At 39.5% G+C, this 72089-nt stretch overlaps 2 protein-coding genes and 1 pseudogene across 3 annotated transcripts; 2 read left to right on the top strand and 1 right to left on the bottom strand.

The window, feature by feature from the left end:
* Positions 1–23618: 23618 nt before the first annotated feature.
* Positions 23619–26283, bottom strand: LOC122034848 (annotated as a pseudogene).
* An 18296-nt stretch (positions 26284–44579) lies between these two features.
* Positions 44580–46797, top strand: LOC122034691 (protein NONRESPONDING TO OXYLIPINS 2, mitochondrial-like). 2 transcript variants are annotated; one of them, XM_042594024.1, is made up of 3 exons: positions 44580–44846; positions 44955–45076; positions 46481–46797. In XM_042594024.1, exons 1-3 carry the CDS (start codon positions 44680–44682, stop codon positions 46498–46500), a joined length of 309 nt encoding a protein of 102 aa, XP_042449958.1. In that variant the 5' UTR covers positions 44580–44679; the 3' UTR covers positions 46501–46797. The 2 variants fall into 2 exon arrangements, with proteins under 2 accessions (XP_042449958.1, XP_042449957.1); XM_042594023.1 differs by lacking the exon at positions 46481–46797 and having other exon boundaries at positions 44955–45249.
* Positions 46798–47615: 818 nt separating this feature from the next.
* On the top strand, positions 47616–49148 carry LOC122034690 (zinc finger protein ZAT1-like). Its single transcript, XM_042594022.1, has 2 exons — positions 47616–47893; positions 47987–49148. The coding sequence occupies exon 2, from the start codon at positions 48059–48061 to the stop codon at positions 48980–48982; it is 924 nt and encodes a 307-aa protein (XP_042449956.1). The 5' UTR covers positions 47616–47893; positions 47987–48058; the 3' UTR covers positions 48983–49148.
* Positions 49149–72089: the final 22941 nt, after the last annotated feature.

Raw genomic sequence — 72089 nt, 5'->3', positions numbered from 1 at the left:
AGGTCGCGTATCAAGTATACAGCACACACAACACAAATGACGGCGCGCAGGTCGTAATATGAATTACAACATAATTTTTTTAAAATCCAATTTGGGTCTTTTGAGCCATGACTATCACAAAATAATACATAATTCTAAATTATGTATTTTCTATAATTTTCTGTAATTTTTACTATAATTTTTATGAGTAAAATTCCCGGCGGTTCCGTTTAGCGGGTTTTCGGGCGCAATCGCGGAACGAAGCCCCTTGCGGGGTAAGGGGCAGCGCCCCTACCCGCGATATAACCATCGTGAGTGTTCCTTAGCGATCCTACAGCGCCTTAGCCCACTGTCCCAAAAATATTTGGGGCGAAACCTTGCCGTTTCGGAAAAATCTTCTCGGTAGCCGAAGCCTACAAGTGTCTAAACACTTGTGCTTCTCTTCTACGAGAAAAATACCCATAAAAACTATAAAAATAGGAAATTCATAGAATATTACAGAACTGATATTTTTCATAAAAATACAAATTAAACTCCTACAAGACTTCTCACATGGCTCTGATACCACTGTTGGGAATTTCGGGCCGCAAAAATCGCTTTTTCGCGTTGCGGAAACCCTGATTCCCATGCCACCGGATCCGTGCGAAGTAAAATAATTTTGTAAAATTTTGAGTACAAGTTTCTAACCCCTAGATCTACACTAGATTTACATGTTAAGAGATTTACCCTTGATGTGATGCCCTTCGCAATCCCGCTCGTCCAAAGGTTCGCCGGATCTCGAGATCGTCAAGTGTACGATCCTCTATGTGTATCCACACGAACAAACTAGGTGGAGAAGACCAAATAAAGGTGTGCTAGAACCTTAGGTTGTTCGGCCAAGGAGGAGGAGAGGGAGAGGAGAATGAGAGCAAGGAAGAAGATGAGAGTTACTTTGCTTGAATGAAAATTAATCCATCCATTCAATCATAAGTGGTCAGCCACTATTGGAGTTGTAACCTCCATTCTCATTTAATGTGGCCATTAAAGAGGATATTTGTAACCTCCATGAGGTGGTACACACATGTGCTAAACATGATGATGTGTAACACCATTATTGGCCACTTAATGTCAACTCACAAATGAGGTGGCAAATGGTCAAGTCAAACTTGACATTTCATCTTCCTTCTCAAGTCAAGTCAAACTTGACCAAATCTCTCTCATAGTTGATCTAATCTAACCATTTGATTCAAACCAACTTAATATAATGAATCTAATTCATTTAATTAAATTGATTCAATGAGTCATAATATAAATTAGACTCATTGAACACATGAATCAACTTGAGTCCAACTCAATTAGTTCAATTAGGATTACTCTTAATCCAATTTGATTCATCACATGAATCTAATCCTCTTGGTTCATCATATAAACCTAATCTCCATCTAATTGTCCTTTGTATGTGACCCTATAGGTTCTTGTGACGTTGGCAATGCTCCTAAACTCATTTAGAAGCATAAGTAATGAGCGGTATCTAGCAATACATCATTACTACCCAAGTTACAAGAATGTTGAGATCCAACATCACCTTGTGACTATTAATTGTGACTCTTCACAATATATGACATTGTCCTTCTATCCTAGACATCTAGATTGATCAATGTGAGGCATAGACCGTGTCATCCTCTAATCAATCTAAATCTTGAATCCTAAGTAGACTCACTCGATCAAATGAGCTCAATATCTCATATTGACTCATTTGGGCATGGTCATGCATTTAGTGGTCTCACTCTATTAAGAATATCAATGTCACTCCCGTCATATAGGAGGAATAGATCTCATCTACATCACTCACATCCCTCTACATAATTTGTTACATACCCAGTAATCGCCTTTATAGTCCACCCAGTTACGGGTGACGTTTGACGAAGCCAAAGTACATAACTCCTTATGTAGGGATCCATGTTGATTTCAAGTCCAAGGACTAATAGTCATACTAATAGCCACATGAGAAATTATATGACACTCATATAACAATCCATGATACTTTCTCATGGCGGGTCATTCAGTATACATTCTCCAATGCATACCCATGTGTCAACTTGATATCTCTATATCCATGACTTGTGAGATCAAGTCATCGAGTTGACCTACATGCTAGTCTTATTACATTAACATTGTCCCTAAATGTTAATACTCGACTAGGAATGATTAAGAGTAGTGTTCCCTATATCATCTCACTATCGATTCAACCAATCGATTGATATAGGTAAGAACTTTCTACTCAAGGACGCTATTATTCTTTGTTTATTTGGCACCAATACAAGTAAGCATAATAACCAAAAAACCAAATGCCTTTATATATAAGAATATGATACAATGAGTCCATACAACAATCATCAAATGATTGGCTCTAGGGCTCTAACTAACAGATGTGTCATGTCTCATGCTCGCAACCATGAACTCTGAGCTTCAGATGCAACACGAGTTGATAAGTGCTTATGATATGGTTGAACATCTTCGTCAACTATATCAAGGACAAGCAAGGCATGAGAGATTCGAGATCTCTAATGCACTATTTCAGTGCAAGATGCAAGACGGGACTTCCATAGGCCCATATGTACTCAAGATGATTGGGTACATAGAGAACTTACAAAGGTTGGGATTCCCACTTGGCTAAGAGCTGGCCATTGACTTGATCTTGCAATCCTTGCCAGAAAGCTACAGTCAATTTGTGATGAATTACAACATGAACAAAATTGACAAGCCACTGCCTGAGCTTCCGAGTATGTTGAGAACTGCTGAGCTCAACCTTAAGAAGGTTAAGCCCAACTCCATTTTGATGGTGCAAAGGCACAAAGGCAAGGGCAAGCCTAAAGGTAAGGGAAAGTCTCAAGCCAAGGGCAAAGGCAAGGCACTGAAACCCAAAGGAGGGGTTGCCAAGGATGCTACCTGCTTCCACTGCGGTCAGACCGGGCACTGGAAGAGGAACTGCAAAGTTTACCTGAAAGATCTTAAGAAGAAGAGAAGTGAGACTTCTACTTCAGATATATATGTTATCAAAGTCAATCTATCTATTTCTTCATCATGAGTATTAGATACCGGATGTGTTTCTCACATTTGTACTAATGTGCAGGCATTGAGAAATAGCAGGGCATTGACGAAGGGCGAGGTGGACCTACGAGTAGGCAATGGAGCACGAGTTGCTGTTGTTGCTGTAGGGACTTACTATCTATCTCTATCCTCTGGGCTTGTACTAGAATTAGATGAATGTTGTTATGTGCCTGCTCTTACTAAGAACATAATTTCAGTTTCTTGTTTGGACAAGAAAGGTTTTTCGTTTATAATAAAGAACAAATATTGTTCAGTTTATTTAAATGATATGTTCTATTATAGTGCACCTCTGATGAACGGACTTTATATTCTAGACTTAGAGAACCCCATCTATAACATAAATACCAAAAGATTCAAATCAAATGAAATGAACCAAACCTATCTCTGACATTGTCGCTTAGGTCATAATGACAAATGCTTATCCCAGCTCTATAAAGATGATTTGCTGGACTCATTTGATTTCGAATCATATGAGACATGCGAGTCATGCCTACTGGGTAAGATGACCAAGACTCCCTTTAGTGGACATAGCGAAAGAGCGACTGACTTGTTAGAACTTATACATAGTGATGTTTGTGGCCCTTTCAATGTCGCTGCCAGAGGTGGTTATAGGTACTTCATTACATTTACTGATGACTTCAGTAGATATGGTTATGTGTATCTGATGACATATAAGTCAGAATCCTTTGAAAAGTTCAAAGAATTCAAGAATGAAGTGCAAAACTAGCTTAGCAAGAGTATTAAAATACGTCGATCAGATCGAGGTGGTGAATACCTTAGCCATGAGTTTCGTGACTATCTAGCTGGGTGTGGGATTCTATTCCAACTCACTCCTCCTAGAACACCACAGTGGAATGGTGTATTCGAAAGGAGGAATCGTACCCTATTAGATATGGTACGGTCTATGATGAGTCACACAGATCTTCCTATATCTCTTTGGGGCTATTCTCTGGACACAGCAGCCTTCATACTCAACCGTGTTCCATCCAAGGCTGTGATAAAAATACCATATAGGATATGGACTGGGAGAGATGTCCAGGTGTCTTTTATGAGGATTTGGGGTTGTGAGGCTTACGTTCGACGTCAAGTCTCGGACAAACTGGGACCCAAATCCGATAAGTGCTATTTTATAGGATATCCCATGGAAAAGAAGGGATATTACTTCTACATTCCTAGTCAACACAAAGTAGTTGTGGCTAAGACTAGGGTTTTTCTAGAAAGAGATTTTTTTTCTAGAAAAACTAGTGGGAGTACGTTCAATCTTGAAGAAGTTCAGGATATGGACCATAGCACTGAAGCCTTGATGGAAGTTGAACTGGAACCACAAAGTCTTATGGATGATGAGATTGTTCCACAGGAGTTGAGGAACAACAACCAGTTCAAGTAGACATACCTCTTCGCAGGTCTGATAGGGTACGTCGTCAACTTGAGAGATACTCATTTCTCTTGTCTGACCATGATGATGTTATGCTCGTTGAGAATGAGCTTACCTTCTATCAGGAAGCTGTGATGAGATCCGATTCTGAGAAATGGCTAGTGGCCATGAGATCCGAGATGGAATCCATGTACACCAACCAAGTATGGACTTTGGTTGATCCACCTGAAGGGGTCAAACCCATTGGGTATAAGTGGGTCTTTAAAAGAAAGACTGACATGGATGGACTTATATATAAGGGTCCTCTGGTAGCTAAAGGTTTCAAGAAAATTCATGGTATTGACTATGATGAAACTTTTTCTTCAGTAGCGATGTTTAAGTCCATTCGGATCATGCTTGCTATTGCAGCATACCGCGATTATGAGATATGGCAGATGGATGTCAAAACCGTGTTTCTGAATGGAAACTTGCTCGAGGATGTGTACATGACATAACCTGAGGGTTTTGTAGATCCACAACATACTGGCAGAGTATGCAAGCTGCATAAGTCCATTTTGGGCTAAAGCAAGCTTCTCGGAGCTGGAATCTTCGATTCGATGATGCAATCAAATAGTTTGATTTCATCAAGAATGAAGATGAACCCTGTGTCTACAAGAAGGTTGTAGGGAGCACAGTTGTCTTCCTTGTATTGTATGTGGATGACATACTACTCATTGGGAATGACATCCCTTTGCTGCAGTCTGTAAAGACTTGGCTGGGGAATTGTTTCTCAATGAAGAACTTAGGTGAAGCAGCCCGTATTTTAGGCATAAAGATCTATAGAGATAGATCTAAGAGATTGCTTGGGCTAAGTCAGAGTACATATATTGACAAGGTATTACTACGGTTTGCCATGCAGAATTCCAAGAAAGGATTTTTGCCAATGTCACATGGTATGAGTCTTTCGAAGACTCAAAGTCCCTCTTCTAGAGAGGAGAGAGACCGCATGTAACACCCATAAAGTCTCTAGTGATTTTATATAGTTTTTGCATGATTAAAATGAGTTTTATGTGGGTTCCTTCTACAAAAAAAAAAAAAAAGAATAGAACCAAAAAGAGACATGGTCAAGGTTTGAACCTTGAACCTCTTAACAAATGATAAGCTTTAAGTGGTATGGAATAACCAATAGCTCAAGAGGAAGTATTGGTAGGAAGGAAAGGGAAATTGTAGTTAAGAGTAGGGATGGTGAAGGGACACCTTTCTCCCTTCACTTAGAAGAAAAGTTTATCTTTCCTTTCTCCCCTTCACTTAGCATGAAGAGTTTATTTTCCCTTCTCCCTTCATTTAGAATAAATAAAGGGAAGAATGAAAAGGTGTTTTCCCTTCTCCCTTTCATTTGGAATAAATAGAAGTAAGGGAAAGAAAAGCTATTCTTTTCCTTCTTCTTCCTTCCTCTTCCTTCACCGAAACTCCAAGCTTCCCCTCTCCCATTTTCGAATTCAAGATAAAGGTTTTCTTCCTAGGAAAACTTCACAAAGGGAAGTTCTTAAAACCTACTTCCCCTTACAAGCAAGATAAGCAAAAGGGAGTTCTAGAAGAAAAAGCTTTCTTCTTCTTCTTCACCAAGGGTATTTCCTTAATAAACCAAGCAAGAGGATGTAAGTATCTCCCTCACCTGCAGTACAAGTGGTTTTCGAGTGTTTTTCCATGTTTTTATGTTGCTTAAAACCTAGGGTTAGGTTTTGTAGGTTCGGCCAAGACATGAATCAAGGGTTGAGGAGAGTTAAAAAAAAATGTTAACCATGCTTGTTATGTTTCCTCATGATGTGTAAATTATTATGTGATAAAACTTCATGCTTAAAACCTAGGATTTGGTTTTGTTAGGTTTCGGCCAAGAAGAAACAAAAGGGTTAGAGAAAGTTTAAAACCTAAACTATGCTTTCTTATGATTCCTCATGGTGTGTAATCCATTATATGATGTTAGTTAAAGTTTTCATGCTTTATGTTGCTTAAAAGACTTAGAACCATGCTTTAGAAGTTTCGGCCATGACTTGAAGTTAGGGTAAGAAACTCATCTATGTTTGCTAAAAGTCTTAATTGCTATGCCATGAATTCTATGATATTGGTTTAGAGCTTCATGCTTAAAGATTGTTTAAATGAAACCTAGAACCATGCTTTAGGGTTTCGGCCAAGAAGAAATAAAAGGGTTAGAGAAAGTTTAAAACCTAAACTATGCTTGCTTATGATTCCTCATGGTGTGTAATACATCATATGATGTTAGTTAAAGTTTTCATGCTTTATGTTGCTTAAAAGACTTAGAACCATGCTTTAGAAGTTTCGGCCATGACTTGAAGCAAGGGTTAGAAACTCATCTATGTTTGCTAAAAGTATTAATTTCTATGCCATGAATTATATGATATTGGTTTAGAGCTTCATGCTTAAAGATTGTTTAAATGAAACCTAGAACCATGCTTTAGGGTTTTGGCCAAGAAGAAATAAAAGGGTTAGAGAAAGTTTAAAACCTAAACTATGCTTGCTTATGATTCCTCATGGTGTGTAATCCATCATATGATGTTAGTTAAAGTTTTCATGCTTTATGTTGCTTAAAAGACTTAGAACCATGCTTTAGAAGTTTCGGCCATGACTTGAAGTTAGGGTTGGAAACTCATCTATGTTTGCTAAAGGTCTTAATTGTTATGCCATGAATTCTATGATATTAGTTTAGAGCTTCATGCTTAAAGATTGTTTAAATGAAACCTAGAATCATGCTTTAGGGTTTCGGCCAAGAAGAAATAAAAGGGTTAGAGAAAGTTTAAAACCTAAACTATGCTTGCTTATGATTCCTCATGGTGTGTAATCCATTATATGATGTTAGTTTAAGGTTTCCATGCTTTATGTTGCTTAAAACCTAGGACTATACCTTTTGTAAGTTTCGGCCAAGAAGGAAATAGAATGGATTAGGGAAGTTTAGCTCCAACTAGAATTGCTTATGTTTTTTTTCCCATGATATACTATGTATTATGTGATGCTAGTAGGATGCTTTCGTTGTTCAAAGTTGCTTAAGATTTAAGATCATGTCCCATGCAAGTTTCGGCCAAGATATGAATTGTAGGACCGTTAGATTCGATAGAGGGGGGGTGAATATCGATTCGAAAATATCGAGTAAAAATGCGCAGCGGAAAAGTAAATGAACACAGTTGTTTTTTACTTCGTTCGGAGCCTGTGACGACTCCTACTCGAAGGCCCGTGGTCCTTGACCACTTTCGTTGGGCAATCACTAGCAATTCGAATATAGTTACAAGATGAATACAGGAAATGCTAATGAAACAAAGTAATACCGACAAAGAAATAAACCAAAAACCGAAGGAGCAATTTGTCAGAGCTTTGTCGGCGTCGCAGGAATGTAGAGCAGCAAGACCAGCAGTAGAAGAGTTCTCAGATTGATGATTGATTCTGAAGCTCCTGCTGTAACGACCCAATTTTCTCTATTTCAAGTTCTAAAAGTCCATAAAAATATTTGGAAATACCTTTAAAATATTCTAGAGATTTTTAGAAATTTTTAGAGTATTTTTGCGTAATTTTTAGAGGTTGTTTAGTATTTTTACAAAACCAAAGAAGTTTAAAAAAAAAAAAACGTTGGAGGAGAGGTTCAAACCCGCGACCTCGGGTCGGACTGAACCAAGCCAAACCGGCTTGACCAGCTGGGATAAGAGATTTATGTTAATCTCATATAGAGTTAAATAAGGTTATAGTATAGTTGGGTTATATCCGAATACTTATAAAAGGAAATAAGTTTTGGGATTTTAAGAAAACCGAACTTTTTCTCCCGAAAACCTAATCTCCTTCGCTCTTCTCCCTCGCGACGGCGCAAAGCTGCGGCGGAAACCTAGAGCGAGCTAGGGTTGGAGATTCCGGCGCCGGCGAGACTTGATTCCAGTCGTCCCTCATCCACGGTGGCTGTTCCCGACGGAGAGAAGCCCGAGAGCTCCGAGAACACGCCGGAAAAGCTGCTACCCGAGCCCTAGAAGCCCTCCTTCCCTTCTTCTCGGTTGTAAGTGCAAGGACAAGCAAAAGTGAGTTGCTTCTCACCTGCAGTAGGAGTAGTTCCCTTCGATTGTTTTCGATTGGTTTGGTTTCTTGCCACAATGGTGGATTTTCCGTGTAGCCTTGCCATGTTGTTCCCTTTTTGGTTAGGGTTCTGTTTTGTTGAAGTTTTAGAAGCATGCGTTTTTGTTTTCCTTGCTTTTAAATTTTGTAGTAGCAAGAATTAGTATCCTGTTGCCAGATATGAGATTTGATTTTATTCTGTGATGTTCTTGAAGTAACTCAAGGTTTCTGTGCTTGATTCGGTTGAGATCTTAGAGTAGATTTTGTTAAGTGTATAATGCAGATTTAGTTAAGTGTATAATGCAGATTTGACTAAGATCACAAGTGCATATTTTATAAGTTTAATATGCTGATTTTTTTGTCAAGTCTAGTATAGTGCAGATTTTTGATATTAGATGAGTGGGGAAACTGAGATAATTGAAATCAATTTGGAAGTTTAGATCTCCTCATAGTGCAGTTTTAAAAGATTATAGTGAAGTTTGATTAAGTCTTTAGAGTATACGGATTTGAGGTTCTTTAATCTGAACATGAGGTTTAGATAATTTTCTTATGTTAAATCTGAGCATGAGGTTTAGATAATTTGCTTACATTAAATCTGAGCATGAGGTTTAGATAAATTGCTTATGTTGAATCTGAGCTTGAGGTTTAGTTATGCTACTTCCATTCAAGTATATGGACAACATCTGTGCTTGGCTGATTCTGGAATTTTAAATGGAATACGAGTTATAATATCTTTATTGAGTGAATTCCAGATAAGCTGTGTATTAGTCATATTATGTTAGAAAGTTTGAAGTAGCATTCTGTTGCCTATTTTATAGCACGTTAAAGAAGTTTGAAGTTGTATTCTTTTGCTTTATTTATAGCATGTTTAGGAAGTTTAAAATAGCATTCAGTTGTTTATCTTACAGCATGTTTAGTAAGTCTAAGTTAGCTTTCTTTTGCTCTATTTTACAGCATGTACAGAAAGCTCAAAGTTGCATTCTTTTGCCTATTTTACAGTATGTTAGAAAGTCCAAATAAGCTCTCTTTTGCTCTATTTTATAGCATGATTAGTAAGTTCAAAGTTGCTTTCTTTTGCTCTATTTTATAGCATGATTAGTAAGCTCAAAGTTGTTTTCATTTGCTATTTTAATATGCATGAACAGCCATGTATTCTAGTGGAAAAATGAGAATCCTATTAAATACTTTTAGAAGTATTAACAAGTAAAAGAAAGAAAAAGAAAAGAAAGAGAAAGGTCAAGGCCTTAAGTAAATCCCAAAGTCAAGATTTTAGGGATTTTTGGCACACAAGGTGTCTATTAAAATGCCAAGGCATTTAAAGAATAAGTAATTAAGATAAAAAAAAGTATTTTACTTTTAAAGGGCATGTACCGGACACAAGGTCCAAGGGATGGGCTCCAAGTTGCCCCTAGGCACAAGGCCTAGAAGTATCTTAGTAGTTTCGGGATTAGCTACCTCGATTCTTATTAAGAATGCGCGCAAAGTGGTACAATGCCGGGCCCAAAAGAAGTTTATTATTATTTTGAAGTATTAAAGTATAAGTTTTGAAACAAATGAAACGAGCTTCAAATCTATCTAGAATTAGAAAGTTAGTTTTCTTGTTATTTGAAGCAAGCAGTAGTAGTTTCAATTGTTTCCTTGCTACTAGATTATTCAGCATGTTTAGCTTTACATGTTTAGTAGTTTTACATGTTTAGTAGTTTTACATGTTTAGTAGCTTTACATGTTTAGTAGTTTTACATGTTTAGTATCTTTACATGTTTAGTAGTTTTACATGTTTAGTGTGCTTCTTTTATTAGTTTATGAGCATGATAAACTACACATGTTTAGTATTTCAGTTAGCATGATTCCTTTGCTATATATGAGCATGAGTAGTTTTATATGTTAGCATTCAATTTTAGCATGTTTTTATTTATATACATGCATATCGAGTTTTTGTGAGTAGATAGCGCTCACTAAGCTTTATGCTTATAGACTGCACTTCCTCCTACTGCAGATAAAGGAAAGGAAAAGATTTGGCAAGGAAGGCGACAAGGTGGTGGTGATGAAGGTGTGTGATGACTGGACTATGGAGAGATCCAGAATGAGCTGGCAAATTGCCAAGACTTTTCTGTTTAGTTATTTTACTTCTCTTTTAATGCTATGATGAAGTTGAGATTGTAATTGAGTTTATTCCGCACTTGTAGCTTGTTATGTCTTATCGTTGGAGTTCTATCTGTTTACTATTGCTAGAATAGTTTCCTTTCAGTTATTGTGACATTATTACTGCGTGGTTGTGAACTATATATACCAGCCGCATGTGGCTGATGGTTTATTATTTGTTTGTATTGTTGATTTGGTCACCGGTACAAGGGAGTTTCTGCCGAAATTTTTCGGTAGGGATTTCTCATAGTTAAGTAGTGTACTGGTTAAGTAGAGTTAGTAGTTAAGTAACGGTCACTCTTAGAGAGTAGTAGTAGTAGTAAGAAGGGTGGTCGTTACACCTGCCTAGGGCTTCTTTTATATGTTGCTCCGGGCGCCTGGATCCCTTCCGTGCGCCTAGAATGCGACGTAGCTGCACAAACCGTGATGCTCCACGTGGCGATGACTCGGCTGGATATAATTTGCCTTCCGGGCGCCCGGATCCCTTCCGGGCGCCCGGACCACCTTGTTCCAGAAAACTCCCTTTTCCTGCAAAACAAAGTTAGTTCGAGGCAATATATAACCTGCAACATAGATTATTAGCACATTTTATAATAGCATGAATTAGCACAAGTTAGTATGACTTAGATTCCGTCTTTCCAAGACCGGAATCTAGTCACGATCTCGACTTAGATATCCGAAATGGATCTAAGCCGGATCGACGCCTAATGTTCCCTTCCCGGGAACGCGTCCTCGCAGTCACTCCCCTCTAGTGACTTACCTCACTTACCTGCCAGACGTCCGGTCAGCCCGTCTGGACTTCTCGCCAAGCGTCCGGTCAGCCAGTCGACCCGCTTGGACTTCTCGCCAGCTATCCGGTCAGCCCGTCGACCTAGCTGGACTTCGTGTCAGACATCCGGTCAGCCCGTCGACCTGTCTGGACTTCTTCTGCACACTCGATCAGAGTGTTAGACAACAACAGACTAACTTAACCTGATTTGTCATTCATTAAAACCTGGGTTAAATCGTTAGTACTAACCGCACCAACAATCTCCCCCTTTTTGATGGAATGACAACCTGGTTAAGTTAGTGAAAACATATGCAAGAAAAAAACAAGCATTTAAAGGGTTTTTAAGTTAGTTTGTATTTTCAATTCTGGTTTAGCTAACTTAACCACCTAACCCTCCCCCTTTGGCATTCATCAAAAATAAGCATGGATTAAGTAGGCATAGACTTCAGACAAAGAAAAAATGTCAAGATAATCTGGGGGAGTTTAAACTTTTTGAAAACTTGTTTGAAGCATTAGCTTTTAGCTTTTAGAAAAATAACTTTCAAACATAAGTGTATAAGTTCTAAATTTCAAGATCAAGTTTTAAATTTCAAGACACGTTTCAACTTTGAAACGCTTTTCAAACATAAGTTTTCAAAATCAAAATTCCAAAACTAAGTTTGAAAAATCCAGTTTTCAAAACTGATTGAAATTAATTTTTCAACACTAAGTTTGTAAAAGATTCAATTTTCAAAATTAAGGAAAATGATTTTGAACTTTACTTTTAGTTTTCAAAAATAATTTTGTAGAATTCTTTTTCCAAAATCAAATTTTCAAAGTTCAAAAGTACTAGTTTCAAAACCATGGTTTAAAATACTAGAAAAGTTCAGTTTTCAAGGACTAAGTAAAAAGGATAAAAAGTTTGTGATTTAAAACAAACAATTGTGAGTTGATTTAAGAAATTTTTCACAATTTTAAACAGGTTGATTTTGAAAATTAATTTTTAAACTTTGATTTTCAAAATTAAGTTTAAAATTCGATTTGAAAAACTGAATTAGTTTTATTTCTCCCCCTGAACCTGACATAAAATTTTGAAAATATTTGCTAAATATATTCAAAGTAGAAAAAAAATTGAGGTAGAATTTTCTAGAGAGATTTTAAAGAGAAGATTAAAAAATAACACTTAAGGAGATAATTAAAAACCTCCCCCTGAATTTGATACTCCTTTAATTTATTAATCCTCCTTATTTATTACTCCCCCTTAATATAAAATTTTACAACCGTAACATATTTTCGTACCTAAGTGTTTTAGGCGATTGTATAATTATCTTTATAAAATTGTTCATTTAAATTTAACTAAATGTAATTAACGTTAGATTCAGTTGAACTGAGTTAACCTTTAGTGTAATGTTAAGTAAGATAAGTTGTTATTAATTCAATAATTAATCAATATTAATAACTTATTGATTAAATTTTTCTTGATTCAATCATTTAATATAATCTAAATTTTGTATTAAATTGATTAAATTTTGCTTGATTCAATAATTTAATATAATCTAAATTTTGTATTAATTGATGAAGGTGTTAGTTATAATTTAACTTTTCATTTACTTCCTTTTAAGTTGGAATAACTTAGTTTAAAGTTGGTAGTAATTTGAAGTTAAACTCGTTATTAAACAAGATTAAGTAAGGTTCAATTTAAGTCAAACTTTAATTATGTTTTTAAAAAATAATTAATATTTTAAAGGTTGAAAAAAATGACTTAGAGTAATTTTAATATTTTTACTAAGGTTAAACCTAGGTTCTAATCAAATCAAGCTTAGTTCTCAAATAAAGTTAAACTTAAATAGTTAAGTTCTACTTATTAATTACATAATTAAGTTTAAAGTTAAAGTTAATGGAATTTAAGTTTTTAAGTTAGGTGTCTAAGTTTTAAATGAATTTAAAAGAATTATAATTATTATTATTATTAAGGGATTTCTAACAGGATTTTAAATGATTTTGATAATTATTTAATGACAATTAATATACGTTCAATTCAGTTTTGATTTTAGATTAAAATTAATATCAGTGATTAATTTAGGTTTAAGTTTTAAGTTTAAGTTAAATTTTTAAGCTTTAATTTAAGTTTTAATTTTCAGTTAGGTTAAATTAAGTTGAAAAGTAATGTTTAAATTAAGTTTTAATGAGTTTTACTTTAACATCTAATTTTCAGTTAAGTTAAATTTAAAAAATAGTTTTAAGGTTAAAATGATGTTTAAGATTAAAAATGAGTTTAAAGTCAAAATAATAATTTTTAAAGTGAAAATAGTCTATAGAAATAATTTATTATTATTACTATTTTTTTAAGTTAAAAGAATTTTATTATAGTGAAAAAAAAAGAAGAATTTTTCAAAATGATACATAATTTTTAAAATAGTTTTTAAATGATTATTAAAATAGTTTTTAAAATAATTTTTAAAATGTTTTAAAATAATTTTTAAAAGAATTTTTTAAAGTTTTTAAAATGATTTTTAAAAGAGTTTTTAAAATAATTTTTAAAAGAAATTTTTAAAGTTTTTAAAATGATTTTTAAAAGAGTTTTTAAAATAATTTTTAAAATGTTTTAAAAGAATTTTTAAAAGAATTTTTTTTTAAGTTTTTAAAATGATTTTTAAAAGAGTTTTTAAAATAATTTTCAAAAGAAATTTTTAAAGTTTTTAAAATGATTTTTAAAAGTGTTTTTAAAATAATTTTTAAAATGTTTTAAAAGAATTTTTAAAAGAATTTTTTTTTTAAAGTTTTTAAAATGATTTTTAAAAGAGTTTTAAAATAATTTTTAAAAGAAATTTTTAAAGTTTTTAAAATGATTTTTAAAAGAGTTTTTAAAATAATTTTTAAAAGAATTTTTTAAAGTTTTTAAAATGATTTTTAAAAGAGTTTTTAAAATAATTTTTAAAAGAATTTTTTAAAGTTTTTAAAATGATTTTTAAAAGAATTTTTAAAAGAAATTTTTAAAGTTTTTAAAATGATTTTTAAAAGAGTTTTTAAAATAATTTTTTAAAAAATTTGAAAATAATTTAAAAATAATTTTTAAGTTTAGAATAAAATTTTTAAGTTAAATATAAAATTTTTAAAGTTAAATTTAAAAATATTTGTTAAAGTTAATTTTTGTTTTAAAATAATTTTTTTAAGTTAATTTAATTTTTAAAATAATTTTTAAAGTTAATTTAATATTAATTTTTTTTTGAAAATTAATTTAGTTTTAATTCAAAATTTAATTTTAATTTGAAATTCAAAATTTAATTTTAATTAATTTTAATTTAATTTGAAATTCGAAATTTAATTTTAATTTGAAATTTGAAATTTAATTTTAATTTGAAATTCAATTTAAAATTTGAAATTTAATTTTAATTTAATTTGAAAATTAATTTGATCCTTATTCATCTCACCCGATCTAGATTATCAATCAGGGAATCCTATAATTTTGTGAGATGAATTAGATTTAATTACAGAGTTTGGTTTAACTTGTGTTAGATTCAGGTTTAGCTTTGGTCTCAACAAATAGGCATTTTTCGGATAAACTTCTAAGCTTGGTGAGTCACATGGACGTCATTAGAAGTAACCAACCTTTTGAGATTTTTCGAATAGTCCTATCCACGGAGCTTAGTACTAAACCTTGGTCTAACTAGTTAGGATCCATTTAAAGGTAGCTTCGGTCGGTTCCACTTGGCCAAATGCATCAGATTGAAGCCATATCTTTCTAGACATGCGATGCCCAAGCTTCCCCAACGTACTATCATCAAAAAACTTCACCAGTACCATGATTCAAGTTAAACTTGAACCCTCTTTAACTAGTCCTAATTACCCTGTCGGGTAGGTTAGTTGGGGTTACCTTTTCGGGTAGGTTGGTTAGGGTTACCCTGTCGGGTAGGTTAGTTTTGGAGGTGCCAGCTATTCTGGAACCTCCCCCTAAATTATTGGCCATTAATTTAGTTTTTAGTTCTGGGTTTATTATAGTTAAGTTTTGGTTAAAATTTAATGTTTAATTTGTAATTTAGATTCAAGTTTTTAATTTTTAATTAATTAAATTAGTCAAATTATCTTTCTTTAAGAGAATGTATTTAATATTTAAATTTTCTTTCAATTTCACTTTTATTAGGTTAATTGAATTATCTTTCTTTAATAGCTTATTTTTAAAGTTTAAGTTTTTATTCATTTTTAACTTTGAATTAATTAAATTATGTTTCCTTAAAGGTTTATCTTTTAACCTTTTATTAATTGTTAATTTTGAATTTTTTGGATTATCTTTATTTAATATGTTATTTTTAACATTTAATTTTAATTTAGTTTTGATTTTATCTAAGTGTTTGATTTTATTCTTATATTTTCTTTATTTTTTAAGTTGATATAATTAGTGGAATTTATTAGATTATTCTTATTGTTAAAATTTAATTTTTTATTAATTAAATTATCTTGGGTTTGGATAGGATTTTCTAGATTAATATTGTCTAGATTAATATTGACCTTGTCATCTCTATCATTTGAGTTTTCAGATTTGTTTAGGTTTAAGTTTGAATTTTTTAAATTAATTGGATTTGTTTTATCAGATAATATCCTAGGGGTATTTTTGTAATTATTGTCAACTACATTATTTTCACATATATTTTCAGAAATAACCAGATCAATGCTCATATTTTTTAAACTACTATTAGCAGGGGTATTTTGGTAAATATCACTAACCTTGAGCGCAACCCCTAATTCAGTAGGCTTTTCGATTGGATCTAACCCGAGTTCGGATTCAATTTTTACTTGATCCTCGAGCTCCATCGGCTCCTCGTGAAGTTTGATCAATTGGGTCCAAAGCTCATGTGCATCTTTGTACTTTTCTAGTCTGCATAAAACATTGTTAGGTAAAACATTACAAATGATTTTACTTACATTTGTGTTTAGTTCTGAGTTCTGAGAAGGTTTTCTCAATATCAGCCAATAATCAAAGTTTACGCTTCCTAAGAAGCATTCCATTAATCGATTCCAATAGTTGAAATCTTGATCGTATGGTGGTGGTTCGTGGGGGTTCCGTCCTTCTTGAAGAGTCATTATTCTTGCACACAGAGAAACAGAAAAAAAATCCCAAGACTTGGTCTTGGATTAGCAGTGCTGGAAAAAATAATATTTCACTATTTTCGAAAAAAATAATAAAATATTAATAAAATATTTGAAAAAAATATTATTTCAAAATTTTGAAAATGTAATATTTTTTAAATACTAAACAATGGTGACAAGATGGCGATGTATTTTTCAAAAACCGTTTTGGAGGGAAAAAACGAAAGGCGTAGTTTTATTTTAAAGACAAACGATATCTAATTTTTCTTTAAAAAAGTCCCTCCTTTGCCTGATTGGTGGTTGCACCAAATCAGAGCGGTACCCGCTCTGATACCACTTGTAGGACCGTTAGATTCGATAGAGGGGGGTGAATATCGATTCGAAAATATCGAGTAAAAATGCGCAGCGGAAAAGTAAATGAACACAGTTGTTTTTTACTTCGTTCGGAGCCTGTGACGACTCCTACTCGAAGGCCCGTGGTCCTTGACTACTTTCGTTGGGCAATCACTAGCAATTTGAATATAGTTACAAGATGAATACAGGAAATGCTAATGAAACAAAGTAATACCGACAAAGAAATAAACCAAAAACCGAAGGAGCACTTTGTCGGAGCTTTGTCGGCGTCGCAGGAATGTAGAGCAGCAAGACCAGCAGTAGAAGAGTTCTCAGATTGATGATTGATTCTGAAGCTCCTGCCTGGGGCTTCTTTTATATGTTGCTCCGGGCGCCTGGATCCCTTCCGGGCGCCTAGAATGCGACGTAGCTGCACAAACCGTGATGCTCCACGTGGCGACGACTCGGCTGGATATAATTTGCCTTCCGAGCGCCCGGACCACCTTGTTCCAGAAAACTCCCTTTTCCTGCAAAACAAAGTTAGTCCGAAGCAATATATAACCTGCAACATAGATTATTAGCACATTTTATAATAGTATGAATTAGCACAAGGTAGTATGACTTAGATTCCGTCTTTCCAAGACCGGAATCTAGTCACGATCTCGACTTAGATATCCGAAATGGATCTAAGCCGGATCGACGCCTAATGTTCCCTTCCCGGGAACGCGTCCTCGCAGTCACTCCCCTCTAGTGACTTACCTCACTTACCTGCCAGGCGTCCGGTCAGCCCGTCGACCCGTCTGGACTTCTCGCCAAGCGTCCGGTCAACCAATCGACCCGCTTGGACTTCTCGCCAGCTATCCGGTCAGCCCGTCGACCTAGCTGGACTTCGTGTCAGACATCCGGTCAGCCCGTCGACCTGTCTGGACTTCTTCTGCACACTCGATCAGAGTGTTAGACAACAACAAACTAACTTAACCTGATTTGTCATTCATCAAAACCTGGGTTAAATCGTTAGTACTAACCGCACCAACATGAATTAGGATTTGTAGAAAGATCAAAACCCCAACTATGCATGACAATAACTCTTCATGATATGCTATGTGTTATGTGAACTTTATGTTACCATGTTATGCTTATGCAAGGCTTATGTATGATGAAATGCCTAAGAGATGCTTCCCTATAAGTTGGGACTAAGAGCACTCTTCATGATATGGCAAGACATATGATATGTTATTTTACTTTTGTATGGCTTGTATCGGACCCTAAGAATGGTCCATGGGATGGGCTCCTAAGTTGCCCCTAGGTCGAAGCACGGGCCTAGTTCCCTAGTAGGTTCGGGATTAGCTACCTCGGATTTATTCAGGGATGCGCGCAATTCATGTATGTGGTACAATATCGGGCCCTCATGTTGAGATTTATGTTTAAGTACCTATATGATATATGTTTTCAAAAGAACATCTTGCATATACTTATTTCATGCTATATGATTATTATACTTTAGGAAGATGCTCTCTTGAGATATGTCTATGATACCTAGATGAATATGCTACTACCTTATGTTTATGCTCTCATATGCTATGCTTATGATTTTGCCCAAATGAGTATGACACTACTTTATGCTATCATGAAATGTTAAATCTATGTGTTGGTTAGATGAACATGTCATTACTCTATATCAATTTCATGATGTATGTTTTTGTGAGTAGGAAAGGATCTTACTAAGCCTATGTGCTTATAGTTTTACTTTTCCTTGTACTGCAGAAAAGGGTAAAGAATGGTTAAACTAAAGGGAGCAGCAGGGGGGCAAAAGATGTGTGTGGCAGTGGCATGGTGGAAGAGATCTGTGTTTTGTGCTTCAAGCCATATATGTGTTTTAAGCTTTTGCTTGTGAACTATTTCTTTTCTTGCTACTTTTGATGATATTAACTTGAACTGGTTTGGATGGTTTATACTTAAGGTGAACTTATATTTTCCCTTGTTTCCATGAAACCTTAAAATGTTAAGTACTTGTTAGTTATCATGAACGCTAGAGAACAATATACATGTTTAGTTTCCTTCTTATTTAGTACGCTCTATGCTCTAGTTAAACAAGCATGTATCATGTTTCAAGTAATAGATAGTAAATAAATTTTATATGCATGAATGCTGGCATGTTCACCTAGTTGTTTATATGATTAAGTTTTTTAAAAAGAATTCTTCCGCTGCAATGATTGCATATGCATGTATGTATGTTCACGTAGCGCCGTCCTTGCTATCAGTAGGGGAAGGGCGGGCGTTACAGTTTGGTATCAGAGCAGGTCTGCCCTTCCACTACACACACATCAAGCCTCCATCCTGCCGCTCCAAGTAAGAACTTCTATGTCTACTTTATTTCTTTTATGTATGATAAGGAATGTTTTTAGTCTAAGTATGCATGAATGTAAGTAGGAATGATAATAATCTTATGCTAGCCTTGTTAGGAATGATGATAACTTAAGCTAGCTTTGTTGTCATATATGAAGATAAGCATGGCTAGGAGACGTAATAACAGAGTCGATGAGACAGTACCCCCACCTGATCTGATGCATGTAGTTACTGAACTCCAGCGTCAAGTTACAGAACAGCAGCAAGTGATTAATGCTCTGATGAATCAGCAAGGGAACCCTACCACCCCACCAGTGAACCAGAATCAAATGTCAGTCATACCTACAGCTGCACCAGTACCACCGATAGGCCCAGCCCCAGTGGTTCGACAAGAGGCGTATCTAATTCAGTGGCAGAGGCTGAAGCCGGAAAATTTCTCTAGCACTTGTGAACCATGGGACGCTTAAGCCTGGTTCAAGACTGTAGAAAGTATAGTAGAGCTACTGGACTGGCCTGAGCATGAAAAGGTCAAGTGTGCATCATTCTGTCTTTCTGGAGATGCCAGAATGTGGTGGGACAGGATTAAAGCAAAGAGGCAACTGAACCAAATGAGATAGACGAATTTTGAAGCTGAATTTTTCGAAGAATTCTTCCATATGCGGGTGACAAACAAGCACAACGACGAGTTCACCGAGTTCCGACAAGGTGACCTATCAGTTAATGAAGATGTGAAAAGATTCAACCGACTAGCATGCCTATGCCCAGTGTTGGTCAGTACAGAAAGAGTCAGACTCATGCTGAAGATGCTCAGACCCGAGATAGCTCTGAATGTGGTCGGCGGAGTTAATAGACTGCAGACCGCCAAAGAGCTGATCAGCAGTGCCCTGATCACAGAACACTACCTGAAGGCGCTGAACGAGAGCAAGAGTCAAGCCCAGTCGGGAGGACAGAAACCTCAAAGTACCAAAACTAGCTAGAAAGAAAACCACAATGGTAAGAGAAAGCAATGGAACAACTCTAAGGGTGGTCCAGCGAACAAAAAACCCACGTACCCTCAGTGTACTACATGTGGAAAGAAGCATCCCGGGGTGTGCCACAAGGGCACCAATAGGTGCTTCAATTGTGGACTGGAAGGACATAGAGCTAGGGACTGCCCTACCCAGGTTCAGGCACCTCCTCAGTAGTATATTCAGAACCGGAGTGCTCCCTCACAGCTACACCAGATGCAAGCTGTGATAGAAGGTACTCCGATAAGCCAAGGGAGATTGGAAGCCCCACCAATTACGACAAATGCCAGGATTTACTCTCTCACCAAGGAAGACGTGGTGAATGTTTCTACGGTTGTCACAGGTCAGATATTTATTTTCAGTTAGCATGCTACTGTATTATTTGATACTGGGGCAACACACTCGTTCGTCTCCACGCCTTTCACAAAGGAAATAGACGTGCCACCGCAAGCTTTAGATTGCAAGTTCTTAACGACCCTACCTTCGGGAGAAGTGATGTCATCTACCCATATGCTGCGAGCCGCTCTTATCAGAATCACAGACAGAGAACTCTATTGTGATCTAATAGTGCTCGACATGCAGGATTATGACATTATATTGGGCATGGATTTCCTGAGCAAGTACGGTGCTTCGATCGAGTGTCGTAAAAGAAGGGTGATCTTCCGGCCTGAAGCAGAACCGATGTTTGAATTTATTGGAAAGCAAAGGGAAATTATGGGTTACGCGGTCGAAAGCATGCCCGGACAACTCTCAAGAACAATATATATTTTTTCGAAAAAGAAATGAAATGTTCTTATGTTTCTTTCACTAATTTAGAGTGACCTTACTCTGATACTCTGGCCCTTTGGACCTTTCCAATGGGAAATTCACTAAATTCGAATATCGAATACAAAATACGAGGATAAGAGTAACATCCTACACTTTCCTATACAAATATAATAATAAGCATGCACAATAATAGATTTGTTACTAACATAAAGATGTCGAAATGGATGTGTTTGTGTGTTGGTGTCAGTCTACTGACAGTATTGGATGTTGTCATCTAGCAGTGAGGCAGTAGACAATGTAGCAGTATGAAGTTGAAGCAGCAAGAAGATCGAGGAATTGTGTAGTAAATTTGTAGTTAAGCCTATGCTCGAAACCCTCTTTTAAATAGTGTTGGAGGCGCCTCCAAGGGTCCAGGGCACCTCCAATAGCGCTTATCTGATTTGCAACCTCATGTCTTTATCTACGTGAGGGCGCCTCTATCAGCTCCGAGGCTCCTCCAATGCACTCCAAGGTACCTCCCCTTAGTGAAACTCTATCCTCAAACTTTATCTGTGCGAGGGCACTTCCACCCTATCCAAGGAACCTCCATTCAACTCCAAGGCACCTCCCCATAACTCCGAGACACCTCGAGCATTGTTCATTCGAGACTAACTTTTACATTTTAACTCCTACAAAATATGTTAGTCCAGATAACAAAGATATCCTATAAAACAGAGTGAGCACATGAATAAAATAAATAAATTTATGACTTAGATTTTGTCTTACCATGATCAAAATCTAGTAATGGTCTCAACTTAGACTTTTAAAATAAATTTAAGTTGAGCCAACGCCTATAGATCACTCTTGTCCAGTACTTACCTCACTTATCATTTGTTGACTTACTCAATATTTGACCCACTAGGACTTCATACCATATGCCTTATCTGAAATTCAACCAGTTATCAGGTTTCGCAAACCCAACTGGGCAGATATTAGGTCCTCCATACCTAACTGGATTTCAGCTTAGTGTTAGGTCCTTTAGTCCTGCACACTTAGTAAATAGGTTAGAAAATAAATCTAACTTTAACTTTTGTCAGACATCAAAATCTGAGTTTGATCAATACAAACATCATATTATAACAGTTATGAATCATAGCTGCTACAACATAGATAGATTATTTCTTATCAATACAATATTATGTTATAACAGCTACGAGCTATAGGATCATAGTAGCCATGAGATAATCCTCTCGGATGGGTCTAGTGGCTAGCGCATGAGGTGTTGCCATCATGAGGTCTAGGATTCAAATCTCGGCAAAGCCGAGGTAAATACCTCCCTTATGTGCTAGTTAGTATTCCAAAGGTTAGTAGTCGCCCGTGATTTACCTTCTCCGTGTTAGCCCTGGGACGGGTTGGCGGAGGCGCTGGGGGCGAACGTATTCACCTTTTTTTTTTTACCATCATAGTAGCCATGAGATAAGTCTGGGGTTCGAACCTCAGTAAAGCCGAGGTAAATGTCTCCCTTATGTGCTAGTCATTATTCCAAAGGCTAGTAGTCGTCCGTGATTTACCTCCTCTGTGTTGGTCCTAGGATAAGTTGGCGGAGGCGCTGGGGGTGAATATATTCGTCTTTTGCCATGAGATAATTACATAATAGCTATGATGTTGTAGTTACTATAATAGTACAAAATAAGGATAATTTCATAAAGTAAAATGTATAGAGGCGGGATGAGATGCCTTTTATAATAAATTGAAAAGGAATATCCGATTCTACTAAAAATGGGTGCTCTTTTGAATTTTTTCCAACATCTTTCAACCAAGCTCCAATCCATATCGCTACTTGACCAACCCAACTAATTTGTCCGACTAATTTATCTGATCTACCTAGCTTGCTAGATCCATCTAATCCAATCAACCTAACTAGCTCCATCGACTCACCTAGTCAATTTAACTCAAATAGAGTTAGCGTGCGGTCAAACTAGAAAGGTTAATGGAATGGTATACTGGTAGTCACAAACTATACCTCGTCATTGTATTGATACTTATCATAGTCACAAATTATACATCACCAATATACTACAAGAAAGATTGACGAGATGCATATCCATCAAGAATTTTTAACAAACCAACGGAACATAGATTGATAGTTGCAATCCAATTAGTTGTTTTGAAAATAACACTTGAGTTATATTTTAAACAGTATGAACACATAATTAATCAATGGTCAAGTACTTGACCAGAATGCACAAGAATATAAAGCCGGTGGGGAATCACAAATAAAGGCAGTAGGGCAACGCGGTGCTTGGTTCTAGCAATAATGCTGAACAGATAAGCTTACAAGGCGCAAATGCACGTTGCCAGTCTTACTCCTTTGACTTTCTTGTCAACAAGAATGTTCACAGAGTTATCATTCCAACTCCACCAACTAGAGGCAACAGTGTCCGGTCGATTCGAGCAGTTAGTCTGCGGATCGGAAGCTAAACTTGCCGAGACAGACGAATAGATGGAAGAAAACAACAGAGATTCAACAATGGAAGAACATTGAAGGATGCTTCATAAGACAAACAGAGATATACTTCTTAGTTCTTGGAAACTAAGACATTTTCTGCTATGAACCATGCAACCTTTTTGAGATGAGAAGGAACCATCAATCTTCAGTTTCGATGCTTGGGTTAATACATTTTGGCAATTAAAACTACTTTGATTTCATTGGGGGCAAGTATTTGCAATAGCAAGTTACACAAATAGGAGCCAGACACAATATCAGTAACGTGAACACTTGACCGAGAAGAAAAACTGCTGTATCACCTGAACTCGTTTTCTTTAGATGTTATCATGCTTGTGCCAACCTGAAGTGAATTTGATGACGAACTATGCCACCGAACTTGTGCCAGCCTGATGTGTATTTAATGACGAACTATCATTGTGTGGTTCTTGGTGCACTGCTCTTTCATGGAGTTGTAAAGCATATTCCAAATTCCAGAGAACATCACCCATTGCTGGCCTATCAATTCCATATTGTGCTAAGCACTTCTCCACAGTCTCGCCGAATTTCTTCAATGACTTCCGATCAGTCTTACCCTTCAACGCGGGATCAATGATTCTCTCAAGTTGCCGTTTCTTTTGCCACGGCATTGCCCACTCAGCTAAATTTATCTGTTCCCATGGAAGGGATTGATCAATGACAGGTCTTGCGCATAAGACTTCAAGAAGCACAACACCGAAAGAGTACACATCAGACTTATCAGTAAGCTGTTGCATTTTGAAGTACTCAGGATCAAGATAGCCAAAGCTTCCCTTAACCCCGGTGCTGACATGAGTCTGATTGCTATGAGTGCCTAACTTTGACAGACCGAAATCTGAAACTTTGGCGGTGTAGTTCTCATCCAACAAGATATTGGAGGACTTAACGTCGCGGTGAATGATCCCCTGAGCAGAACCAGTGTGTAAGTAATGCAGACCCCTCGCAGAACCAATGCAAATCTCAAGCCTTTGTTTCCAAGACAGAGATGGCTTTCTTGAACCATAAAGATGGTCTCTCAAGGGACCTTTCTCCATGAACTCATACACCAAGATCATCTACTGCTCACAATATCCAATCATTGAAACATGTTGATATCTTTGATAGGACCTCAATCTCTGTCTGAAACTCTCCCAACCCTTGTTGAGACTCACGGGTGCATCTCTTTACAGCGACATCGATTCCATCTCTAAGAACACCTTTGTATACCTTCCCAAATCCTCCTGCCCCAATAAGAGCCTTCTCATCGAAATTTTTCGTAGCCAAGACAATTTCAACAAAAGGCACCCTAAACTGATGATTAGGATTGGTGGATGGGGAGACATTTGCTAATTCTGTCAATCTAGGGTATGAACTCCCAGTCCCAGTACACATGGGAGATGGAGACCAAGTGACAACCTCTTGGAGCCGAGGCATATGATCTGTCACTCTCTTCCGGCGAACTAAAGCTACAGCCAAGGCCACTAATCCACAAACAAAGGTTAAGCTACCAAGAACAGAGCAAATAATGGTTCCACCATGCATCCTTTTCTTGTTGATCTTCAATATCGAAACGACCCCATTTATCTTCATAATCTCCAGGCCGTTCAATAGAGCATTGATCTTCCATGGAGGGCTACGAGCAGAAGGACCAACGCTAATTGTAATGCCTCCTCTGTTGCTTCTATCCTCAACAACAAAGTCTATGTAGTATGGTGAAGCTAAAGTGTATCTGGATAGTGATGAGAGATCAACATCCTTACAAGCCGAATAGCCATTGACATACACATCAAAGAAAAGCTCATTCAATGCTGTGCTAATTATGTCGCAGAAATGCAATCGAAGGAAGTATCCATGAACCGAGTTGGGCACTGGAAAATTCCAGCTCATGTTGAAATGATTGAAATGCAATGTAGAATTTGATGAGTTACCCGTATTAATCTCCCTAGCAGTTCCATAAACGAACTCAGGGGCGGTCTCTGGCGAGGCCCCCCCTCGTCGATACTTGATTTCGCTGTTAAATGCGACGGCTTTAGCTCGCGACGGCGTCTGGAGGTATTCGTCGTCGGGTTCCCATGTTCGCCAGAGGGTATCGTTCTCCGCGGTAACAAACGGGCCGCCGACATTGATCCGGTAGAGGGTTTCCAGCAGGTAGTCAGAGAGCGGGGAGCCGGAGTAGGAGAAATCGGAAGGGATCGAGGTAAACATGTCGGAGACGAAGCGATCGGGGGCGGAGAAGAGCTCGATGGCGTTGACGAAGGCTAGGGAGGAGGGGGGAGAAGGGGAGAAGGTGAGGCGGAGAGAGGAGGCGTCGGTCTTGAGGAAGAACTCCTTGGGAAGGGGGTGGGAGAGGCCATGTGGCGGGGAGAAGAGGGAGAGGAGGGTGGTGCCATCGGCGGAGACGTTGAAGAGGGCGGCGGAGAGGTTGAGGGAGGAGGAGGGGAAGGGGTGGAAGTGGAGGCGCAGGACGAGGCCAGACAGGGCGTCGGAGGGGTGGAGCGGGAAGAGGTAGGAGGAGGCGCTGGGGAAGGCGCGAGCACTGCGGTAGAGAAGGGGGATGGAAGTGGAGGAAGAATAGGAGAGGGAGGAGGAGGAGGAGGAGGAGGAGAGGGAGGAATCGGGGAGGAAGACACGACCGTCGGGGAGAGCTACGGGGCCGGGGGCTCCGCAGGCGAGGAGGAAGTGGTCAGCGGGGTAGAAACCGGCAACGGAAATGGGAAGGAGGGGGAGTACAAGTAGCAGCCGTATCAGTTGCAGTGAGAGATCGAGGGAGAAGGGAGACGAGAAGGTGTGGCTCATACTTCCTTTGCTTTCCTCTGATCCATCTTCTTTTCCGCATTTTTAAACTTTCAAAATCACCAAAACACTCCTAATTTCTTTAAACTGAAATTTCATCGTTTTGAGTAAATAAAAATTATTATTAAATTCATTAGAATACATTTTATATTAAAAAAAATATTTCTATATTAAAAGTATGGCACTAGATTTTTGCCACTCACAAATGCCAAAAATGAAATGGAGCCCCTAGATTCAAATAGTTTTTTTAAAAAAAAAACAAAATATTGAAAACATTAAAATACTTTTCTTATGTTGGGATCCAACTTGACCAAGCAAGGGCCACACGTACGGCTATGAATCCATTTTAGACAAAAAAAAAAAATTAAAAATGAATTATTAAAAAGATTTTTTATTTATCATTAAAATAAGGCTTTATCTCACCTTAACCTATTTTTATTTTAAAATACCTTATTTTCATTCATATGATATGATAGTAATTATGGAATTATAGTTACTATAATATAAACATTTCAACTCTATCAACACAAATAATACTATATTGTATCAATTATAATTCATAATATTTATAATATGGGCACTTTATTTTTTATTAATATTGATCAATATTATATTATACTAATAAGAAATCATAATTACTACAGCATAAAGTCTTAAATTATTTCTAATCAATATATATTATAATAGCTACAAGATCATATCTATTACAACTATAAAATTATAATGATTATAAAATCATAATTATTATAATTATATAACAATTTAGATTTCATAGTTGTCACACCCACATTAAAAATAAAAATAAAATAGGGCAAAATAAAGTACCATTTTAATAATACATAAAAAAATCTTTTAATTTTTGTCCATTCATTTTGCTCTCTTAGGGTGTGTTTGGTTCAAGTTATCATGTATAACATTGGTTATGTGATTACCTGGTAATCACATAACCAAGGTTATGGAGAATAAAGCATAAATAAATATTGTTTGGTTCAATTTAGGTAATGCAACAAAAACTTATTTGTTTGAAGGTTTTAATAAATAACCTAGTTTAATATTTTATTATATTAACCTTAGTTACAAAACCAACTATACATAATAATAATAATAATAATAATAATAATAATAATATATTATTATTATTATTATTTAAACTCTACATCTATTTTTTACTTTTACTTGTTCACGTTTTTCTTTATTTTTATTTTGTTTGTTTTTTTATGTTTTTTATTTTTTTTTAGTTTTTTAATTTTTAATTTTTTAAGTTTTTTTACTTTTTTATTTTTAAATTTTTTTTACTTTTTTTTTAAAAAAAAAAAATTATGTTTTTTTACATTTTTATATTTTTAATGTTTTTTTATTATTTTTTACTTTTTTTTATTTTTGTTTTTTTTATTTTTTTCTCATTTTTTAAATTTTTTTTGTTTTTTATGTTTTTTTATTTTTTTTAAGTTTTTTGCCATTTTTATTTTTTTTTAAAAAAAATTATTTTTTAATTTTTTTTCTTTGCGTTTTTCTTTTTTTGTCACATTTTTCTCTTATCCGAGGGTATTTTGGAAAAAAGAAAATCGTTAACCCCGGAATCAAGAAAAACCTCAGTTTTTCGAGGTTTTCCAATTGATGATTGCATGCCCCTTTTGCTGACGTGTCGGACATGAAACATTACTCGAGAATCATCGATTACCTAAATCAAACAGAGTTTTTATTGATAACCTTGGATGGATAACCAAGGTTATCAAGAATAACCCCCAACCAAACGCACCCTTAAAGTTTTGTGATGGTTGAACAATTGAAAGAGGCAATCATGGAGAGTTTCCATGAATGAGCTAAGGGCATAAAGAAGCACCATGAACCAATGATGCCTTGTAGGTTGCTTAACTAGAGCTTTTAGCTCTCTGACCTCCATTGTCATCTTCAATCTACTATTTTATATCTTGATAATCTTTGATATTGTGTTCGAAGTCTTGCTAATATTATTCATACTTAATTTTGTTGTTTATATGCACAATTAATTTGATGAGATGAAACTTGGTGTAAGACATTATTGATCTCTTAGAAGATAATTAAACAAACGATAGGGTACATTTAGTATGTGACATTGAGAAATCTTTCAATTTTTTCTTCATCATCCTAAGCATCCTTACCATTAATTATCTCCTACTCACCCTATGTATCTCACTCTCAACTCATATATAATATATTATATATGAGTTGAGAGTGAGATACATAGGGTGAGTAGGAGATAATGGTAAGGATGCTTAGGATAGATCGTAGATAGATTAAGAAATCGTACATTATTTTTCTCTCTCTAATAGCTGAGAAGGTGAGGGTTTTTTATAAGAGAAAGAAGGGTTTCTTGGATAGGAAGGAAAGAGGTTTCTTGGGAAAGAAGTAAAGGTGTGATTGTGGCTTTCTAGCTGTGAAGATCTGATTTTGGACATGATGATGGACACTAGTGGAGATATCTTTGAAGGTTAAGTTAGGTTCGACTCCTAGAAATCTTAATACTGTTGGGACCGAAATGTAGCTAGAGGGGGGGTGAATAGTTCGGCGCGATCTCGTGCTCAGCGTTGCTTGCTTCTCGTGAAGATGTGCAGCGGAAAATACAAGAAATTAAACAATACACCACAACGCTAACTCGTAGATTTACTTGGTATCCACCTCAAGAAGAGGTGACTAGTCGAAGGATCCACACATTCATGCACCCTCCACTATAAAAAACACTCCTTTACGGTAACTACCGAAGGCAGAGAAGCCTTACAAGCTCTCAGTACAAGAAGAAAAGAAAGGGAAACAAAATACAATAAGATCTTACAAGTTTGCACAAGAAAACCCTAACCCTAACTTCTTTCTCGCCTCTTAACTTGGACGTGCACCAGCACAAGCCTCCAAGAACCTTCAAGAACTGGTGGTGAGAACTTTGTGGAGTCGCTGTGAAGATCGCTGAAGAGAAGGATCGAATCCGTGGAAGTTCTACCGAGAGAAAACGCTCGCCAACAGCTATATCCTGCGCCAACGGTCAAATCTCAATCGATTGGATTGCTCCCAATTGATTGGGAAGGCTTTGGATCGATCGACCGATCGATCCAGAGCACCTCTGTGCTCTCAGGGATCGTCTGGATCGATCGGCTGATCGATCCAGGGCTTATCGCGCGAAAACAACACCTCCCAATCGATCGCCTGATCGATTGGGGGCTCTGGATCGATCGACCAATCGATTCAAAGCTGTTCTATGTAATCGCGCGATTTTCCCAATCGATCCACTGATCGATTGGGAGGAGGCTTGATGCGAAGACTCGCCCGATCGATCAACCGATCGATTGGGCATGAGTCAATCGATCGGCTGATCGATCCAGCTCATGATTTCGCCCAAAATCAAATCTAAAGCCTCCTAAACCAACATCCGGTCAATCCATGACCTGTTAGTTCATCATGCCTAGCATCCGGCCACCCTTGACCTGCTAGGACTCTCTCACCAAGTGTTCGGTCAATCCCTTTGACCCACTTGGACTTCCACCAGATGTCTGGTTAACCTTGACCTATCTGGATTTCCTCGTGCCAAGTATCTGGTCAATCTCTTTGACCTACTTGGTCTTTCCAACACCAGATGTCCGATCAACCTTGATCCATCTGGATTTCCTGTGTCTGGCTTCACTCACTAGGACTTCTCATCTGCCTGACTTCATTCACTAGGACTTCTCATCTGCCTGGCTTCACTCACCAGGACTTTCACCTGGCTTCACTCACCAGGACTTTCACCTAGCTTCACTCACCAGGACTTCCTAACTGCATAGCTTCACTCACTAGGTCTTTCACCTGGCTTCACTCACCAGGACTTTCACCTAGCTTCACTCACCAGGACTTTCACCTAGCTTCACTCACCAGGACTTTCACCTAGCTTCACTCACTAGGATTTCCTAACTGCCTAGCTTCACTCACTAGGTCTTTCACCTGGCTTCACTCACCAGGACTTTCTTCTGCCTAGCTTCACTCACTAGGACTTCCCAGTCAAGTATCCAGTCACCCTTGACCTACTTGACTCTCCTTCACAATCTTCCCATATGAACAATCGCATCTGCAATCTCCATGTGTTGTCTACATGTATTGTCAAACGTCAAAACCCAAACTATTAGGATCCTTCGTACGGAGGCTAGAGGGGGGTGTGAATAGCCGACACCAAATCGTCGTTTCTTTCTACAAAACGTGTTAGCGCAGCGGAAAATAAACACAGAAACGAAAGGAAAACAAACCTCAAACAAACCGATGTAACGAGGTTCGGAGATAAACTCCTACTCCTCGGCGTGTCCGTAAGGTGGACGAAGCCTATCAATCCGTCGGTGGATGAGTCCCCGGAGAACCGGCTAATAAATGCTCCTTGTGGGTGGAAAAACCTCGCCACGATACTTGTAACAACAAGAAAGGAGTACAAGGAAAGCAAGAAGCAAATACAAACAACAATATGAATGCAACACTCGCTTGCCTTCTCTGTCGACCGGAGGCGATGAAGCAGCAACTTCACAACCCAACTGCAGCAGCTGATCGACGACTGGAAGCTCACGCGAAGCTTCGGAAGCGAGCTCAACAAAGCTTAGAACCTCAGAGCACAGAAGCAGAAGCTTCAATCCAAGGAAGCAGAAGCTTCAATCCAAGGAAGAAGAAGGAAGGAGGCTCGCAGCAGCAGCCCTCCTTTTATAACCTGCGAAGAAAGCGAAGAAACACAGAAGAAATCTAGCCGTTGTGCCATGGCGGCTGGTACTGAATCGATGCGTGGACCGATCAGCTCCATGTGGATCGGTCCACGGACCGATCCATTCCTAACTGGGGTCTCCGATCGGTCCATGGACCGATCGGAACTCTGATCGGTCCGTAGACCGATCAGCTTCCCTCGAACTTCTGCGCCTCGATCGTTGTCGATCGGTCTCCAGACCGATCAGATAACCTACAGTAGGCTACTGGATGGTTACTGATCGGTCTGGTGACCGATCAGGCTATCCAGTGTATCACTGGATCGGTCCCCAGACCGATCCAAACTCCCCAGCCCTAAACCTCAGGCTTCTACACCAACATCCGGTCAACCTTGACCTGTTGATTCATCATTCCTAGCATCTGGTCACTCCCTTGACCTGCTAGAGTTCTCCACCAAGTGTTCGGTCAATCCCTTTGACCCACTTGGGCTTTCCTCTTCGTGCCAAGTATCCGATCACTCCCTTGATCTACTTGGACTTCCCAACACCAGATGTCCGATCACCCTTGATCCATCTGGATTTTCCCTTGCCCGGCTTAACTCACCAGGACTTTCACCTAGCTTCACTCACTAGGGTTTTCACCTAGCTTCACTCACCAGGATTTCCAATCTGTCTGGCTTCACTCACCAGGACTTTCCCTTGCCTGGCTTCACTCACCAGGACTTTCCCGAATGCCTGGCTTCACTCACCAGGACTTTCACCTTCACCTAGCTTCACTCACTAGGATTTTCACCTGGCTTCACTCACCAGGATTTCCCGACTGCCTGGCTTCACTCACCAGGACTTTTCCCTGCGCCAAACTCCCTGTTTGGACTTTTCCCGTGCCAAGTCTCCATACTTGGACTTTTCCAGTGTCAAGTCTCCATACTTGGACTTTTCACCGAATCAGGTCAACCAGGTCAATCTTGACCTACGGTTGCACCAACAATCTCCCAAACATCTATTCTTTTCAAACATCAAGAATAGAACTTCTCTTCTCGTCAAACATCGTCAAACATCAAAACACAACTCGAGTCAGGTCAACTCGAGTCAGGTCAACCAAGTCAACCTTGACCTAAGGTTGCACCAACAATCTCCCCCTTTTTGATGTTTGACAAAATCTAAAATCAAGTTAGGTTAACCCGATAACCTAACTTAGGTTTTCCAATGTTCTTCCTTGAACATTCTTCCAAAACCTACACTCTCCCCCTTGGGACATCTCTCCCCCTTTTTGACACACATCCAAAAGAGGGAATCAAGGTCAAGAGTTTCTTCCTAATGAAAGTCTCATACCTTTCATTGAAACCCTTAATTTCCCCCTTGATACTAAACTCAACACTCAACTTAGTGACAATCTCATATCACTAATCCTCAAAAGTCTTAAGGAGTAAAAAAAAACTCCCCCTAAAAGTCAACTCCCCCTTGACAATTAGTTAAGACTCCCCCTAAAGGTCAACTCCCCCTTGACCATTGCACCAACAATGTCTTGGAGAGTTTCAAACCTTTAGAAACCCGAAACTCAATTCCCACAGCTGATGTAACGACCACCCTTCTTACTACTCTACTACTCTCTATGGATGACCGTTACTTAACTACTAACTCTACTTAACCGGTACGCTACTTAACTACGAGGAATCCCTACCGAAAATTTCGGCAGAGTCTCCCCTGTACCGGTGACCCCAAACTGGGATACAAACACTATATACACAGCCACAGGCGGCTGGAACATATTTTTCACAACCACGCAGAAATAATAACACGACACTAAAAAGAAACTATTCTAGCAATAGAAAACTATATAGCTCCAACAATAGGAAATAACTCAACTAACAATGCGGAATAGACTCAATTAATCAACATAGACAAAGGAAACAACTAATACAATCTCTATCAACTTAATAACTGAAAGAAAACTCAAAGGAGTCTTGACAGTTTCCTTAGCAAACTCATGATCTCTCCATAGTCCTGGCATCACACACCTTCATCACCACCACCTTGTCGCCTTCCTTGCTAAATCTTTTCCTTTCCTTTATCTGCAGTAGGAGGAAGTGCAGTCTATAAGCATAAAGCTTAGTGAGCGCTATCTACTCACAAAACTCGATATGCATGTATATAAATAAAAACATGCTAAAACTGAATGCTAACATGTAAAGCTACTCATGCTCATAAATAGCAAAGGAATCAAACTAACTGAAATACTAATCATGTATAGCTAATCATGCTCAAAATCCAATAAAGGAATCATACTAACTGAAATACTAAACATGTATAGCTAATCATGCTCATAATCCAATAAAGGAAACATACTAACTGAAATATTAAACATGTATAGCTAATCATGCTCATAATCCAATAAAGGAAGCATACTAACTGAAATACTAAACATGTAAAGCTACTAAACTTGTAAAGCTACTCATGCTCACAAGAATAATATACTAACTGCATGCTGAAAGCAAATAAAGCTAAACATGCTGAATAATCTAATAGCAAGAAACAAATAAACTACTACTGCATGCTTCAAATAACAAGAAACTAAACTTTCTAATTCTAAACATATTTGAAGCTTGTTTCATTTGTTTCAAAACTTATACTTTAATACTTTAAAATAATAATCAACTTCTCTTGGGCCCGGCATTGTACCACTTTGCGCGCATTCTTAATAAGAATCGAGGTAGCTAATCTCGAAACTACTAAGATACTTCTAGGCCATGTGCCTAGGGGCAACTTGGAGCCCATCCCTTGGATCTTGTGTCCGGTACATGCCATTTAAAAGTAAAATACTTTTTATCTTTAAATACTTCTTATAATAAAATGCCTTGGCATTTAATAAGCACCTTGTGTGCCAAAATCCCTAAAGTCTTGAATTCGGGATTTTACTTAAGGCCTTAGCCTTTTCCCTTTCTTTTCTTTATCTTCCTTTTACTTGTTAATACTTCTAAAAGTATTTAATAGGATTCTTATTTTTCCATTAGAATACATGGCTGTTCATGCTTGTTAAAATAGCAAATGGAAATAACTTTGAGCTTACTAATCATGCTATAAAATAGAGCTAAAGAAAGCAACTTTAAGCTTACTAATCATGCTATAAAATAGAGCAAAGAAAGCAACTTTAAGCTTACTAATCATGCTGTAAAAATAGAGCAAAGAAAAGCAACTTGAGCTTACTAATCATACTGTAAAAATAGAGCAAAGAAAAGCAACTTTAAGCTTACTAATCATGCTGTAAAAATAGAGCAAAGAAAAGCAACTTGAGCTTATTAATCATGCTGTAAAAATAGAGCAAAGAAAAGCAACTTGAGCTTACTAATCATGCTGTAAAAATAGAGCAAAGAAAAGCAACTTTAAGCTTACTAATCATGCTGTAAAAATAGAGCAAAGAAAAGCAACTTGAGCTTACTAATCATGCTATAAAAATAGCACAAAGAAAGCAACTTGGACTTTCTAAACATGCTGTGATAAGAGCAAAAGAAAGCTAATTTGATCTTTCTAAACATGCTGTGATAAGAGCAAAAGAAAGTAACTTTAAGCTTTCTAAACATGCTGTGATAAAAGCAAAAGAAAGCTAACTACCAGCCCCATTAATCCGAGATAATGCAAGCCACATAAGCTAAACCAAATCTGCAATACTTCTTCTACTTATATAGGCTATAATCTGCTGAAGTTTACACCTATGCAAAGCTTGATATGGTAGCAAAGGAAGTCAACTATTCTATTAAGAAATGCATTGGCAGATTTCTGTTAAGCACATGCTATTAAAAGGGGTGATTGCTATGACAATTTAAATCCCTTCTCCTCTTCTTAATCAACTCACGACAGCATAAAGGAAATGACCCAAGCCAATATATTTGTCCAGAAATTACAGAATCAATAAAAGCTAAAGCAACATCAATCAAGGCTAAATCCATTAAGCCCTTTCTCCATCCTGAAGGTCACGGTAGGAACTTTAAACTCATCCCTAGGTCACGGCAGATTCAAAAAAACAAGGAGAAACAAAAACTTGATCCCTAGCAAGCTTAGATTTGGCGCAAAACTATCCTACATGCTCAATTAAACAAAACCAGTTCTTGGTCCCTCTTTGAAACCCACGGCAGAACACCCAAAACCAAAAATCTTTATAGCATGGTTCGGATTCAAGAAACTCGGGAAACAAGGAAACGAAACCGAAAGATCGGAGCAACTCCTACTGCAGGTGAGAAGCAACTCACCTTGGATTTCTTGGACTTACAGCCGAGATCGGCTTCTAGGGCTTGCAGAGACTTGAAATTTCTTCGATCTCTTCGTGTCTGCGTGCTCCCCTCGATGAGCCGGTCACGAATGTGTGAAGAGCTCTCGAAGAAAGGTGCTCGTCGGCCGCCGGATCGAAGCCCTAACGCCGCTGCGTTTTCGCCCGAGGAGAGGAACAGCGCCGTCGGGAGAGAAAGGTGAGGAAAATTAGGTCTCGGGTAAAACTCAAGTTCTCCTTTTAATACCTATTTATTTCCTAATCCTTAACTATGCTATAAACTTAGTTCTCACCATATAAGGTTAACAAAACCGTGTAGCTCAGCTGGTTGGACCGGTTTTGCTTGGGTCAGTCCGACCCGAGGTCGTGGGTTCGAATCTCACCTTCAACATTTTTTTAAGAAACTTCTTTCTTTTTGTAACCCTACTAAACGACCTCCAAAAATTACGTAAAAATACTCTAAAAATTCCTAAAAATCTCTAGAATATTTTAAAAGTATTTCCAAATATTTTTATGGACTTTTAGAACTTGAAATAGGGAAAATTGGGTCGTTACAGCTGAAATTTCAGACCACAGTCGAAATTCAGCAAATTCAGCACGCCTGATCGGTCACCGGACCGATCAGGACCCCTCTGGATCGGTCCCCAGACCGATCCAGCCTTCCCTGGATCGGTCCAGTGACCGATCCAGCCTTGGATAGACTCGAGTTCTGATTTCCTTCTCCCAAAATTCAGAAACTCACAACAAATTCCAGAAAATTCCAAAAATTATAAAATTTTGAGGATATATTCCTCATAACATATACTATCAAGGAAAAATAGTTTTCTATGAAAATAACTTCCATTTTCAAATCTTGATACAAAGTTTGAAAAGTTTTGAAATAGCTCAAAGTTTCAAAAACTTTGTATCACTTTGTTCAATGATGAATGTTATCACTAGAAAAGCTTCATCAAGGTTTTTCAAATCAATTTCAAAATGATTTTAAACCTTTTAATTTAGGACCATAATCTTAGGGCTAAATGTACATGACTTGTACATAAGCTTTCCCTATGATCCCCCAATTTTGAATTAGGTTCATCTAGGTACAAGAACTATGCACCTTGATCCTAACTCATCATCCTAATATCTCACACACATCTAAGGTGTATCAAACACATTCAAGTCAATTTTGATGTGAGATATGGGTTTAGGTCAACTTAGGCTAAGTTCTCATGCATTTTCTAAACACCAATTTGATCTCAATATCAAAATGTGCTTTTATCCTTAAATCAATTTCATTGATTATTAATGCAAGAGATGATGACATGGCATGAAATACTATCATAAATGAAAACATGTGCCAATATCATGATGTCATGGCATAAAGTATGAAACTTAACTAAAGCATGACATCTAAAGAACCTAAGCTTTATCATGACATATCAAATGATAAAATTAAACATGATGTCATGACATGTGAGGGCAAATAATCATGGCAAGATTTAGCATGAATAAGACATACCTAGATTACCTATCTAAGTATCCTTAGCCTTAGCTAATACTTAAGCTTTAACCCTTGATTGCCCTAATATGCCAAAATCCTAATTTTGACACTTCTTGAACTCTAGATTCATCCATGCCACTTAAAGATCAAATTTATCCTCAAATCTTGGCATGTTTCATTTTTCCTCAAGAGTTCTCTAGATTTTCCCAAATTGTGCCAATTGAAATTAACATCATCATTTTCCATGATGGCACATTTTACTCTTCCAAGGAGTAACTATTCCATTTCATTTTCAAAGGTTCCCAAAAACCTTGAAAATGCTCCTTGAGCGTCAATTTCCTCAAAGTTGGGTTAACTACCCTTCTAATCGGAGTTGACACTCTCTAACCCATCTATGGGGTAGAGAAGATGCTCCTAGGAACCCAATACCTATTTGAGCTCATTGGTTTCACTAAATATTCACTAGGGATAACTTCCCTAGCAACCCTCCTAATGACCCTCTTAGGCTTTAAAGCCTTGGTCATTTGGGACTCATCAAGATCAACTCTAGGGGTGACTCCCCTTGTGACCTTGGTGATGGTCTTCCTAGCCCTAGATTTTGTTCCATAATCGAATGGAACATTATGATAAGTGGGCTTGACCACTTGGGACTTAGGTTTGTGACCCAAACCTTTCTTGTCCTTGGACATTGGTTTTTGACCCTTAAACCCTAGAGATGACTTCTCTAAATTCTTTAGGGCCTTTTCTAGAGTGTTAAGTCTTGACATCAAGACTTGATTTTCTTTCTCTAAAACCTCAAGTTTTAATTTATCATTCTTTCTTGAGGTGTTCCTAGGCATATGTCTAGTTGTCTTGGGGTTTCTACCTAGGTTCTCCTTAGCCTTAGATGAGTTAATCCTAGGGTTGGCCTTCCTAGTATTGTTCTTATCTAGGCTAAGATGTTTAGCACCTAAGCACACATGTTGATTTCTATGATTATCATGCTTATCATTCTTGACAATTGCAATAAGACTACTAGCATGTATCTTATTAGAAGTGCAAGAATGAACCTTAGAGGATACCTTAGGGTTTGCCTTCGCTCCCCCTTTACACGTGCTTGGTCTTTTGTCCTTGTGAGATTGCCTTCCCCTTGGACATTGACTCCTATAGTGTCCCCGTTGCTTGCATTGGAAGCACACCACGTGCTCCTTGCCCTTGCGTTTTGGGACTCCGACTTCCTTGATCTTTGGCGCCAGTGGAGTCTTCTTAGTCTTCTTTGGACATTTACTCTTGTAATGTCCAAATTCCCTACACTCAAAACACATTATATGCAATTTACTTGAACTTAAAGTGTTTGAGTTACCTAGGGTTGAGGATGGATGGATGCTCTCTTCTTCATCCCTCCCGGAGGTAGAAGCTTCTTCTTCGTGCTCCGATCTTGAAGAAGAACTCACCTCCTCTTCTTCTTTAGATGTTGAGTAGCCCTCAACTTCTAATTCCTCACCTCCACGATGTGAGCTACTTGGCTCACTAGGCTCCTCTTCATGGCTTGAAGTGGGGCTCTTCTCATGGAGTTTGGCCAAGTTGTTCCACAACTCCTTGGCATTATTGTATCCTCCTATCTTACACAAAATATCATTAGGTAAAGAAAATTCAATGATTTTCATTACCTCATCATTGATGGTTGATTGGTGGATTTGCTCCTTGGTCCACTCCTTGTTCTCTAGGGTTTCTCCTTTCTTGTCCATCGGAGGCTTGAAACCTAATTGAACACAACTCCAATTTTCAAGGTTAGTCATAAAAAAATACCTCATTCTTACCTTCCAATACGCGAAGTCGCAGCACTCGTAGAAGGGTGGAAACGTGATGTCTTCTCCGAGTCGATCCATTCTCTAGCTTGTGCTCCTCCGGGTGTTAATCCGACGAAGAGCAACCTCGCTCTGATACCACTTGTTAGGATCCTTCGTACGGAGGCTAGAGGGGGGTGTGAATAGCCGACACCAAATCGTCGTTTCTTTCTACAAAACGTGTTAGCGCAACGGAAAATAAACACAGAAACGAAAGGGAAAACAAACCTCAAACAAACCGATGTAACGAGGTTCGGAGATAAAATCCTACTCCTCGGCGTGTCCGTAAGGTGGACGAAGCCTATCAATCCGTCGGTGGATGAGTCCCCGGAGAACCGGCTAATAAATGCTCATTGTGGGTGGAGAAACCTCACCACAATACTTGTAACAACAAGAAAGGAGTACAAGGAAAGCAAGAAGCAAATACAAACAACAATATGAATGCAACACTCGCTTGCCTTCTCTGTCGACCGGAGGCGATGAAGCAGCAACTTCACAACCCAACTGCAGCAGCTGATCGACGATTGGAAGCTCACGCGAAGCTTCGGAAGCGAGCTCAACAAAGCTTAGAACCTCAGAGCACAGAAGCAGAAGCTTCAATCCAAGGAAGAAGAAGAAGTAAGAAGAAGGAGGCTCGCAGCAGCAGCCCTCCTTTTATAACCTGCGAAGAAAGCGAAGAAACACAGAAGAAATCTAGCCATTGCGTCGCAACGGCTAGTGCCTGGATCGGTCTGTGGACCGATCAGGCTCCATGTGGATCGGTCCACAGACCGATCCATTCCCTAGCCTTCGCTTCTGTTCCGTCTCTGATCGGTCCATGGACCGATCAGGGAACCTCCTGATCGGTCCACAGACCGATCAGGGAACCTCCTGATCGGTCCGTAGACCGATCAGGCTTCTCTTCTCCCGAACTTCTTTGCGCCTCCTGATCGTTGTCTGATCGGTCTCCAGACCGATCAGATAACCTACAGTAGGCTACTGGATGGTTACTGATCGGTCTGGTGACCGATCAGGCTATCCAGTGTATCACTGGATCGGTCCCCAGACCGATCCAAACTCCCCAGCCCTAAACCTCAGGCTTCTACACCAACATCCGGTCAACCTTGACCTGTTGATTCATCATTCCTAGCATCTGGTCACTCCCTTGACCTGCTAGAGTTCTCCACCAAGTGTTCGGTCAATCCCTTTGACCCACTTGGGCTTTCCTCTTCGTGCCAAGTATCCGATCACTCCCTTGATCTACTTGGACTTCCCAACACCAGATGTCCGATCACCTTGATCCATCTGGATTTTCCCTTGCCCGACTTAATTCACCAGGACTTTCACCTAGCTTCACTCACTAGGGTTTTCACCTGACTTCACTCACCAGGATTTCCAATCTGCCTGGCTTCACTCACCAGGACTTTCCCTTGCCTGGCTTCACTCACCAGGAGTTTCCCGAATGCCTGGCTTCACTCACCAGGACTTTCACCTTCACCTAGCTTCACTCACTAGGATTTTCACCTGGCTTCACTCATTAGGATTTCCCGACTGCCTGGCTTCACTCACCAGGACTTTTCCCTGCGCCAAACTCCCTGTTTGGACTTTTCCCGTGCCAAGTCTCCATACTTGGACTTTTCCAGTGCCAAGTCTCCATACTTGGACTTTTCACCGAATCAGGTCAACCAGGTCAACCTTGACCTACGGTTGCACCAACAATCTCCCAAACATCTATTCTTGTCAAACATCAAGAATTGAACTTCTCTTCTCGTCAAACATCGTCAAACATCAAAACACCAACTCGAGTCAGGTCAACTCGAGTCAGGTCAACCAGGTCAACCTTGACCTAAGGTTGCACCAACACAAACATCAAGACTCGAGCTTGAACCAATTCAAGCTTAGTCAACCAGGTCAACCTTGACCTAGGGAATATTGCACCAACAAATACCATAAAAATTGAACCCAAATTTATGATTACTTTGTGTCATGTGTAGGTTTAGATCTTAGAGATTTCGGATGTTGGGTCTAGTTACTCATATGTTTCTTCTATGCTCTTCATCATGAGAATTTAATGAGTCACATATTAATTTTATGTGTTTTAAATTTTTATTCTAGTTATATCTATGTTTTTTTTACTTTCTAATAAGATGACATAGTGAGTCATATGTTAAAATATTATGCCTATGTTTCTTTTGATTTTATCATGATAACATAATAAGTCATGTGTTAATCCTTTTATGTAACTTGGACTTGTTCTAACTATGCTTATGTTTCATGTGTTAATCCTTTTATATAACATGGGTTGAACAACCTTTTTTGGTATTATTAATTTAATTAAAAACTTAATTCAAAATTAATTTAAAACTTAATTAAAAAGGTAATTCAAAATTTAATTAAAAAATTAATTAAAAACATAATTTCAAAATTAATTAAAAACTTAATTCAAAATTAGCTAAAATCTTAATTTAAAATTAAAACTTAACTTAATTTAAAACATAAATTTAATTAAAACTTAAACTTAATTCAAAACTTAATTAAAAATTTAATTAAAACTTAAACATAATTCAAAACTTAATTGAAAAATTAATTAAAACTTAATTTAAAATTAAAATTAATTAAAACTTAATTTAAAATTAAAATTAATTAAAACTTAAATTAATTAAAATTTAATTTAAAATTAAAACTTAGTTCAAAACTAATTAAAACTATAATTTTTAAACATTAATTAAGTACTCTTAAAAAAAATGGTTCGGTCAATTGAACCGAGGTTTTGGTTGACCAAATCCGACATAAATATTGCAAATTATTAAGTTGATCAAACCCGATTAAGATATTTGATTACTTTCACATTACACACGATCCTCCATCTCCTTTATATGATACTTAGCTTTCTGTATTTTCTGCTAGACTAGTTGGACATTATGGCTATGATTGTATTTTGATTTGGTACTTAATAGTTATATCTTTTAATTAGCATTTTATCTCTTTTGTTTTATACATGTGTTTTATAGAATAGATTTTACAATTACTTTCAAAATTAATTATTAAGCTTTTCAAAACTTGATTTCAAAATTTCCTTTTCAAAATTTTTTTTGAAAATTATTTTATCTTTATGGAGTAGGCTAGGACTTACTTTAGAATTACATACTCTTATAGTTTTAGTAGCTAATATTTCACAAACATAGTAGGAATTCCTTAGTTTAAGAGTTCATATGTTTATATCAGTGCATCGCTATAAATCTGGGCTTTAAACAACATACATTGATTGTTTTGAGCAATTTAGCTAGTAACAAATTAGTTGGAACTAAATCTCAAATTAATCAATTTGAGTCAACAGCTGCTATCTTATGGTAGTCAAGTAGATATGTAGGTTAGACATTTCAAAATAAGGACATTATTTTTAGTTTTTCAAACTATTCTTAAACTTTTAGGAATATATCAAATTAAGGGGAGCATTCCATCTAAAAACTTTAAAATTTTCAAAATATTCTTCTTTTTGAAATTTCAAATTTTAATTAACATTTTTTACTTAATTTTTTCAAAACATTTCTATGAAATTATTTAACTCACCAAACTTTATTTTCAAAATTTTCTTTATTACCTTTCCACTTTTTAAGACTTTGATTTTTTTTTTTTAATATTTAGATTTTTAGTAAATTTCAAAAATATTTTAAAATTTTTTCACTGCATAACTAAACTTCATTTTTAAACACTCCAGAAACAATTAAATTAGTTCAAACATTTCTCTTAGAAATTTTTTAAGTAAACTTTTCAAAAGTTTTGTTTTTTAAAACCTTAGATATTTTTTTTGAAAATTTTTCAAACTAAATTTTTCTTTAAATTTTTTGGTTAGAAATTTTGGGTTTCAAAATTAACTCCAAAACTTATGTCTTTGATCCCCTAATTTTTTATGTGTGTCAAAAGGAAAGAGATGGTGAATTCAGTGGATATTAATAAACTCAGGGGGAGAGTTAAGTTAAAATGCTTGTTTACTTATCTTTGCATATGTTATAAACTTAACTCTGAACCTTAGTTGTCAAACATCAAAAAGAGAAGATTGTTGGTGCAAGGTACACCAGAATCGAACCTGAGTTTTGATGTTGTCAAAGGTTCGAGTTAAATCTTGTTGTGATATAACAAGTTAACTAAGTATGCTGGATGTTTACTCAACCAGGAAAGTCTTGGCAGATCGTGGAAGTTAGGCAAGAAGTCCAAGTGGGTCGAGAGGACCCGACACTTGGCAGGGAAGCTTGATTAATCTGGAGGATCTGGTATCGAGAGGAAGCCTTAGTGAACCGATCCGATGTTAAACGACAAAGTCTAAACAGATCTAGAGGACCAATATTTGGCAGGTAGGTTGAGATAAGCAACTGGAGAGGAGCGATAGTGAGGTCATATTCCGGAAAAGGTACAACGTTAGGTGCTAATCCAACTGAAGAAACCAAGAAGATTTTCAAGTTAAAATCAAGATAGTTCTACTGTCAATTACTACTCATGCATCATATATTATCATTGTGCTAACTTTGTTTTGCAAGAATAGTTATTTAATTCTATTTTATAGGAATCGATCTGATCGATCGATTGAACCCATGGATCGATCGATCGAACCAGGTTGATATAGAACAGAGATCAGATCGAGCCGAAGCAAACATGGAAGTCAGGCTGATCGGTCGACCGAACCTAGTGATCAGTCGAACGAACAATAAAAGCATTAATAGCGAATTAACTTCAAATCTCAATGAACACAGAAACTGCTCTGTTCGATCGACCAAACAAGGTGATTGATCGACCAATCAATTAATGCTCATAAATGTGCAAAGATCGGATCTTAGTGAAGTCAAATCAGAAATTCTCTATTCCCGAATTTAGTCACATCAATCGATTGAATGCTTATAACAATCAATTGATTCAAAAAACCAATCAAATCATTCAGCGCTTCAATTAAATGAAAAAAAATTTGTGCCCAAATTTCACCACATTAGTCGACTAGTATACCATATCAGTCGACTCATGTCTATAAATTCATTTCTATAGCTCACGAATTAGGGTTTTATCCTCTCTAATGGTGGTGGAAAATCCTCATGTCGCTCCCAATCTTCGTGTTCTTCGCTAATAATGCGAAAAAAATATCAAAATTCTAGTAAACCCTAGCCTATTTGTTGCTATATTCAACGAATACGCATCAATTTGCTCTTCCATAATGGAATTTGTTACAAAATGGATGAGTGTTTGTCCAACCATCGAAATAATCCTTGCACCTTAAAACATGACGATAAGCTAATCATATGCTCTAATACTAATTGAAAGTATTATAAATAAATCAAAACAAACTAAAGGATGCATCTAGGGATGTAGTTATCATCATCAATAAGGATACAATGGATAGACAACGAAAACAATGATAAACAAATGGTTTAATCTGAATCCATCACATTAGTTATTGATCTTACTTATCGTCGAAGTTCCTGTAATGCAACGGAAGTCTTCTATAGGAATGGGCGACCAATGTGGAAGAGTTCAAAGAAGAAGAAGAAATTCAAATCCTCTTGATTCTTCCTTTATATACCAAGCTCAATTTATAGGGATCCTTCACATAAAGTTTATACATCATTAATAGTCCATTAATATTAATAAAATAGGTTAACATATCTATACATTAAATCTATATTCAATAATTCAAAACATTATGCTACTTAATTGAAATTTAATTCCTTAATGATAATTAGTTATGTGTGTGAATTAAGCATAAATCTAAGATTAAGCCCACCGATTGAGTCCATCTACATATATTTAATCCTTCACATTTAACTTCAAGTAATCATCCTTATGTAGTAAAAGATTATGCTCAACTCATATTTTTTATAATCTATCCTTACAGCATATAAAAGAAAATAAATTTTGAGATTAATTTAATTTATATATATTTAGTTAAAGGATTAGAAAAGTTTTTTCCTATCCTTCACGTATAGTTAAAGGATGAGAAAATTTTTTCCGGTAACTTTGTCCCACGTCACTTAGACCTTAAACACATTTTTACTCTCTCAAACAATATTTGATCGAGTTTGAGCCCAAATGGTATTATTTAACGTTGGACTTCAAAAACCAGCTGTAGCTCGCGGTGGACCCGAACTCCCTTCAAGCGATAGCAATTCGCAAACTAGCGATAAACCCTAACCGCCTGTGGCCGCATTGCTCAAATTTTTCTCAAATTCCCATGGCTTCAGCCGGATTTCGAGCCCTAAGCCGCGCCTCGCTCAGTCCAATCCAATCCTCCCTTTCGAGGTCGAAAGTGGCGGCGTGGTTTGCTTCCTCCTCTCGCCCGCCCGCCGCTGCTTCAGCTTCCCCCACTCGTGGTCGCCGCCTCTTTCCGCCCTTTTCCAGGTTCGCTAAGATTTATTCTATTTGTTCTCGTTCGGTGTGTCTTTGTCTCCTGGCTCCTGCATTGATCTTCTCTGCGTTAAAGATTGAATTTTGCCGGTGCTTTTGAAGGTCTCCTGCGGAGCTGGGGTGCTGCAGCGGATCTCTTCTCCCACTTCACACCGCGGTGGCGGTGGCAAGATTGACCTCGTGCCTGAGCTCGACTTCTCGGAGTTGCCGTGTTCTTTCACAGGGTATTCCTGGCTATCCTGGAGTTTAAATGTTGTTGACATATTTTTGTGGTACATCACTATCTTTGCTTATAATTGTTCCCTGGAGGTTTTGATGGTCTAATTCTGTCTTTTGTTGTATGTGGCTCCCGAAATAGTTTAGATCTGTACCCAATCACAATGCAGGTTTTACATACTTTGTGACATGCTTCTTTCTTGAACATAATTGCATAATTTGTTAGTAAAAAAGAAACATTTATTTTTTGATGAGATTGGATATTCTTAACTAGACAGGATGGATATCTTTAATTGTGTATCATTTAGCAAATTAAGACTGGATTGTGAATAGTCTCCTATTTGAATGTTGCAAGTACCAAGTACTAATTAGACACCAAAATCGACAAAGATAAATGTGGGTTATACAATGGTAATGTGCCTATCATGATAGAATTGACAGAGATCCTTTTCCTTCCATATGACATAGCCTTGCTGTCTGTTGATGACACATACACTAACTGCTGGGTGGCATTGAATCTTTTATCTTTTACTTGTTGAATGCTCCTTGTTTTCAATTGAACTATGAACAACAAGTTCTGAATTTCTAAGGTTAGCATAGGTCTGTACCAGTGGTTTTTCAGTTGGATATAATGCTAATAAGCTCATAGTACTAAATATACAGATTCAAGAGTTGAAGTTAATATAAATGATGAGCATTGTATATGATCATTATGTATCAATAGAACTTCAATAAAGCTTATAACTCACCTCAATTAGTGCTTGAAAAAGTTGTGGTCATTGTGCCCTAATTGCAATTCATTACCATCATGCTAGACTCAAGGAATAGTTTTATGATATTTTTTGTATATCCATGTGTCTTTTGTCAAAATTTTAGCTTGGAAATATCTAATGTGTATGAAGAATATTTGACCTTGACTCAATTATTTACATTGATTCATGTAGCAAATGATGATGACTACATCTTAAATCTGAAGATACTCATACAAGCTCTGATGCTTATATTTCCGAGCAACATTTTTTGTTTTTTTTTTTTTGAAATGCAATGTTAGTCTGCAGCTTTTATAAGATGGTTCTTGATTTACTTACAACATGAGATATTGTGTTGAGACTGTAACCGATAGTCACTATGCCAAAATCCATTAGAAAATGCAACATAAGTTCTTGACACTTGAGATAGGAGCGTGTCAAGAAAATTGACAAACTGTTTCTCACATCAGGTTTTAACTGGAGAAGCTTTAGTTGATACATTCTAGATGTGGTGCAACCATATCAAAATTAGTGTATCTATACTATTGTCAAGCTTAAATATAGTACAATATGCATCCAGCCTATCTCTTTTCATAAATTTAGAATAATTTAACTCCTATTATCGCATGATCCATATTGGCGTAACATTACTGTCCTCTCCAGATGGAATTGAAGGCACATGAAACACTTGATGATCACTTGCTGTTGGAGTTCAGAGTCTGTTTTTTTGTTGCTGCCTGCTACCATTTTTTGTCAACAAGGAAAACTTGTCTTCTATTATCAGGATGGTTATTTAGATTTTCTTCACTCTTCTATTATCGGAGGGGATAGCTGGAGCATATTTTAGCAAAACTCTATCATAACTTATTGCCGTGTACACTCTAACCAGTAAATGGGTTGAATGAGATACAAATTCTCTGACAGGTTTTTTTTAGAACTTGTAAAATATGTTTTGTTGAGTGGAAATATGCATACTAGACTAGCAACATGAAATTGATTGGATGCCTTCTCTCGCACTGAAGGTTAGTGGGCAGTGGTGTCATTTAAGGGACCAGATGCACTTAAACATCATTTTATTCCACGCCTTCACACAGACTTTTGCTTGAGACTTCGAAGAAACCAAACAGTTGAAACAAGTCGACAACTTTACAAGTCAATATAGTAGTATCCCTTTAAAGTTGATGCTGTATATGATTCTACAACTACAGATGAATAAAAGCTACATCCACCAAATATTCATTTGAATTATAATTGGTGTTATAAAGTTAATATTTTCTACTTAAGTTGTGCTACATGGAAATTGAGCTGACTGGAACCGATTCTCTTTTCACCCTTCTAATGTAGTTGTGGAGTGTCTAGAGTGGATTATCGTAGTCATCACTGATCCAATGCAGAATTGCAATGACATGTCGTATTGCAATGGCATGTCGTTGAAAAGAGTTCAGATTCTGTCTCTAAAATTGTTTGTTCTTATATCTCACTCGTCGCCCTAGTCTACTACCGTTGGTCTTTAGTCACCGTCTTGATCAGTACTATAATCTTGGAAGAAGGTGAATTTAGTGAGATAATCATTATTGGAATTCAGTCGGATCTGAACAGGGATTTTGATTCGGATCTGAACAGGGATTTTGATTGACGGTGAAAAAAAATCTACTTAGATACAGTTGGATTTCAACACCGATCGTATGGATGATGACCCTTTAAATTCATTTTTTTCAAGAATTATAATACTGATCGATCAGAAGCCACTGATGGTGGACAGAGAGTCGGGGACAAAGGATTTGATGTCAGTTGAAAATGCTAAATTAGGATTGGGGTCGCTATCCAAACCGTACCGGTTTAGGGCCGGTTTATTGGTCGACGGTTCAGGCATGGTATTTAAACACTTCCAAGGAGGTCTCGACAGCTGCTGTGTCTTCCGCTTCCAGTGCTGACTTCGCTGTCTCGCCGAGGTGGCAAGCGGAGGCGCCAGACCGAGCCATGGCGTACGCTCTACGTTCGATCGCTGTGCCAAATTGCCCATAAAGATCGAGCGAGATATGCCATGGAGTCGCTACCGATGCTCCCCGAGATACTGTATCCTCCTCCTTTATTGCCTTTGTTTATGAACTTCCTTTTCGTTTCGCCTCGTGATCTCCATCCACTTCTTCCTCTCTTTTCGCTCTTCAGTTGCTGAATCTGGATTCAAGTTGGATTTTGGGAGTGGGAGAAGTCAAAAAGATCCGATCTTTGAGGCTGGACATGGACAGGCACAGGTGCCGGATCTGCTTCCGGCGATTCTCTAATGGCCGCGCCCTCGGCGGCCACATGCGCTCTCACGTCGTTAATGCTTCCACCGCCGCTGCCGCCGGGCCCGGGCATCGGAGGCCGAAGCCCCCCTCGCTATCCGGATTATCGTCGTCTTTCTTGGAGGCGACTACGTATGAGTTCCCCAGGCGCCGAAGCTTCCGCGCCGTGGATCCGGAGTTTTCTTCTTCTGTTGCCGTGGCAGAGAGCGGCGGTGCTGGATCCTCCTATGTCGGAGAGAGCGAGGCGGATTCGTCGTCTTTCCGACGGCGGCTGGTTCGTCCTCGACGAACTGAAGGTTTCTCCGATGAGGCCGAGCGGCTCAGCTCCGTCTCCGATGGCGCTCGTGAAGAAGACGTCGCGCTCTGCCTCATGTTGCTCTCGCGTGACACTTGGTCCAAATCGAAAATGGAGCGCCGCCAATCCCTTGATGATGAGGAAAAAGAGGACGTAGACGACGAGTTGACGCTTCTCGCCGCCGGTAAATCGTGCACGAAGAGGACCAAATACCAGTGCGTCACTTGCCGGAAGTTCTTCAAATCGTATCAAGCGCTCAGCGGTCACCGGGCGAACCAAAAAAATGAAGGAACAGAGTGCACCCCGACCACCACCGGAGTCCGAATCCACGGCAGTGGCCTGAGGCCCACCACCACCAACACCGCCAAGCTCTATCAGTGCCCTTACTGCTCAAGGACCTTCATCTCCGGCCAGGCCCTCGGCGGCCATAAAAGATCCCATCTCGCGACCGCCGCCACTACGTCGCCGGCTCCCCTCAGCATCAAAGATGATGGCTTCATAGACCTCAATCAGCCAGCGCTATTCGAGGAAGAAACCGAGCTCTCCGCCCTCTCTGTCGCCACTGAGATCGCATCGAAGTGAACTCCTTCGGATCCCAAAGACGCCATTTTGAACAACATTAAAGGTAAATTCTTCTCTATTAAGCATAAATCTCATCTTTTGTGAGGAAAAAAACTTGAAACAGAATTTGATTCTTTGTAATAGAACTGTAATTTTGCTGGTTGCTTAGGATCTTGTTCCTTGGTTCTTTTGATGTGTGGAGTAAGGAAGAAGAAGAGAAGAGGAAGTTAGTCTCTCTCTCTCTCTCTCTCTCTCTCTCTCTCTCGCTTCCAGTTGGTTGCCAAAAGCAGGTTGCTTGCTTGAGTTTTTCCGCCTCTGCATAGCAACGTGTACTAAAATAGTGCCACAGAGATCGATATGATGCCACCTATCGATCGTTGGAACACTGGAAGTCTGGAACTCTACCGTCCATTTTTGAGGAGATGTGAAATGAGAGCCCACCCACTGCTTCTGCCTCCTTATGATTCCGCTCTTCCATGCCTGTCCTTTGGTTTCCTTCCCTTATCGTCTCCACCTGTGTTTTGTTTTGTTCGGCCTATTTGCTGGGTGGGGATGAATGCCCGTTGGGGGCCTACTCCGCCTAGGGCCTTCGTAGGCCGGGTATGCATTCGGGTGCGTCGTGTCAAATTGCTCTTTTTCCAGTGACAATAGACAGTGGAGAGGCTGAGTTTGTTGAAACGCGGAGGATTCTGATGCGGCCACATACCGGGAGGATTTTATCCCAGCCGTTCGTTATTAATAGTTTCTATTTTAGTTCTCTTATAAATTAGAAGGGAAATTCATCGATTTATTCCAAACTTGTAATTTCTTCAAAACATTCTTTTGAAATTGTTTATATAAATTTTTTTCTATAATTTACTTATGAAATAAAAATAAAAAATATATAATAATAATAATAAACGATGCCTTGATGTATAGCTTTTCTTTAGTCTTTGTTTACTTTACAAAAGGATTGAATACTGAGAGCATACGAAAAGGAAAATGGGGATGTCTTATTATTTATTAAGGTTGCTACTATCACATTCTATCTTAATTAGGGTGATAGTTACTCTCCACCTTCCATCCTTCACCCTCGCCTATGGGTTCTTTACTCTCGTCCTCAAGTATCTCGAGCTAGCTTGGATTGTGTACATCGACTACACCACTCAAACAACCCAACCCAAATAAACTTATTGACTTCCCTAAATTGCACGACATGGTTGTCTATCAACTCGTTTGATGGACCTATCTTGCCTAGATCAACTAACCTAATTAAACTAATTGCACCCCTATATTTAAGTATTCGCAAAATATAAGTGGAAATGAATATCTCAGTTTAAAGATGAATCCACTTGGAAGTAGAAATTCAAATGTGTTCAGAAGATAATACCATAAGTTGTGAGGTAATTGGTTAGTGATGATATCTCTCTCATGATAAATTAAATATATTTCATTTAATATATTTTAATTTCAAGTATTATTTATTATAAATTTTACAATTCTAAAATTGTATAGTATTCAGTTACAATTTATATATTTAATTTTATGACTTAAAATTATATCTAGACAAATGATATTTAAAATTTTCTTTCATAGATTTTATAACTTAAGAAATATATATATATATTGATCCAGTCCGAGCGCTGAGTCGACGGACGCTGGGGACGTGGCATGCTCCGCTGTCTCTGGCCGACGATGAATATCTCCGATGGACCTGCAAAGAAGCCGAGTGGGGAGGGGTTTCCCGACGACGGTCCTCCGACGCTCAAGTCAGGCAACGAGAAATGAGAGACGCAACGTAACTGTGGTTACAGTGAGGATTGCGCATACCTTCGTCGACGTCTGGGGGTCCTTATATAGGACCCCGGGGAGGCGCGAGCACGCTTCTCGATGCGTGCACGCTTCTCGATGCGTGCACGCTTCCCCAAACATACCTTAACGAGCCCATGTCAGAAAAGTACCCCTGACGTCATTCCGCAATCGTCCGAGCATATCCCGGATGTGACGGTGGAAGCTTCCACCGTATGATCCTGTGTACAGCTCGACCGCCAACCCTGCTGCCTGTCGGCGGCAGATGTCTCGAGGATGATGTTATCTCCTGTCTCCTTTGTCCTCTTGCGCCTCCTGTCTGTTCCAGGGCCGAGCGGTTCGGCCGCTCGGCAGGCATATCACTTCTGCCCCGGTTGTAGGTATCGATCCGACTGGGAGGACTCCCGGTCGTATGCTCGGATGAAATTACTCCTGCCTGTCTTTGTTGCCTTGTGCCCCGGCCGAACGGACAACCCGCTTGGCCCTGAAACCTTTTTACCTTGAGCATCGGAAACCCGACCCCTAGTCGGGTGTCTTTCATTCGGCTCGGGGGATTCCCGGCCGGTCGGCCCTCTCAGTCCGGTCGATCGAGTCTCAGGGTTGAATCTCTTGACCTTTGATCTCCACGTGTCGTTGACCTTCCGCCAACGAGGGTCCCCCATCCTTACTACCGGATCACATGCCTCCCCCTCAAGTCTAGTCGAAGGAGGCGCTAAGTCCGACTGACTGGACTGCCGGTCGGCCAGAGTGACACCGCTCTGCCACTTTCTGGAATGTTCCTCCTCACGGTCGCTCGGCCTCATACTGTCGCTGGCTTTGCTACCGTGTCGACGGTCAATACTGACGCCCTTCGGATCTTCTCTGAATTCGTGCAAATCCTCTCCATTAAGACCGAGCACGCGCGTTGCGTGCCGTAATGGCGCTCATTAAATGCGCCCCTGTGGCATGGTGCCAGGTGGCGCCTTCGCTGGCGTCATCGTACGGCTCGGCTATGTGTCCGAGGAGACATCGGCGGTTTGAAATGAACGACCCGATGTGGGCCTCGGTTCCTTTGACCTGCATCCGACGGTCGAGGCCGATCGGGCCCGACCTTATAAAGCCTTCACCTTCTTCCTCCGCCGCACCTTTGCCTTCGCGTGTCCCGCAGCCTTCTTCGGTGCTTCCGCGTTCCGGCGACTCGATTTTCCATTCTCCGACGATTCCCCGCCTCCTTCCTTCGATCCTCAGCTTCTTTGTAAGGTTCTTCCGCCTTTCTTCTCTGTTTCCCTTGTGTTTTTTTGTCAAGTTCTTGTCTTCTAATCGCTGTCCCCTTCATCATCTTCTTCCTTCTGCCGTGTGCCTTTTTCTCGTTTTTTGCTTTCTTGCCCGGTCGGACAATAGCCAGTTCTTCTTAACCCGCAGACCTCACTTTAGGCCCCTGGTATAGTACCATGGAGTCTCGCTTTGATCGGCGCGACGCCGAGACCTTGCTTGATGGTTATGATATTCCGTCCGACTTTGAACTCGTTCTACCCTCACCGTCCGCTCGGCCGCACAAACCGCCGCGCGGAGCTATCTATTTTTTCCGTGACCAATTCATAGCCGATCTGCGGTTTCCTCTCCACCCCTTCTTCGTCGACGTTTGCAATTTCTTTGGTCTCCCGCTCGCCCAATTAGTTCCCAACACTTTTCGCCTTTTGTGTGGAGTGGTGGTATTGTTCAAGATACACCGCATTCCTCTCCGCCCGAAAATTTTTCATTATTTTTATTATCCCAAGCAGTCCGAGCTGGGTACCTATCTATTCCAGGCTCGGCCCGGCCTAGTCTTTTTTGATAAACTTTCCTCTTCTAATAAACACTGGAAGGAGTATTACTTTTATCTTCGTCTCCCCGAGCGGGCTCCCTTCCAAACCAAATGGCAGGTCAGACCGCCCACTTCTCCCGAGCTAAAAAGATTTAAGACCCAACCAGACTATCTTCAGGCCACGAACAAGCTTGTCGGTCTGAAGCTCGACATCAACAAGCTTCTGCCTGAAGGCGTTCTGTATATATTCGGCCTGAGTCCGAGCCGAACTCCACTCCCGAGCAGCTTTGGTAAGAATTTCACTTGTGTATGTACTTTGAGTGCTAACTGATTTTCTTCTTTTCTCTTTGCAGCGAATATCGTCATGGAGTCTGTGATGCTCGGGATTTTGAAGAGAAAAGTGGAGGCGCTTGAGGTGGCAGCCGCCAAGGAGATGGAGCAACTGGGTATCACCCCGGTCGGCTCTCACGAGGGTGAGAGCGGGACAAACGCGGAGGAGTCGGCCACTCAGGCCTCCCCCGTGGAGGTGACGGGAGGTGCCATGTCAAACAGGGAACCGGCCGTCCAGGAGGAAGGCTCCGATCGGGAAGGCGAGCGCCCGCTCAGACAAAAAAGGCGTCGGATGGAGACGCCGCTGCGATCGGCTACTTCCGCTGTTCATGTGTCTGAGCGGGCGGGATCCGATTCTCGTGGGAAAACCCCAATGGTGGAGGCATTATCCTCCAATCGGAATCCGTCTCAACTGAACCCCCCTACCAACCCTATCGAGGCTGTACCGGTCAACACTCTTCCACCTGCCTCCCGCTGGGTCCAGCGCTCGGCCATTTTGTCCAAGTTCTCCGCCCCGACCTCTGATCCCTCTGCGTCTGCTCACACGACTCCCGGCCGGAGCCGCACCATCAGGGCCACCCTGCACCTTCCCACCGAGGAGCTTTTGGCCGAGTCTGATCGGCTGACAGCGCCCAAGCATACGATCACCATGAAGGGGCCCCTCGCCGAGATGTGGGCCGACGCTTGGGCCCGTGTTGCGATGATTCGGCTCGGCAACCTAGCCAACAGCTAAATGCAGTAGGCCACTGGGGTAAGTGTGTTTTCTTCCGGAGTCCTTTATGCCGTCTTTCCGATCGGCTATTAATACTCCTTTTTATGTCAGAGATGGGTGGAGGACATCGCTGTCGCCAACCGACTAGCCATGGCGGATGAAGAGCTGAAGAGGCGGGAGAGTTCGGGCGGCCCGTCCTCCCAGGGCCCCTCATATGTCGAGCTGCAGAAAGAGCTCAAGAGGACCAAAGATTTGTTGGAGGTCGAGCGAAAGAAGACGGCCGACCAGGCCTATACGCTGGCCGAATTCGAAAAATAGGTCAAAACTTTTGACCGGAAAATAAGCCTGGCCACCGATCGAAAGAAGCAGGCTATTGCCGATCTGGATAAGAAAAACGTCGAGGCGCGGGCCCTGGAGAAACGAGTTAAGGAGTTGATGGAGCAGCTGGACGGCGAGAAGACGGGCCGCTCGGGGGAGGCGACCAAACACAAGGACGAACTGAAGACCCTGCAAGAGGCTCTTGAAGCTTCCCGAGCTGCCTTCAAGGAGTATCAAGAGGTCGAGCCAGGCCGGGTCGTAGCCCTGAGACTGCAGCACATCCGCTCGAACGAATTTTCTGAGAAAGTCTGCGAGTGGATGTATACTGCCTTTGAGTTGGCCATTGTCGTCACGACGGACTATCTGAAGTCCAAGGGTCAGCTTCCCGACTCCGCTGCCATCCCGGCTAAAGACTACGCGGCTCTCCTTTCTTCTATCCCGAAGCAGGTTTATAATTTCCTTGAATGAAATGTTTCTTGTAATCACTCCGACCGGCTCTAATGGCCTGAATTTTAATGAAGATATGCCGTCCTTTTGTTAGCTTACTCTTTTTTCGTTAAATCGCCAATACCTGTGTCTTCCGATCGGAGCGCGAACTACCGCCGTTCGCATCCCCCACCTTTCCTTCTCGTTAATCGTCTCTCGTCCTACCTTCCTCGCTCTCAAAAGGAATTTTCACGAAGTATTTTCTGTAACTGGGCCGCTCGTCTGAACACACCCACCTCTTTAAATGGAATTCCCGTTAGATGTTCGCGAAGTAACTTTTGTAACTTGACCTTTTGTAACTTGGCCAATTGGCCGCTCGGCTCACAGGCCGACCTTTTATTATCTTCATGTCGATCGACCCGGACGGAAGTACGTTATTATTTTCTTCTTGCCCTTAAGAACAAGGCTTGTCGATTGCTGGTGTTTACCACCGAGCCGAAGCCTGCATGACTTGTCTCGTCCAGGCCATTTATACTCGCCGGTCTGACTCTAAGATTTAACGTCACTGCTCGACAGTCTTCCGGCCGGAGGGTTTATAGTCGCCGGTTCGACTCTAAGATTTAACATCGCTGCTCGACGGTCTTCCGGCCGGAGGGTTTATAGTCGCCAGTTCGACTCTAAGATTTAACATCGCTGCTCGACGGTCTTCCGGCCGGAGAGTTTATAGTCGCCAGTTCGACTCTAAGATTTAACATCGCTGCTCGACGGTCTTCCGGCCGGAGGGTTTATAGTCGCCGGTTCGACTCTAAGATTTAACGTCGCTGCTCGACGGTCTTCCGGCCGGAGGGTTTATAGCCGCCGGTTCGACTCTAAGATTTAACGTCGCTGCTCGACGGTCTTTCGACCGGAGGGTTTATAGTCGCCGGTTCGACTCTAAGATTTAACGTCGCTGCTTCTGGTTCTCCTCCAGGTCGGATGCTACGAAGGTGGTGGCCTCCGGTCAGGAAGAGTCAATCTGCACCTCCTCCTTTTCTTCGTAAACCAAAGAAGATGGTTTTTCGGTTATAGCATTTACCTCGACTCGCGGCACTTTCCAAGCGGACTTGCTTCGGCTCGGACCATCTCCACATAGCATCTTCGAGCTGCCAGCTGGTCTCCCCGCACCTCCCCTACTTGATCTTCCACCGGAAACTTGATCTTCTGGCAGAAGGTAGAGACGACAGCCCGAAACTCGTTGAGAGCCGGTCGCCCCAAGATAACGTTGTACGCAAAAGGAGCATCAACCACGATGAAGCTGGTGGTCCTTGTCCTTTTGAGCGGCTCCTCTCCCAACGAGATAGCTAGCCGGACCTGGCCGACCGGCAAGACTTCGTTCCCAGTGAACCCATAGAGGGGGGTTGTCATTGACAGTAGTTCAGCTCGGTCGATTTGCAGTTGGTCGAAGGCCTTCTTGAATATTATGTTGACCGAGCTGCCTGTGTCAATGAAAATGCGATGAATAGTGTAATTAGTTATTACCGCTCGAATGATCAGGGCGTCATCATGCGGGACTTCGACTCCCTCGAGGTCCCTAGGCCCGAAGCTGATCTCGGGTCCGCTCGCCCTCTCCTGGCTGCAGCCGACCGCGTGTATCCTCAGCTGCCTTGCGTGTGCCTTTCTGGCTCTATTGGAGTCTCCTCCGGTCAGGCCTCCGGTGATGATGTTGATCTCGCCTCGAGATGCGTTGCCCCTATTCTCCTTCTCTCGAGCAGATGGTCGAGGTCGTTCATGCGACGCTCGATGGTGGGCTCCGGGCTGCTGACGATGTTGCCGCTCGGGGGATCTCCTTTCTATTCTTTGAACGGGGCTCCGTTGTCGATGTCGCCGGTCTGGTGAAGGTGATCGGCGGCGGTAGCTCTTTGGCGCAGGATGTGTGATGGGGGGGAGGCTCCAACAGTCGCGGGTGTTATGAGTAGCTGACTAATGGAGTGAACAAAACATCGGAGGTCCATACCTTCCCCTTAGGCTTGGGCCGATCGGCCGATACTTGCTGGATGGCGTGCGGCCGAGTGTGCTGATGAGGACGGGCTGCTTCGGCTCGCGGTCCTCTGGGGGGCTGGTGACTGACGGGCTGCTTCCGCTCGGAGAAGGCTAGTTGGTCTGTCAGGGCTTCCTTTCTTCTCGCCGCCTGGGCTTCCTCCACATTGATATACTCGTTGGCCTTATGTAACATATGGTCGTAGTCCCGGGGCGGCTTCCGGATGAGCGAGCGGAAGAAATCACCGTCCACGAGCCCTTGCGTGAACGCGTTCATCATTGTTTCCGAGGTGACCGTTGGAATGTCCATTGTCACCTGGTTGAAGCATTGGATGTAAGCTCGGAGCGACTCCCTCGTGCCTTGCTTGATGGCGAATAGATTGACGCTGGTTTTCTGGTGGCGCCTGCTGCTCGCAAAATGATGGAGGAACGCCGTTCAGAATTCTTTGAAACTCGTGATAGATCCGTCTGGCAGTCTCCGGAACCACCGATGCGCCGATCCCGAAAGGGTGGTGAGGAACACTCAACACTTCACACCATCTGTGTATTGATACAGAGTGGTTGTGCTGTCGAACTTACCCAGATGGTCGTCTGGGTCGGTTGTCCCGTTGTATTCCCCGATTGCCGGGGGCACATAATGCTTCGGCAGTGGATCACGCAGGATGGCCTCTGAGAACTGCCGGTTGATCCGCTCGGGGGACGCGTCTGTTCGGGGCGCTTTTCCTTTTCTGACGTCTCGGATGGGTGCTTCGTCCGATGAAGATCCTTTGTCCTGATTAGCTTGTGCGGCCTCCGAGGGTGTCTGGAACAGAGCCCGATGAAACAGTATCGGGACGGGCGGCGCCCCCACCTGGGTGCCGGTCGGCCCCTTATTTTGCCCCCATATTGAGAGCTGTTCCGGCCGCTCTTCGGGTGCCGCTCGGCCCCCCGATGCTGATGTCGCCTACTGCGCTGCCCACTCAGCCTGAGCTTACTTCTGCTGCTCCACGATTTTTGCTGCTCGCGCTTGGATGAGTGCGTCGAGTTCTTCTGGGGAGAGCGTCACCATGAGTTGGCGTCCAGCTTCTTCCATCGTCTCCGCTCGGATTCAGGTGTGTTCCCACAGACGGTGCCAATTTGATCCTGTCCGAGCGCTGAGTCGACGGACGCTGGGGACGTGGCACGCTCCGCTGTCTCTGGCCGGCGATGAATATCTCCGATGGACCTGCAAAGAAGCCGAGTCGGGAGGGGTTTCCCGACGACGGCCCTCCGATGCTCAAGTCAGGCAACGAGAAATGAGAGAGGCAGCGTAACTGTGGCTACAGTGAGGATTGCGCATACCTTCGTGGACGTTTGGAGGTCCTTATATAGGACCCCGGGGAGGCGCGGGCACACTTCTCGATGTGTGCACGCTTCCCCAAACATACCTTAACCAGCCTATGTCAGAAAAGTACCCCTGACGTCATTTCGCAATCGTCCGAGCATATCCCGGATGTGACGGTGGAAGCTTCCACCGTATGATCCTGTGTACGGCTCGACCACCAACCCTGCTGCCTGTCGACGACAGATGTCTCGAGAATGATGTTATCCCCTGTCTCCTTTGTCCTCTTGTGCCTCCTGTCTGTTCCAGGGCCGAGCGGTTCAGCCGCTCGGCAGGCATATCACTTCTGCCTTGGTTGTAGGTATCGGTCCGACTGGGAGGACTCCCGGTCGTATGCTCGGATGAGATTGCTCCTGCCTGTCTTTGTTGCCTTGTGCCCCGGCCGAACGGATAGCCCGCTCGACCTTGAAACCTCTTTACCTTGAGCATCAGAAACCCGACCCCTAGTCGAGTTGTCTTTCATTCGGCTCGGGGGATTCCCGGCCAGTCGTCCCTCTCAGTCCGGTCGGTCATGTCTCAGGGTTGAATCTCTTGACCTTTGACCTCCACGTGTCGTTTACCTTCCGCCAACGAGGGTCCCCCGTCCTTATTACCGGATTATATATATATATATATATATATATATATATATATATATACATACACTGAATATTAGGTTATATAGATTGTTAAAAGGTTTTTAAGGGTAAGGCTGATTTTACCATATGGTAAATTATATACAATAAATATTGGAACCGAACATACTGTGCCTGCAGGGATGAATAATTCAAAATACATCTTTCATTTCTGCTCCTCTATAAATAGTTAAATGCAACAAATATAGAAATAAGAATAGAACCAATATAAAAACAAATTGATTTTAAGTGGTTTGGAACTTTCAGTTCATACTCACTATACTTTCTCCTGCTATATGGCATCTTCCGGAAGTGAAAAAGTCTCTTAGAATCTTATTCTTACAAACAATACAAACCACATACAAATGCAGAAATGAAATTGAGAGAGATTGAAGCAAACAAGTTTATAAAAATGAACTTAGCTTTGGCCATTTTATGGTAGCTTTGGATTGCCTTTTGAAGATTTACAATGCAGTAGCACTTTCTGTTGGAAATGAGGAGAGTAGGGATATGGGAACATGACCCATGTTTTCCACTATTCATAATGGAGAAGGTCCATTATGTCCCTAGTTTATTTCCCTATATAAAGGGGATGCGTCCAAGGATCAGGAAGGGGAATCAGGGTGTGTTGGAGACGAGAGTAAGAGGAGAACATCCAAGGCGGCAGGATTTGGTTTGTGAAATTGCAGAGGGCTTTCCGATCCTGTGATCGTTCTTCCGATAGCGAGTTTCGCCATTGCCGATTGCGGATTTGTGGGAGATCGTTGTAAGTTTTTACTGCTTTATTTTTAATTCATCTTTCATGCATTTAGTATAATCTACATTGGTATCAGAGCGCGTAGTTATTTCTAAATGCTTAGAGATGAATTATAAAATCATTGTTCGGATGTTTTCTCGATTTGCCATTTCTCGTCACTGTTTTTTGCACGACTAATGTGTTGTAGCATACAACGTCGCTCACCGGCGACAGGGTCGCTGGTAAGAGTCACCATCGGCGTTAACGTCGCTGCTCAACAGCGTACTGTACCAAGTTTAAAAAATCGCGACAGTATAGCGATTTCCATCAGAGTAGGGCTCGGGCCGCAAAGATATATCGGTGAAGGCATTCTGTGGCCTATGATGACGTCTTGGTTGGTCTACGGAGTGCCCATGGTTGCTGCCTCTCACAATTTCTGCGCAAGCAGAGACTGGCTACCTGTGTTCGTCGTGGGTGAGGCAGTGAAGTGGTGGGGGGCGAATAGATCGTGGTGAAGAAAATGCCGGCAGCGTGCTCGAGGCGGTCTCGGCCTCTTGCAGTTTCTGTACCGTGTTTGTTGCTGGTGCGTGGCTGAGACGGCATGTGGCATGCGACATAGGCGTCGTGGCGGCGAAGAAAACGACAAAAGATAAACATGAGGTTTCTATTTTGAATTTTTCTCAAAACAAAAACGGAAATAAAAAAAAACGTGAAATGATGAAGCCCAGAAGCTCGTGAGTAATTTTCATTTAAGGAAATTAAAAAAATAAAAAAAAACGTGAGCGTAATTGCTGCATGCTTTAAAAAAAAAATTGAAACCTTCCTGTTTCGAATTGTTTTTCCATGCAAAATTTTAAGCTTATGTATTTAAAAATTATTTATATATATTTATTAATATATATAAAATTATGCATGTTAAAATTAATTAAAATTATGATTGTTGGTCTAATTTTAATTAATTAGGCGGGTTTAAACTGGTTGGTCTAATTAGACCCAGTTTAGATTAAACCATTGGGTTTAATTAAACCAATTTGATTCAACCTCAAATTAATTTAGGTTGATTAATTAGACTTGGACCAAATATGATCAAATGACCATATTTGTTCTAATGGGTCAGATTTGATCAAAACAATTAGATTTGTTCTAATTAGTCGGACTTAAACCAATGGGCATTGATTTGATCAAATGGACCTAAGTTTGATCAAAAAGTCTGAAATTGGTTGAAATGGACTTAGAGAAAAATTAACAGGACATAGGCACAAAATCTCTGTCCAATTAGATTAGTTCTAATTAAGGACAATGGACCAAGCTTAGGATCTGGATCCCTAATCAACCAATCCAATGGGTCTGACCAATTAGATTAGTTCTAATTGTTGACTTAAACTCCTGAAAATCGAGAAGATTTGTTTTTCTTGATTTATTATGTTGGTACTATGCCTGTATAAATTGAAATAAGCTGGTTTTGTACTGGTTAGTCAGTTTTGTACTGACTTATTTATTTTCAATTTTTCAGATGGCTAGTCGTGATTTACGACAACATGAGGTTTGGGAGGAGATTAAGGAGCTTGATTTTGACCCTGTTCAAGGACTCGGATGGCTTATTGGTCGGCTCGATCGGTTGTTCTAGAAACTTGAGCGAGAAGAATTTCTAGTCGAAGACACACACAGAAGATTTGCTCTAGTCTATTCACTGCCAGAAAACCTTAGGCAGATAGCATTCTAACTTTGGGATGATTATGATGGACACATCTCGTATTCAGAGATGTGCAGACAATTGCTTCATCTCTATTGGGGTCCTGAAGACCTAGAGGAGGATCCAGATGAATCTGAAGAGGATTCAGAAGATCCTCCAGAGGAGGATCCAGAAGAATCTGAAGAGCATTCAGAAGAGCCTGAAGATCCAGAGGAAGATCCAGATGAATTTGAAGAGGATCTGGGAGAGTGTGTGTGGGATCCAATTGAAAATCTTGAAGCTGTCCTGCCTGGGATTACCCCAAATGAGTCCAGGCTGAGAGGGATTATTTTGGCCACTGCACTAGTGTCTGTCCTAATGGGAGTGGTAGTTGTCTATCTAGTTTATTAGAGTTCTGTTATTTTTATTATCGTTTTGTATGAACAATAGTTAGTCCATTTCATTCATGTTAGTTAGTTATATGTTAACAATATGCAGCATAATTTTATATTAATGATATGTTCAGTTATTTATGCTATTTGCTTGGCATGATGCATGATTAGTTCATGATGTATTAAATGATTAGTTCATTTAATTTAAAAAACATAATATATTAAATGATTAGTTCATTTAATTAATGAATTCATGATATTATAAATGATTAGTTCATTTATTGGGATGTATGTAATAGAATTGATTAATATTAATTTGATTAGTCATATGGATGATGAGTGAAAACATAGTTGTCACTTGATTTTGTAAACCAACTCAAAGTAATATTAAGTCAATCATAAATTGCATACATATGATATACACTGAATAATAAATAATTTGTTTATTTATAATAGATTATGGCAACCAAAAACATAATAGCTGAACTCAACAAAGGTGAAAAAATTAATGGGGAAAACTACAAGATCTGGCACCTCAGGATACAATATGTACTTGAGGAACAAGAAGTTCTAGAGGTTGTAAATCAGGTTATGGAAGTACCTGTAGATGGTCCCACTGTACAATACATACGAGATATTGATGCCTATAAGGCATGGAAGAAAAAGGACTCCACTACAAAGGGTATATTGATTAGTTCAATGGTAGACGGCCTAACTTTTGAGTATGAGTCATATCTTACGGCTCATGCAGTCTGGGTAGCCCTTAAAGAAAAATACAGTGGAGTAAGTCTGAGCAAGCTTCGACAGCTGACAATTAAATTTGACAGCTACAAAAAGCGTCCGAATGTGTCAATGGTTCAACACCTCAGGGAGATGTCGAACATGATTCGGGAGCTTAAAACTGCTGGTCATGAGTTGACTGATGAACAACAGGTTCAAGCAGTTATTCGTCCACTTCCAGATTCTTGGGAAATCATGAAGCAGACCTTAACTCACAGTGAGAATATCAAGACTTTCACTGATGTCTCACGCCATGTAGAATTGGAGGCTGAGAGAGTTGAATCCGCAAGGATTTCTGGACAAGCCTATGTGGCTGTAGGTTCCGCAGGATCATATGGATCCAAGAAAAAGAAATGGTTCAAGAAAGGGAAGGGAAAGAAGAAGGAAGCTGCTGTTGTGGGACAAGGCCCAATCAAGAAGATAGTCAAGAAAACTGGAAAGAAACCTAAAAGCAAGTTGACTTGTTTTAACTGTGGCAAAAAGGGCCACTTTGCTCGGGAATGCACTGAGCCAAAAAAGGTAAATCCAAGTGTGTCTTCTTTTCAAGAGCATTTTGTTGCTAGTTCAGTGTTGTTAGCTGATTCTTATCCTTTGTGGATTATAGATTCGGGAGCAACCAACCATGTAGCTCGGGAACGAGTTACATTTGTTGAGTATCGTCGGGTACCAGCTGGCAACAAGTGGATCTATGTGGGAAACAATGCAAGAGTTGAAGTCAAAGAAGTCGGCACTTGCAAACTCAACCTCCGTGGTGGTAGAGTTTTGTTTCTACATGATGTCCTGTATGCTCCTGAAATTCGACGGAATCTTGTTTCCGTTACGTGTCTTCTTGATTTAGGGTATTGCATTAATTTTTACAGTCGGTCTGTTGAACTTAAGATTGACTCAGTGTCAATCGGATATGGTTTTTTAACAAATGATTTTATGGTTCTTGATGTAGAACGAGATGTCAATTATGCTATTGATGGTTATTTTTCAAACATTACTTTAACTAGTGATGCAGATATAACTGATGAGGTTTGACATGCTAGATTAGGACACATAGGACAAGAACATATGAATCGGTTAGCTAGAGAGGGTCTATTGGGCACTCGGGCTAAGATTCAATTGTCTATATGTGAGCATTGTCTTGCTGGAAAAGCAACTAGGAAACCATTTGGTAAGGCTATTAGATCTGAATCAACATTGCAGTTAATTCATTCGGATATTTGTGGTCCAATGAATGTGAAGGCTAGACATGGAGCTTCCTATTTCATTACATTTATTGATGATTTCTCTAGGTTCGGTCATGTGTATTTGATTTCTCACAAATCTGAAGCATTAGATTGCTTCATTTGTTATATGAACGAAGTTGAGAATCAAACAGAACATAAAGTTAAGGCTTTACGCACTGACCATGGAGGGGAGTATTTGTCTGATATGTTCAAGACAATATATAATAAAAGAGGGATTATTAGACAGTTGACAATCCTTGGAACTCCACAGTAAAATGGGGTAGCTGAAAGAAGAAATAGGACTCTTCTTGAAATGGTTAGGTCTATGATTGCGCAAGTTAATTTGCCAATCTCCTATTGGGGAGATGCATTATTAACTGCAGCCTATATACTTAACAAAGTACCTTCAAAGTCAGTTCCATCTACCCCATATGAACGTTGGACAGGCAGAAAACCAGATTTGAGTAATCTGAGACCCTGGGGGTCAGCTGCTTATGTTCATGATAGTTCTCATAAGTATGGAAAACTAGGGCCTAGAGGTAAGAAATATATCTTTATAAGATATCATGAGACCTCCAAAGGTTATGTTTTCATAGGCGAGCAACTAGATGGAACTATCTCCGAAATAAACTCGAGAGATGCGACTTTTCTCGAAACAGAGTTCCCAATCAGAGGTGATATTGATAAAAATATTCCTCTATTTGAAGAGGATGAGATATTATCAACGAGAGAGGTGTCAAAAGGGATACCTGAGTCTAGTCAACCGAGTGGGAGTGATATGCCGAGTCATGAGTTGACTTCTCAATAGCCTAACTTACGGAGAAGTGTTCGTAAGATCAAACCTAAGAAGAGGTTTGATATTGAGAATGAGGCATTGGTTACACTTCCAATTGATGATGACGAACCTCAATCCATTGAGGAAGTATTGGGATGTAGAGTTAGAGAAAAATGGAAATCTGCAATGGTTGAAGAAATGGAGTCCATGATTCAAAATCATGTTTGGGACTTAGTCGATCTTCCTTCGGGTCGAATGACTATTGGGAATAAGTGGATTCTAAAAATAAAGAGGAAAGCAGATGGATCGATTAACAGATACAAAGCTCGTTTAGTTGCAAAAGGATATACCCAAATGGAGGGTATTGACTTTGAAGAGACATTTTCTCTTGTAGTAAAATTTGTATCAATAAGAGTTATTTTGGCCTTTGTGGCACATTATGACTTGGAATTACATCAAATGGATGTAAAAACTGCTTTCCTTAATGGTGATCTTGACGAAGAAATCTATATGGTTCAACCAGAAGGTTTCATTGCTGAAGGCCAAGAGCAAAAAGTATGTAGACTTAGAAAGTCTATATATGGGCTAAAGCAAGCGTCAAGACAATGGAACATAAGATTTAACGAAGTCATTTTATCTTATGGGTTCGAGATGATCAATGAGGATCATTGTGTTTTCCTGAAAAGGGAAAAAGGAAAGTATGTCATTTTATCATTATATGTTGATGATATGTTGATAGCTGGAAATGACATAGGATATGTGAATGAAGTCAAGAAGTGGCTGTCATCACAGTTTGATACAACAGATATGGGAGAAGCTGAATACATCTTAGGAGTGAAGATCATAAGAGATCGTCATAAAAGACTTTTGGGTCTGTCACAAGAGTCTTATATAAATAAGATGTTACATCATTTCAGCATGTCTAATTGCAACATAGAACATATAGCTATTGTGAAAGGTACTGTGTTGAGCAAGAGTATGTGTCCTAAAACTCTAGAGGAAATAGCTGAGATGAATAAAAAACCATATGCCAGTGCTATTGGTAGTTTGATGTACACTATGTTGTGTACACGTCCCGATATCAGCTATGTTGTGGGCTTGGTCAGTCGCTTCCAGTCAAACCCAGGACCGAGACACTGGAAGGCAGTAAAAAGGATATTTAGATATCTGAAGGCGACAACAGATTATTGTCTCTATTTTCAAGGATCAGATATGAGTCTAAAAGGTTATTCAGATGCAGATTGGGCTGGAGACCTGGATGATAGAAAATCCACATCAGGCTATGCATTCTTGCTGAATGGTGGCGCCATCTCTTGGAACAGCAAGAAACAAGCTTGTGTAGCTTTGTCGACTATGGAAGATGAATATGTGGCATGTTCAGCAGCTGTGCAAGAAGCAGTCTGGTTGAGAAGGTTTCTGAAGCATCTGAAAATTACTGAGGATAGTGGGAGTCCAGTGACTGTCTACTGTGACAGTTAAGCTGCAATAGCTTTTTTCTAAGGATCCCAAATATCATAGCAAAGGCAAGCATATAGAAATTAAATATAATTTTGTAAGGGATATTGTGGCTAAAAGAAAAGTCATCCTTGAGTATGTCCCTACACGTGTTATGCTTGCAGATCCTTTTACTAAGCCAATGACTAAAGAGTCATTTAAAGAACATGTAAAGTCTTTGGGACTTCGTAGAATGTAACAATATTGAAATAACAATCAGACTTTGTGTTATGATTGTGTAATTTACCATAATTTATTCAGTGTATATGTTGTATTTGTTACATTCATATAAGATCTCGGTGAGCATGTTGGCAGGTGGAGATTGGTCCACTCACATGGACAATCATCTCTGTTTGTTAAGTACAAATAGGGGTAAGACCGTTACTTATGAAACAACTTACGTAACTGAAATTATGAAATTAGAGACAGATTCATAAGTTGAGGTCGCCTTGATAATTGTGTCAAGATGAGATCATTTATGTGTAAATAATGATCTAAGTAAATGAACCCACTATTTATTGAACCTGTTGAAGGCCAGATTAGAATTCATATGTTGAATTCCAGATTAGACGTTAAGTATGTCTAGATCAAAATCTGTACGATGTTAAATTTGAAGACAACATGCGCTGTTTTAGTAAAGAGAATAACATCGTAGCATGTGATTCATACCACATGTGCTATTGCGACAATAAAGGTAGTAGGAGAATGAATCCATGTTTCTCTACTATGTGAGACCTTTGAGATTATATGTTAATCTTAATTTTTTGTCTTAGTGACTATTTAGCTGTTTACTTGAAGTTTTAATCAGTGTCTGCTACTTTAGTGTGTATCCTATGACTATGGATGATTCGGTCTATGGAGCATAACTAGGAAAGCGACTGATTAAAATGAATTGATTCTAGCTAAAAAGGAAGATTAAATATATTTACATCTTTTGTTGTTATTCACTGGTCGACCCATTTCTGTTATGTACGGAAATGAATGTGAATATTGGATATGGAACATGCTCATGACATAATGGTCATTATAAGGGATTAGAGATGTTCATATCGATGTAAATGAAAATTATTTAATCTGGGTAAATAGCAAGACATGGATATCTTTAAGATAATGGTTGTGTGTCACTTGAAGATTGGATGGATTCTGGATAAAGGCTATGTGCCATCAGGAAAGAGGCTATGTGCCATGAAGAGTGTGTCACATCGATGTAAGGGATTAGAGATGTTCATATCGATGTAAATGAAAATTATTTAATCTGGGTAAATAGCAAGACATGGATATCTTCAAGATAATGGTTGTGTGTCACTTAAAGATTGGATGGATTCTGGATAAAGGCTATGTGCCACCAGGAAAGAGGTTATGTGCCATGAAGAGTGTGTCTCTAATTTATTTGAGCAGCTAAGTAAAGTGTAACAACTTTATTAGCATTGATTGCTCAACGAGCGGCTAAGTCAAGGTGTAACAATCTTCTTAGCAACTATCACTCAGTGTGCTTGCTGTCGCACGAACCATTTCCTCTAAGTATGGATTGGATGTTCTCATATGGTCTATGTGACCAAACTCTCTAATAGTCTGTGTGACTGATTAAGTCTTTGTAACTTACCTGAATGAACTAGTCTTAGTGACTTACCTTGGACGAGTGGGAGATGTTGGAAATGGGGAGAGTGGGGATATGGGAACATGGCCCATGTTCCCCACTACTCATAATGGAAAAGGTCATTATGCCCCTAGTTTATTTCCCTATATAAAGTGGATGCGTCCAAGGATCAGGAAGGGGAATCAGGGTGTTTTGGAGACGAGAGTAAGAGGAGAACATCCAAGGCGGCGGGATTTGGTTTGTGAAATTGTGGAGGGCTTTCCGATCCTGTGATCGCTCTTCTGATAGCGAGTTTCGCCATTGCCGATTGCGGATCTGCGGGAGATCGCTGTAAGTTTTTACCGCTTTATTTTTAATTCGTCTTTCATGCATTTAGTATAATCTACACTTTCTCTCAAAATCTCTAAGATCAACGTTCAAAATCTTCCACAAAATCTTCTTTTATAAGGTTGTTGTCGTAACCGACTATTTATCAATTGATTGTGCTTTCAAAATTTGAACGTTGCACCTATAGAATGGCTCTTCAAGCTTAATATTGACAACAATGGCCCCTTAAACTCCCTCAAACCTTAAACTGAACATGGTCCATTAATTTATTGCTAGTCCATAGCTGTCGATTGATATCTTTATTTCAGTTTTACTAAGGCTTAATTTTCACTTTATCTAGTATCCAATTGACTTCAATCTATCAGGACTTCCTTTATCTAGCATCTAAGTAATCTTGACTTGCCTAGACATCATTATCTAGCATTTGGTCAACCTTAACTTACCAAGACTTTATCGTTGTCTAGCCATTAGGTCACAATTGGCCTATTGAAACTTTATCGTTATTTAATATTCAGTCAACCTTGATCTGTTGTGACTTTACCATTGTCTAGCATTCAATCAACCTTGACATGTCGAAACTCTATCGTTGTCTATCCAGTCAACCATAATCTATTGGGACTTATCATTGTTTTGTATCCGATCAACTTTGACCTACCGAGTCTTAACCATTATCAAATATTCGGTCCTCTGTGACATGTGTAAACTTTCCTTTTCATACCTAACATTCGATTTTCCATGATTGTTACAAAGCCGCAAGTGTATGGTTACGTTGTCAGTAATAAAAATATCGATCCCATATGGACTGTTAATTAAGTACTAGTTGACTTTGCACAATAAATTCTCTAGACAAATGAAAGGTTGGTTAGAAAAGAGAGAATGAGAGAAAGATTAAGGAGAAGGAGAGAGAGAAAGAATAAGAGGTGATCTTGGAAGGGGATGGATGATAAATACTAAGATTTCGGCTTCGTTACGATGTTAGTTAATGCCCCTATGTATTGTTCATCTACCTAACTCCATGCTTACACTCATGTAAGGATTCTAACTAAAGCCTAGCACAACTCCCGCGCAGGTTGCACTGGAGAGAGGTAACCTAGGAAGTCTGATTAAGAGAGAATCTATGTCACTATGACCCATGGTCATACATTCCTAGATTACACAGTCACTTCCTAATGCTAACATTGGAGTATCCACTTCAATTAAAATGCCCTAATAAGAATTAGTCCCTATGTTAAGATCTTTTGACCCTTGAAAATGAGTAAATATCGACGTCCTTTGTCACTAAGGGCATAATATGTCGATTGAATGGGTATCCTCTGTCACTAAGGATCTCTCAGTTATTAGTCTAGTAGCAACCTTAACATAGAAACAAATCTCTCATGTCTACATGTATACACCATTCACACATTCGTCAAACACATAAAAAGGCACAACACATAGAACAACTAGTAAACACATCATTACATAGGAAAATGTCTAAATACATAATTCATGCATCACATCATAACTACTTCCTACATTCTAGATCTAGAGATCTACTCCATTACAAGGAAAATACAACAAAGAGACAATAAATATAGCATCTACAACTCAAAACATGGATTGAAAGAGAAGAGAATGCTTATCCTCGAAGCGTGGCTTCCTTGGAGGTATTCCCTTGCTACGGAGGTAGACAGATCGATGAGGATGAAGCCTAGGGATCCCTAGAGGGGGAGAACCCTTCCCCAAGATCCAAGATGGATCCAAGATTCCAAGATTTATGAAAAGAAGAGAAAAACCCTTTTTATAGTGCTAGGCATGGGCCTGGCACGGCCCGTGCCACGGCCGTGTGAAACCACACAACCACAGTCTGGTCCGGTGGCACGACCATGTGAAATCATACGGCCACAGTCTGGTTTGGTGGCATGACCATGTGGATTCATATGGCCAAGGTCGGCTCCAGCTCTGAAAAATCCACACGGCCAAAGTCTGTTTTGCCTCTGGAAACCATACAGCCGTTAGCAGTAGCCTTTTTTGCATGTCACTAGGGGCTCCAAATTAATAAAAATTGGAAACCAAAGTAAACTCAATAAAAGAGATGTAGCAACGAGTCCCGAGTCGTATTTTTCCAATGATAGCTAATTAGTGTGTGTGAATTCTAAAATTGATTTAAATCAAATTATTACATCACCAAGGTAAAGAATAGAATCAAAGAAAGGAAGTTCTTATCTGGACATGATCTACTTCATTTCATCAAATTAACATCAGTAAAGTTTGGATTCCAAAGCATCATTAAATCCAATAATTTAATTAACACATCTTCAATTCCCAATCTCAACAACAAGTAAACTAAAAGACTCACTACACTTGCGGAAACTGAATTTTGCATTTCATTCACCTTCACAGTAAAATTCAATACTCAACTATCAAAAGTCCCATTTTCAATTTCAATCAAGAATAACAAAGGAGGTAAACAATGAGAAGGTGAACTGATTCATACAACATCGAAAATAGTTCTCAATCACTAAGATTTGATACATTTAGCAAGAGTTCCTCAATCATTCAAGAAGTAAAACTTAACACTAGCTGGAAGAAACTGAAATACAGAATTTAAAATAAGAAATAAACTGTGAACACATTAAGTAACTTAATAGGGGTTTTGATTACAAAGTCTAAAGGAAATTAAGAGCAAAGCTAAGAAATCAATCACAATTGCAAAGATAGGAAATCAGATCATCAGATCTGAGCAAATGTATAAGAAATGAAAAGAAAACTCCTACAATTAACATTCCACAACACAAAATCTCTGAACAAACCTCTCCTCCCTGCTGTGAAACAGAGATGAATCAGGGAACGCCCATTAAGCACTCACTGGCGAAGAATCAAGCATCCAGATAGCGCAAGTTCACGGTCACAACTTCTGGGAACGCCCTTCGAGCTCATGGACTGGCTGGCACTCTCATCGCCCAGTGAACAGATGCTGGAATCTGGAATTTGCTTCATCCGATCAATTGATCAGATTGGTTCGAATGCAGCAGATGGAATGAAATTTGAAGCTTCTGGGAATGCCCTTCGAGCTCCGTTGGTTGATAGAAGTCACATATTGGGGAACACCCTCAAATCTGTGGTCGTAGGAAGGAAAACAGAAACTCGAGCTCACGGACTGGGGAACGCCCTCTGCCACTTTCTGACCTCGGACGACGAACGTCGGAAGCTTAGGGATCACCGGCGATGAAGAAGACTTGCTCGCGGATCTTTCTTGTGGAAGGAGCATTGGCGACAAAGAAGATAAACAGTGGCTTTTGTCGCGAGGAAACGCCGAGCTCAACGAACACACTGTAGCTTCTCAAGTCTTAAACCTCTCCCAATCTGATCCAACGGCTGAGAATACTCTGATCTCATCTAACGGTTGGATGACTTTAGATCTGGATCAAAAAGCTTCAGATCTTCATCAACGTCTGAGATATACTCTTCATTAGGTTGGATAAGCTGGATCTTTAGTAGATGGCTTAGATCTGCTCCAATCGTGGATGAATGGTCCAAATGCTCCAAGTCTTGATCGTCTTGTTTAGCCCTAGATTTGTGCCCAAATATGGTCCGATCTGTTAGGGTCAATGACCCTTTTGATGTCTACAAAGAAAATATCAAAATATTAGCATCAAATACCATGAAAATAAACTAATTTGTAATTAAGTCCAAGATAAATGTAATTATGAAATGTGATGCAGATATGAGTTCAATTTATGAGAAAATCATTAAAAACTTGCATTATGAATCAAGATAATATAGCCAAAATCATGGTTATCAGCTGTGTGAATCCACACGACCAGGGCTATCTTCTCCTTTGCTTCATTGCACGACCGTGTAGAATCCACACGGCCAAGGTCATTTCCTCCTTTGGTAAGTGGCATGGTCGTGTGGATTCTACACGGCCAAAGCCCTTTTGTCTTCATTTGTTCTCCAAATTGTCTATCAGTGTCGTTTTCACTCCAAATAGCGTCTTGTCAATAAGAAAATACACAAAAAGCATATCTTTGACAAATAAGTGGAAATATAATATTACAATGAAATAAAGTGCAATAAACAGAGATCATGCTCATGAAATATAAATAGATGTGCATCAAAACATGCATAAAAGTGTATATAATCTACACGTATCATATCTCAAACTTAAACCTTTGCTTGTCCTCAAGCAAAAACTGCATATAACCTCATGTGGTTAAATAGTACATCTTAATCCCTAGCAAGTCAATCTAATTCTATCAAATGATTTCATGGGTGAGCAAGATATAAAAGTTGTTTGAGTATGACCTAAGTAATAGTTCTCCTTACTCAATATAATAGTGACCAAAATTTATCAAGTATCAATCTCTAAACCTAGTCAAGTTATCATAAAATTTGTTCCTTATGCTTCCGACGATAGACACTTACCTACCACACGCATAGTTCATATATCTAAACTACACAAGGTCTTAAAGGACTACTCAGAATTAAGAGGAGCATAACATTTATTTTTCCAGTAACATAACTCGGTCGCAAAAGGATAAATTATTAGTTTGTACTCACGACAATTAATTTTTATCCCTTATTCATATGATATTTTTTTCTCATTTTTTTACTTTTAAAATGTAGCACTAACACATATACAAATATACAAATGCAAATACATGGATTTTAATTTTTCCAAGTGAGTTGTCATAATTTGAGATCATCCAGTAACCAAAATATAATTAAAAGATTACCTTAAAAACACAAGTACTAGTCCAATTATATGAATTATGATTATTTTCAGAGTTATCTACCATCAAAATAAGGTAA

The sequence above is a fragment of the Zingiber officinale genome, chromosome 11B, assembly GCF_018446385.1.
Source record: "Zingiber officinale cultivar Zhangliang chromosome 11B, Zo_v1.1, whole genome shotgun sequence".
Lineage (NCBI taxonomy): Eukaryota > Viridiplantae > Streptophyta > Magnoliopsida > Zingiberales > Zingiberaceae > Zingiber > Zingiber officinale.
The sequence above is the reverse complement of the archived record's forward strand: the minus strand, read 5'-3'. Positions and strand labels throughout refer to the sequence as shown.

Bases quoted from the DNA above. Each gene is read 5' to 3' on its own strand.
- LOC122034691 (XM_042594023.1), top strand. From the start codon at position 44,680: ATGGCTTCAGCCGGATTTCGAGCCCTAAGCCGCGCCTCGCTCAGTCCA. The intron at 44,847-44,954 runs GTTCGCTAAGAT...GTGCTTTTGAAG, and splicing joins CTCTTTCCGCCCTTTTCCAG to GTCTCCTGCGGAGCTGGGGT.
- LOC122034690 (XM_042594022.1), top strand. From the start codon at position 48,059: ATGGACAGGCACAGGTGCCGGATCTGCTTCCGGCGATTCTCTAATGGC.